The sequence below is a fragment of the Hyla sarda genome, chromosome 1, assembly GCF_029499605.1.
Source record: "Hyla sarda isolate aHylSar1 chromosome 1, aHylSar1.hap1, whole genome shotgun sequence".
NCBI classification, from domain to species: domain Eukaryota; kingdom Metazoa; phylum Chordata; class Amphibia; order Anura; family Hylidae; genus Hyla; species Hyla sarda.
Genome location: NC_079189.1, coordinates 45086125 through 45158213, shown reverse-complemented (window position 1 = coordinate 45158213; position 72089 = coordinate 45086125). Strand labels below are relative to the sequence as shown.

The 72089-nt window shown below is 43.9% G+C and overlaps 2 protein-coding genes across 6 annotated transcripts; one reads left to right on the top strand and one right to left on the bottom strand.

The window, feature by feature from the left end:
* Positions 1–23157: 23157 nt before the first annotated feature.
* Positions 23158–49524, bottom strand: TACC3 (transforming acidic coiled-coil containing protein 3). Of its 5 annotated transcripts, XM_056554897.1 has the most exons (17): positions 49177–49242; positions 49080–49126; positions 43541–43700; positions 43247–43383; positions 36615–37700; positions 35847–35922; positions 32913–33099; positions 32769–32827; positions 32505–32629; positions 32320–32431; positions 28957–29103; positions 28472–28548; positions 27481–27524; positions 26121–26281; positions 25567–25673; positions 24709–24829; positions 23158–23316 (listed from the first exon to the last, which is right to left on the bottom strand). In XM_056554897.1, exons 3-17 carry the CDS (start codon positions 43697–43699, stop codon positions 23251–23253), a joined length of 2664 nt encoding a protein of 887 aa, XP_056410872.1. In that variant the 5' UTR covers position 43700; positions 49080–49126; positions 49177–49242; the 3' UTR covers positions 23158–23250. The 5 variants fall into 5 exon arrangements, with proteins under 5 accessions (XP_056410872.1, XP_056410866.1, XP_056410877.1 ...); XM_056554891.1 differs by lacking the exons at positions 49080–49126; positions 49177–49242 and adding an exon at positions 49368–49524; XM_056554902.1 differs by lacking the exons at positions 49080–49126; positions 49177–49242 and adding an exon at positions 49336–49399.
* A 7521-nt stretch (positions 49525–57045) lies between these two features.
* On the top strand, positions 57046–71227 carry TMEM129 (transmembrane protein 129, E3 ubiquitin ligase). Its single transcript, XM_056551574.1, has 4 exons — positions 57046–57321; positions 59135–59609; positions 60108–60267; positions 69468–71227. The coding sequence occupies exons 1-4, from the start codon at positions 57117–57119 to the stop codon at positions 69714–69716; spliced, it is 1089 nt and encodes a 362-aa protein (XP_056407549.1). The 5' UTR covers positions 57046–57116; the 3' UTR covers positions 69717–71227.
* The last annotated feature ends 862 nt before the right edge of the window (positions 71228–72089 follow it).

Below are 72089 nucleotides of genomic sequence, written 5' to 3'. Positions count from 1 at the left end.
ACTGTCCTAGGGCATGTGTCCCATTTGCCCTCTCTATAATCTGGCATATTGCATCAGCATTCTGCACATTATACGCAGATTAAAGGGGTACTCCAGTGGAAAACCTTTTTTTTTTTTTAATCAACTGGTGCCAGAAAGTTAAACAGATTTGTAAATAACTTTTATTAAAAAGTCTTAATCCTTCCTGTACTTTTTAGCTGCTGAATACTACAGAGGAAATTATTTTATTTTTGGAACACAGAGCTCTCTGCTGAATCACGAGCACAGTGCTCTCTACTGACACCTCTGTCCATTTTAAGAACTGTCCAGAGTAGGAGAAAATCCCCATAGCAAACATATGCTGCTCTGGACAGTTCCTAAAATGGACAGAGATGTCAGCAGAGAGCACTCTGCTCATGATGTCAGCAGAGAACTCTGTTCCAAAAAGAAAAGAATTTCCTCTGTAGTATTCAGCAGCTAATAAGTACTGGAAGGATTAAGATTTTTTAATAGAAGTAATTTACAAATCTGTTTAACTTTCTGGCACCAGTTGATTAAAAAAAAAAGTTTTCCACTGGAGTACCCCTTTAACCCCTCTTTCTATGGCAGAGAATGAACCTTGCTGGAATCAAGCACAGTACTATTTTTACAGCACATCACGGTGTCTGAACAACGTACAGATAATAGTATTCATAGTTCTCTCTGTCTTGCTGGGAGATAAGCGCGCCGCTGTGCAGGAACACGGCATAAATATGTAGAGCGCCAACCTAAGAGGCCGGTGCCAAGCACTTTACTGCAAGGTTGATGGTGTCGCTGTACTCTGGTGTAATTGGGGTCACTCTCAGAATGTACCGATCGGCAGCAGCTTTGCAGATTACACGTATTATATTCACAGGGACAGTTTATAATATGCTAAATGTCATCGGAATGAGAGAGTAAGTATTGGAGGGTCAAGTTTAAATACTTGGCTGGAGTCAGGTGGTGAATCGGGGTCTCCGCAGGACATCTGTACCATATCTGGTGATATGACAAACAGTAATCTGCTCATGAATTATCCGAAATATTCTAGACATTACCTGAGGTTTAGGATTAAGGTTCTGTGAAGGAGTCTACCTACAGTGCCTACTAGGGGGAGATACCTCCCCACCATAATATGGTATGTGGGGGAAGATTTTCTTTTAGATTTCACAAGAATTGGACAGAAATAACATCCCTATGAAATTGGAGACATACTGTATATAACAACTCCTTCTAGATATAGATCATATCCCACCTCAACTGCAAAGGCTTCATGCAGTTATAACTGCTAGTCAACATAGAATCCCTTATGTCCTAACTAGCAGCACAAGTGAGGTATTACTGCCCCTGTGAAAAATTAGGACAGGCAGAGCTCCAGTCAGCACCATCTCTGTTCTCCCTCGTGGAGCTCCAGTCAGCACCATCTCTGTTCTCCCTCGTGGAGCTCCAGTCAGCACCATCTCTGTTCTCCCTCGTGAAGCTCCAGTCAGCACCATCTATGTTCTCCCTCGTGGAGCTCCAGTCAGCACCATCTCTGTTCTCCCTCGTGAAGCTCCAGTCAGCACCATCTATGTTCTCCCTCGTGGAGCTCCAGTCAGCACCATCTCTGTTCTCCCTCGTGGAGCTCCAGTCGGCACCATCTCTGTTCTACCTCGTGAAGCTCCAGTCTGCACCATCTATGTTCTCCCTCGTGGAGCTCCAGTCAGCACCATCTATGTTCTCCCTCGTGGAGCTCCAGTCAGCACCATCTCTGTTCTCCCTCGTGAAGCTCCAGTCGGCACCATCTATGTTCTCCCTCGTGGAGCTCCAGTTGGCACCATCTCTGTTCTCCCTCGTGAAGCTCCAGTCAGCACCATCTCTGTTCTCCCTCGTGGAGCTCCAGTCGGCACCATCTCTGTTCTCCCTCGTGAAGCTCCAGTCAGCACCATCTATGTTCTCCCTCGTGGAGCTCCAGTCGGCACCATCTCTGTTCTCCCTCGTGAAGCTCCAGTCAGAACCATCTATGTTCTCCCTCGTGGAGCTCCAGTCAGCACCATTTCTGTTCTCCCTCGTGAAACTCCAGTTGGCACCGTCTCTGTTCTCCCTCGTGGAGCTCCAGTCGGCACTGTCTCTGTTCTCCTTCGTGGAGCTCCAGTCGGCACCTTCTCTGTTCTTCCTCGTGGAGCTCCAGTCAACACCATCTCTGTTCTCCCTCATGGACCTCCAGTTGGTTGGCACCATCTCTGTTCTCCCTCGTGGAGCTCGAGTTGGCACCATCTCTGTTCTCCCTCGTGGAGCTCCAGTCAGCACCATCTCTGTTCTCCCTCATGGAGCACCAGTTGGCACCATCTCTGTTCTTCCTCGTGGAGCTCCATTCGGCACCATCTTTGTTCTCCCTCGTGGAGCTCCAGTTGGCACCATCTCTGTTCTCCCTCGTGGACCTCCAGTAGGCACCATCTCTTTTCTCCCTCGTGGAGCTCCAGTTGGCACCATCTCTGTTCTCTCTCATGGAGCTCCAGTTGGCACCATCTCTGTTCTTCCTCAAGGAGCTCCAGTCGGCACCATCTTTGTTCTCCCTTGTGGAGCACCAGTTGGCACCATCTCTGTTCTCCCTCCTGGAGCTCCAGTTGGCACCATTTCTGTTCTCCCTTGTGGAGCTCCAGTTTGCACCACATCTGTTCTTTCTCATGGAGCTCCAGTCGGCACCATCTTTGTTCTCCCTTGTGGAGCACCAGTTGGCACCATCTCTGTTCTCCCTCCTGGAGCTCCAGTTGGCACCATTTCTGTTCTCCCTTGTGGAGCTCCAGTTTGCACCATATCTGTTCTTTCTCATGGAGCTCCAGTCGGCACCATCTTTATTCTCCCTTGTGGAGCTCCAGTTGGCACCATCTCTGTTCTCCCTTGTGGAGCTCTAGTTGGCACCATCTCTGTTCTCCCTCGGAAGCTCCAGTGGGCACCATCTCTGTTCTTCCTCATTATGCCCTGGTCGGCACCACCTCTGTTCTCCCTCATGGAGCCCTGGTCGGCACCACCTCTGTTCTCCTTCATGGAGCCCTGGTCAGCACCTCCTTGTTCTCCCTCGTGGAACTACAGTTTGTTCCACATGGGAGATCAGAGATGGTACCAAGGTCAGCACCATCTCTGTTCTTCCTCATGGAGTTCCATAGAGGGCGTTATTGCTCCTTCTCATGGAGCTTGTTAATGCCTTCGGGGGAGGATCCAGTTGCTGTTGTGCAATTCCGGTCCGGATTGCAGACTGAAATTTTGTCTTTAATATTAAAAGTATACTTTTTCTTTAAGTACTTTTTCCGTACAGCTGGAAGACCCTCCCTCATAGGTACTCTTCTTGCTAAGTCCCCACTTGTGCTGCTAGCTCAGACATAAAGGAATCGTTCATTTCTAACAATTTGTTTTCCCTTAGTCCTGACAGCAGCACACAAATATTCCTCCCTCTATTTCTTTTAAATTTCTATTGCAAACAGTGTTAAGAAGGGGTTGTTATTGGGGACTATATGGGGGCTTAATTGATAATATATTGTTGGATTGAATAATAATTCCACCTGTTCATATAGTTCATAGGAACAGTAATACCCCACTTGAGCTGCTGGTATGACTAAGAGAAAACAAATTAGTGTTAGAAATTAAGGATTCCAGCTCATTAGCATACTGAAATACTTGTAGGATCAAGCAATCAAGTGTAATCTGTGGGGAAACCTATACAATATCCCTGCAGCACCCCCCACAGGAGAATATAAGCATTACAGCGTCCATAGGGTTGTCTATGCAATACAGGACAGGCCCTTCAGAGAAAGACGCTCCTTGTAACCACTCTCATCAAGAGATAAGGATCCTAAAGTAATGGGAACTTCAGAAATCTCTACTGGGGTATACAGGAATGAGTTTTGTAAACTACACAACCCCTTCAATAAACAACATTCATTTTGTGCATTTATCTTTACAACATGGTGTAGCGCTGCTTATATATAGCACTTAGAGCCATTTTCCTCTATGATGATTTTTGCACAAGTGTTTGCTGCAGGTCGCACAAGCTTTATTATGTTCAAGGGACTTTAGCGGCATCTAGTGGACAAAGTCAGAGTTGCATGAAACAAAATAGGAATCAGGAAATAGGAACATTTTGTGCCCCTTAAACTCGACAGTCTACCTGAGTATTGTTGCTGATCATGTCCATCCCTTTATGACCACAGTGGACCCATCTTCTGATGATACTTCCAGCAGGATAATGCACCATGTCACCTGACATCATCTCATACATGACAATGAGATCACTGGACTCCAATGGCCTCCATAGTCACCAGATCTCATCCAATAGATCACGACAGGGATGTGGTGGAACCGGAGATTTTATTGCCGACTAGGAGGCTCATAATATGCTGTCCAAATTCTTTACTACTCATAGCAGCTGAATAACATAGTACAGATACAGGAGAGAAAAACTTTAACAGTACAACCAAACATGTTGAACAGGTATAGGTGTGTTGACCAATCATACATCATGAGAGGTAATATAAGTCCAGGTGACCTAATAACGTCTCGTTTCTTTGCTGCTCCACAGGAGAGTTAAGTACTTCATATATATACTTCAATTTTTCCTCAGTGTGATAACACATTATATATATTATATATTTTATATTTTCTTTACTTTCTTATGTATACATCATCTTTCCCCGTTTAGTATATTCCTATCGGTCTTTATTTTTATATATATATATCCTCCATACACAAAAAAAAAAAAAAATAAAAAAAAATAAAAAAAAAAAAAAAAAATAATCCCAATACTTCTACCCTTCAGCCTAATACCCCCTCTGACATTTTCTGGTCAGCAGATGACTCAGTATCTAAATTAGCCAGAGGGCATAAAAAGACAGGCAAAAGAACTCATAAAAGGCGATATTGCAACACAGACCCCAGAATATCTAACCCTTTAGGGACCTCTTCTGAGAATAAAGACCCCACTGCTAACGTCAGTGTGAATATGACAGGTGACTCAGTTTCTCACCACAGACCCTCAGCCCTGGAGGTGGATAAAATAAAAAGGGCACGAAAAGCTCAGTCCAGAGCAAAACCGGACTCATATAATGTTCTTTCCTCTAATTCCTCAGATGAGGAAGAGGATAATGATGATGATTATATTGACCTCGCTCAGGAATCTGATATCGAGGAAGGAGAGGTCTCTGAATATCAGGTCCCTGATGAAACATCAAAATCTCAAACCATTGTTTATGATGAGAAAGGGAACCCTCTATTTGACCCATACCTTATATCCCATCCCAGATCTGGCGAATGGTTTCCTCAACCTATTGTATCTAAATACCTGTCTGTATGGATTAAGAAACCATTAGATAAGACAGCCAGGAATAAACTTAGGGCTGAATGCCCCAGGCCTACCTTACCAGGAAAGGCAGCCTCTACCCCTGATATTGATCCCGTACTTGTAAAATACATGCTAAAAACGGGCAAACACCCCAAAAAGGGTCTAGACAGATCACTTCGTATATGTCAGGATAAGTTATTGGACTTACTTGGTCCATTGGCCCAGATGATGGACATTGTTGAACATGCACATGCTTCAGGCACTACTCTGGACACAGAGGTCATGAGAGGATGGCTCCAGAGATCCATTTGTCACTTCGGCAATGCCAATGCAGCATTATGCTCTGAGAGAAAGAAAACTCTCTTGATGAGACTTGATCCACAGTTAGCTTATCTAGCCAACTCAGAATCCGAACCTTCCAATGAGGGACTTCTTTTCGGTGATGAGGCCATAAAAGAGATAGGCAAATATGTCAATATTTTCACATCCCTAGATAAAGCCCAAAACTCTTTGAAAAAAGTGTTCTCCCAAAGAGTTTTTGGGAAGGCCGGGAGAAGTAGGGGCCGTTTTCCCGGCCGCCCCTTCCCTAATAGACAATCCAATAGAGGCTCTTTCCAACCACAACAATATAATTACCCCGGACCTTCCTTCCAACCGAATCCAACCCCGTTTTTCCCATCAAGAGGACGTCCATGGAGATCCCGAGGTCAACGCGGATTCCCCAGATCCAGACCAACATCAGGTGAGCCTTTCTCTAAAACTTTCTTCCCTTCTTCCTCTAGGTGGTCGACTCCAACATTTTTTCCCCGCTTGGGCTTCCATCACTACAGATGTCTGGGTTCTTCAGACAATCTCAGGATATCTGATAGAATTTCTATACCCCCCGACTCAATCATATCTCCCTCATCAAATTCAATTCTCCTCACAAGACTATCTTCTTATCTCTCAAGAAATCAAAGAACTGATTTCAAAAAGAGCCATCATGAAAGCCAACCCAAACACTCCAGGTTTCATAAGCAATATCTTCCTAGTGAAGAAAAAGGACGGAGGTCACCGTCCAGTTATAAATCTTCGTCACTTGAACGACTTCGTTTTTTACCAACACTTCAAGATGGAAGGTATCCATCTGCTAAGAGACCTTCTTTTGGAACAAGATTGGTTGGTGAAAGTAGACTTAAAGGACGCCTACTTGACGGTTCCTATTCACCCCTCCCATCAACATTATCTTCAATTCTATTGGGAAGACACTCTATGGCAATTCACTTGCCTACCATTCGGTCTCTCCTCAGCCCCTTGGTGTTTCACCAAACTAATGAAACCCGTAGTCGCCTTATTAAGAAGTCGTGGGGTTCGTCTCATTATATATTTAGACGACATTCTTATCATGGCTCAATCTCCCAACATGGTACTTCGACATCTAGATTGGACAATTTCTCTACTGTCCAGCCTGGGATTCTCGATCAATCTGAAGAAATCTATTCTCTCCCCTTCCAGGAAGTTAGAATTCCTTGGCTTCACAATAGATACTCTATCATCTACTCTCAGCCTCCCCAACAAAAAATTATTCACTATCAAGAAAGAAATTCTTTCTATTCTTCGCAAACAATCAGTTTCTTTGAGAACGATCGCGAGGATCGTAGGCCTTCTTTCGGCCTCCATCCAAGCAATTTTCCCTGCACCTTTACACTACAGAGCTCTACAGAGATTGAAAAAGTACTACCTCCAGAAAGGCTTATCTTATGCAGACGAGATTTCCTTATCTCCAGAAGCAGAGGAGGAACTACAATGGTGGCTAACTCATATCCAACTTTGGAATGGGAAAGCAATTTTCAACTGCAGACCAGACCTGGTGATAGAATCAGACGCCAGTCTCCAAGGTTGGGGAGCTCGATGCGGCTCGGCTTCAACAGGAGGCAATTGGTCAGAGACAGAACAAAAACTCCACATCAATTGTCTAGAACTGTTGGCTGGTTTCTTCGCCCTAAAGAGCTTTGCGAAATTCAGATCGCATTGTTGTGTATTGATCCGCATGGACAACATCTCGGCGGTTCAATATATCAATCGCTTAGGTGGCACGGGTTCCAAAACCCTATCAGACATAGCCACCCAATTATGGAATTTTTGCTTAGCCAGAAACATAATTTTGAAATCAGAATACCTTCCGGGCCTATACAACTCAATCGCGGACTGGAACTCCCGTTATTTAATAGATTCCAGCGATTGGATGTTAGATCGTACAATTTTCCAGACTATCAACAACCTTTGGGGTCCAATAATATTAGACCTCTTCGCGTCTCGCCTCAACCATCAAGTTCCAATGTTTTACAGTTGGCGCCCAGATCCGGAAGCTATAGCTCAGGACGCATTCCTTCAAACTTGGCCCTCAGGCATTCTCTATGCTTTCCCTCCTTTCGCAATGATCCCCAGAGTTCTTCTTCAAACAATGTCACTTCAATCTACGTTGATTCTCATCACACCTTGGTGGCCAACTCAGGCATGGTTCCCTCAGATCTTGGGCATGACCATAGATTTTCCGAGGATCCTTCCTTCTTTTCCTCACATCCTCCTAGACCCATACTTCAATCCTCATCCCCTAATCCATTCGAATTCCATGTCTCTAGTGGCTTGGTTCATTTCGGGCAACCTTCAGACGATATCGAACTTTCACAGTCATCTAAGAACATTCTGGCCGAGGTCTGGGCTCCAGGCACCAGAAAATCTTACCGATCAGCTTGGAAAGTTTGGGATAATTGGTGCTTTAGAAGACACCTGGATCCCTTTCAAGCATCTATCCCCCACATCATAAATTTCCTGTCTGAATTATTCGATTCAGGCAAAGCTTATCGTACTATTAACTTATATCGTTCTGCCATTTCTGCTCATCACTCTTTATTCTTAGACACTCCTGTAGGCAAACACCCTCTTATCTGTAAATTACTTAAAGGCATTCGACTCCAAAGACCTCCTCGACCCAAATATCAATCTACTTGGGATGTCTCCCTAGTTATATCTTTACTTTCATCTTGGTCAGACAATGAATCTATACCTTTAAAATTTCTTTCTTTCAAATTAACCATGCTATTATGTCTTATTTCTATCAAACGGATTTCAGATGTACATGCTCTGGACATATCCAGAAGAACTTTTTCTCCTCACGGTGTTCGTTTTGAAATTTGTAGACGCACCAAAACTTCTATTCAATCAATTTTCTATCCTTACTTCCCTAACCGTCCTGATCTATGTGTGGTCTCTTGTCTACGCACCTATGAACAAAGAACTTCCTCTCTTCGTTCTTCTTCTCCTCAACTTCTCATATCCTTTTGCAAACCTCATCTACCCGTTTCTTCTTCTACTCTAGCTAGATGGGTCAGGTCTACCATGTCCCTAGCTGGCATTGACATATCCCTTTTCGGTGCCCATTCAGTTCGTAGCGCCATGGCTACAAAAACAGCACTCACAGGTGGCTCTCTATCAGATATTTTGAAGGCCGCAGACTGGTCTTCTGAAACAACTTTTAGAACTTTTTATTTCCGCCCTGAACCTCATGTTTCTATGTCTGTCTTTTAAATTATATTAATTGTATATATGATACTATGACTGTTTATAAAAATTTTTATGTTTTAGCTTTAAACTTGCATATTATGAGCCTCCTAGTCGGCAATAAAATTCGAGATTTTCCTAGTTTTTATGAAGGAAAATATAGATTTTATAACGACAGGAGGCGAATAATATCCCACCCATACCCAACCCTAATGATATTATTCATTTTATATTTTCCAGCCTACTAGATTCGACGAAATGACCAGCCTACGACGACTTCTCCCTCGGATGACTCTTCTTCTTTTAATCTTACCTCCTAAGTCAAGTCATTATGGATTCAACCTTCATACCTTTAAGATGAAGATTTGACCTGCTTAACTGTTTATGATGCAAATATGGATTGTTTTCTCCTACACACATCAAAGAAAGGAGACGTTATTAGGTCACCTGGACTTATATTACCTCTCATGATGTATGATTGGTCAACACACCTATACCTGTTCAACATGTTTGGTTGTACTGTTAAAGTTTTTCTCTCCTGTATCTGTACTATGTTATTCAGCTGCTATGAGTAGTAAAGAATTTGGACAGCATATTATTCGCCTCCTGTCGTTATAAAATCTATATTTTCCTTCATAAAAACTAGGAAAATCTCGAATTCTCATAATGGATGTGCAGCAGACGAATCTGCAGCAACTGTGTGATGTCATCATGTCCAAATGGAGGAACTTTGGGATGTCATCATGTCCAAATGGAGGAACTTTGTGATGTCATCATGTCCATATGGAGTAACTGTGTGAGGTCATCATGTCTATATGGAGAAACTGTGTGATGTCATCATGTCCAGATAGAGGAACTGTGTGATGTCATCAAGTCCATATGGAGGAACTGTGTGATATCATCATGTCCATATGGAGGAACTGTGTGATGTCGTCATGTCCATATAAAGGAACTGTGTGATGTCATCATGTCCATATGGAGGAACTATATGATGTCATCATGTCCATATGAAGGAACTGTGTGATGTCATCATGTCCATATGGAGGAACTGTGTGATGTTGTCATGTCCATATGGAGGAACTATATGATGTCATCATGTCCATATGAAGGAACTGTGTGATGTCATCATGTCCATATGAAGGAACTGTGTGACGTCATCATGTCCATATGGGGAACTGTCCATCATGTCCATATGGAGGAAATGTGTGATGTCATGTCCATATGGAGGAACTGTGTGATGTCATCATGTCCATATGGAGGAACTGTGTGATGTCATCATGTCCATATGGAGGAACTGTGTGATGTCATCATGTCCATATGGAGGAACTGTGTGATGTCATCATGTCCATATGGAGGAACTGTGTGATGTTGTCATGTCCATATAAAGGAACTGTGTGATGTCATCATGTCCATATGGAGGAACTATATGATGTCATCATGTCCATATGGAGGAACTGTGTGATGTCATCATGTACATATGGAGGAACTGTGTGATGTCATCATGTCCAGATGGAGGAACTGTGTGATGTCATCATGTCCATATAGAGAAACTGTGTGATGTCATCATGTCCATATGGAGGAACTGTGTGATGTCATCATGTCCATATGGAGGAACTGTGTGATGTCATCATGTATATATGGAGGAACTGTGTGATGTCATCATGTATATATGGAGGAACTGTGTGATGTCATCATGTCCATATGGAGGAACTGTGTGATGTCGTCATGTCCATATAAAGGAACTGTGTGATGTCATCATGTCCATATGGGGAACTGTCCATCATGTCCATATGGAGGAAATGTGTGATGTCATGTCCATATGGAGGAAATGTGTGATGTCATGTCCATATGGAGGAAATGTGTGATGTCATCATATCCATATGGAGGAAAATCTCTGAGGAATGTTTCCAGCACCTTGTAGAAAGTACGAAATGAAGAATAAAGACAAAAGGGGGTGTCAACCCAGGGCTACCTAATAATGAGTGTATATAGTTCTTTTGGCAAGGTAGCACAAGCCACTTTAAAATGTTTATGCACCATCTGGCAAGTGTATTACCCCTTAGAGAGCTGGAATTGCATGAAAAAATATAGCCACTTTGTTACCAAATATATGGGGGCATAAATAAAATATGAACACAGTGTGAATATACCCTTATCAACATTTGAATCCTAAGTCAATAAAGTGTACCTATATACAGGAGGAGAAGCACAACTTTCTATCCATAATATAATTTGTAAATAGCATTGTATGCCATCTATAATTTTTAGTTGTCCCTGAGCTAGAGGGTGGAGCCTAAATTCTGGCATTTCCTAAATATTACAGAATAGGTGCTCCCCTTTATAATACCCTTAGAAGGAGCAGCAGCATTGAGGACATTATAGAGGAATGTAAGCTGTGAATCTATCACAGGATCTTATGGAATTTCTTTATCTCTATTTAGCCGCTCCCTTCTCCATTGACTTCTTTGGGCAGCATGTAACTTGATCCTTTAGGCTAGGTTTTCTACACAGGTTGCATTTTGGAAAACTGCCACTGCAGTTTAAGCCAAAGCCAGAAGTTTATTTATGGTCTATTCACACATACAATATTCTGAGCAGATTTTCTGCTGCAGATTTAAATGTAAGCTAAATGATTGAGCACAGCTTGAACTCCTGCATATCAAATCTGTGCAGAATACTCTACGTGTGAATAGACCCCTAAAAGGAATGGAAATGTAAAAGGAAATATTTCTACTTCCTACTGGATTCACTTCTCATTTTGGCTCCAAAACTGCAGTGGCAGAAACAGAAAAAAACCTGTATGGAAACCTAGCCTTATTGAGGGACATTTATCAATCTTTGCTTATGTATTCTTTTTTTTAGTCATTTTTTCCTTACTTTTTTTTTGCTTATGTGCGACGTATTTATCAACTGGTTTCAGCCTGCTGATAATTTTCTTTCACGTAAGCAATTTTTCCTTTATTACTTTGGTAGTAGCTTTTTCTGCTCCATGTTTGAGCTGGAGTAAATTTAGTAAATTTTTTACGCTGTTGCGACTTTTTATTGCGCAGTTGCGACTGTCGCAGTTAATAAATACCTGACTACCCGTAGTCCATTTTAAAATTATTACTACATAGTTAATTTTTGGAAAACTTGCTTTTCTCGCTTACCAGTCAAAATGTTGCACGAAAAATCGCGTAGTCGCAGTTTCGACAATTTTGCGACAATTATAGTAAAGAAAACCTGACTAAACCCGTTGATAAATGTCCATAATTCAGTCCTCTCTCAAGATGGACGTTTTTAATAATGCGTTTGAGAGGGGCTGTGGAAGAGAGAATGCATTATAAAAGTTTCTTAATTGGGCTATGTCACGATTCGGCTAGCTGATAGTGGATCCTCTGTGTCAGCGAGGGATTGGCGTGGGCCGTGTCGGTGGACCGGTTCTAAGAAGCTACTGGTATTCACCAGGGCCCGCCGCAAAGCGGGATGGTCTTGCTGCGGCGGTAGCAACCAGGTCGTATCCACTGGCAACGGCTCAACCTCGCTGACTGCTGAGAAGGCGTGGGACAGAAGGACTAGGCAGAGACAAGGTCAGACGTAGCTGAAGGTCGGGGCAGGCGGCAAGGTTCGTAGTCAATATGGAAATAGCAGGAGGTCAGGAACACAGTATGGGTAACACAGTAATAGCTTTCTCAAGGCACTAAGGCAACAAGATCCGGCAAGGAAGTGCAGGGGAAGTGAGGTAATATAGCCAGGGAGCAGGTGGAAGCTAATCAGGGTGATTGGGCCAGGCACCATCATTGGTGCACTGGCCCTTTAAATCTCAGAGAGCTGGCGCGCACGCGCGCCCTAGAGGGCGGAGCCGCGCGCGCCAGAGCATGACAGCCGGGGACCGGGACAGGTAAGTGACTTGGGATGCGATTCGCGGGCGGGCGCATCCCGCTATGCGAATCGCATCCCCGTCGGCAATGTCAGTGCAGCGCTCCCGGTCAGCGGGTCTGACCGGGGCGCTGCAGGGAGAGAAACGCCGCGAGTGCTTAGTTCATTACATTACGCCATCTACTGGAAACTTCATGCATTTGCAGGATAATAAAAAACAATAATCCTAGGTGGTTTAAAGGGGTACTCCAGTGGGAAAAAAAAAACTGGCACCAGAAAGTTAGATTTGTAAATTTCTTTTATTAAAAAATCTTAACCCTTCCAGTAGCTGCTGTAGCTGCTGTATTCTCCACAGGTAGTGGAGTTCTTCTCTGTCTGACACTTCTGTCCATGTCAGGAACTATCCAAAAACAGGAGAGGTTTGCTATGAGGATTTTCTCCTGCTCCGGACAGTTCCTGACATGAACAGAGGTGTCAGCACTGGGGTCAGACTGGAAAGAACTACACAACTTCCTCTGTAGTATACTGCAGCTGATAAGTATTAAGATTTTAAGATAGAATTTACAAATCTAACTTTTTGGCACAGATTTAATAAAAAAAAATAAAAAAATAAAAATAAAAAAATTGTTCTCGACCAGAGTACCCCTTTAATTACATTCACTTGCCCTATTGATTTAGGCAATGCTTGTTGAAATACCAGTGACCATTTAAACAATTATAAGCCCCCCACCCTGTTCTGCCTGTAATTGACCCCAAAACTGCTTTAAATTTAATAGAAAATTAACATATATTGACTTAAAGGGTTACTACGGCTGTAGGACATCTTATCCCCTATCCAAAGGATAGGGGATAAGATGTCTGACCGCGGGGGTCCCCTGCAATCTTGCATTCGGCACCCACCTCTTTGAGCTGCACGCCGCGCTGCCAGCCAGCTCATAATCTACCAGGTGCCTACCATGGGGCCGGAGTATCGTGATGTCACGACTCCGCTCCCGCGTGACGTCACGCCCCGCCCACGCTATGCAAGTCTATGGGAGGGGGCGTCACGCCCCCTCCCATAGACTTGCATAGCGCGGGCGGGGCATGACATCACACGGGGGCGGAGTCGTGACATCACAATACTCCGGCCCTGTGGTCGGCACCCGGCAGATTGTGAGCTAGCTGGCTGGCTGGCAGCACGGCGTGCAGCTCAAAGAGGGGGGTGCCGAATGCCGAATTGCGGGGGTCCCCAGCGGTCAGACATCTTATCCCCTATCCTTTGGATAGGGGGGATAAAATGTCTTATGGCCGGAGTACCCCTTTAACAGGACACCAAGCAGGTCCTTGAAGAAACCAGAGTTTGCTATCCCAATGCAGTGTGTGCTAGGCATCAATGTGTACAGCTATTCTACTATGTAGGGCTCAGTGCTCAGGAAGATGCATGCATTCTACAGAAAGAGGCCACACATAGTAATCTTCTAGTGACCTCTCTGCAGCTGAATAGTAGTTTTGTATTCGCGGAAAAGATTTATCACAGAACTAGCTCCGGGATCACCATACAGCGAATGAGCCATTTCTATGTCCTAGTCAATGAATAGAATTTGCTGATTTCTCATTCCCGCATGCCCCTACCATAAATCATAGTCTGTAACCTGCAGCTGTATCAACCATTATATTCATCACTAGATGAACATTAATAAGCAGCTGGCGGCCCCTGGTGGTTAACAAAGGTATACGCAGGAACATCACTATCCATACACACTGAACTGCGATGGCATTGGTACCCCAAGAAGCCATATTTGCTCTGAATGATACTGAGGCTACTTTCACACTATAAAATTCATCCGTTAAAAGTTTCGCTATAAACGTCCGTCAGAAAAGCTTTAAAAAAGGATGTTAAACGTCTGTTACAAAATCCCATTAAAGTCTATGAGATTTTTTTGATTATCCGTTATAGCCCGTCATGACTAACGGACGTTATTTGTGACGGAAGAATTAACAGAACATGTACTAATTTTTCTTTCGTCACAAGAAACGGATTAATTAACGGACGTTATTTTTAACATTGAAGTCTATGGCATACGGATGCACCTTTATGTCATCCGTTTGCACCTGGTTTATAATATCCGTTATTTTGACTGAGCATGCTCAGAAGAGGTGACATCAGCAGACTAGTCCAGTGCTGAGGGAATACTACTACTCCCATCATGGAACAGACTTGTTTCCATGATGTAAGTAGTAATTCCCTGGCTGCAGGAGTCTGCAGACAACTGGGAGGCTACATTAGTGTTTGTACTACTACCCCCATCATGGAACAGAGTCTGTTCCATGACGGGGGTTGTAGTACAGGGGCTGAGGGAATGATCGCATCGGGTTTAGCTTCTGACACCCGATGCGATCTGAAGTTATTAAGCAGGGGAGCAGGCGGCATGGTCCGCAACCCTGCGATGTATGGTGTGTTTTAACTTTCATTTTTTAATCCCCTGCAGGGAGCCCTGAATGGCCGGTACCGAGGAACCAATCAGGGCTCTCAGCGGGAGATTTAAAAATGAACATTGTGAGTGGCAGCGGGGGCCATATGTATATTAAAAGCGCTGTGGGGGGCAAGATATATAGCGCTACGGGGGGGGGCAGACATATAGCCTATATATCAAGCCCCCAGCACATTTATAATATGCCCCCTGCAGCGCATTAATAAAGATATGAGCCCCGCCGGCGCATTTATAAATATATACACCCTGCAGCGCAAGTATAATGTACCCTCCACAGCGCAGCCATCTATATACATATGCCCCCGCAGCGCTATATGTGAAAAGCATTCTAGCAGCAGCCGGCGGCCCGATGCTGCTGATAGAAATACTTTTCATTCATAGTGCTGCAGGGGTAGATGTATTTAGATGCGCTGGGGGCAGTTATCTTCAGCCCACAGTGCTTCTATATACATATGCCGCTGCAGCGCTATGAATGAAAATTCAGCCGCCGGCTGCTGCTAGAATGCTTTTCACATATAGCGCTGCGGTGGCATAGGTATATAGATGCGCTGCGGAGGGTACATTATACATGCGCTGCGGGGGGTATATATTTGTTAATGTGCCCACGGGGTCATATCTTTATTAATGCGCTGCAGGGGGCATATTGTAAATGCTAGATATAGATATATAGGCTATATGACTGCCCCCCCCCCTCCTGCAGCGCAATATATCTTGCCCCCACAGCGCTTTTAAGATACATATGGCCCCTGCTGCCACTCACAATCTCCCGCTGGGAGCCCTGATTGGCTCCTCAGTACCGGCCATTCAGGGCTCCCTGCAGGGGATTAAAAAATGAAAGTTAAAACACACCGATACATCGCAGGGTTGCAGACTATGCCGCCGTTCCCCTGCTTAACTTCTGATCGCATCAGGTCTCAGAAGTGAAACCTGGTGTGATCAATCCCTCAGCCCCTGTACTACAACCCCCATCATGGAACAGACTCTGTTCCATGATGTGGGTGGTAGTACAAACAGTAACGTAGCCTCCCCAGCAGTCTGCAGACTCCCACAGCCAGGGAATTACTACTCCCATCATGGAAACAAGTCTGTTCCATGATGGGAGTAGTAGTAGTCCTGGCTGTGGGCGTCTGTAGGCAGAGGTGTTACGGCCATACATGAGGGATGTTAACGGGTCTTAATGGATGAATATTTATACAGCCGTTAGCTCCAGTTATTTCATCCAATTATACATCTGTTTTCCACACAGAAAACGGACGTTTAATATCGGATGAATGCTCATAGTGTGAAAGGAGCCTAGTGTGTCCCCAGCTGTTGCTAAACTACAACTCTGGGGGTGTTTGCAACAGGTGAGTATACCTTCCTATATTTAACATTGCACGGATCCCTCAACATACGATGGTTCATTTGGAGCGAATTACCATCTTTGAGGGACCACTGTATTTATATACAAATTTTTTTTAATATTTATATACACTTTAATTTTAACTAATATTTATATACACTTTAATTTTAACTACCGTAATATTTATATACACTTTTAATTTTAACTTTACATAAAAATTAAAGTTAAAATAAAAAAAGGTGTGTATAAATACACATATATATATACACAAACATACAAAAAGGTGTCATTCCAAGTTACAATTGGTCCCGTAAAAAGCTAGCCCATACATACATTCTATTTCTCTATCGGCTCCAATGGGGGACACAGACCGTGGGTGTATGCTGCTTTCTCTAGGAGGTGTGACACTATGGCAACAGTTGGCTCCTCCCAGCAGGATATACCCACCTTCAGGCTCTGAGCTAATCAGTTTAAGCTTAGTGTCTGAAGGAGGTGGATGGGTCTGGTTTGCTCCAGACCAGGTCTTCTGTTTTTTTTGTTTTCCTAGTTAGGGACGTGTTAGTTTTTTATTCCTTTTATTTTCTGTTTTCAGGTGGGGACTCAGGGACTGCGGTTCCCCGTTTCCCCATTGCGAGTGAGGGGGCACAGACATTGCGTATATGCGCTGTTAAACCCCCCCCCTCGCCAATGGTCAGCGCTTGGGTGGTACCTCATGGGTCCGGGTCCCCCTATTTACCTGCTCGCCTCGCTCGCGCATAGCAGCCAGGCGTGATGCAGGTAACCAAAGCTGACTGAAGACTCCTTTAGGCAAGTTCTTCTGACTGAGGTAAGTACTTTCCCCCTTTTTTCTCCATCGGTACGAACTCGCAACCTCTGGAGGCCCCCTCTTTTGGCCCACCTACACTTTATGGGCAAGCCTATGCAAGGGCTGTACTTTATTCTGGGGTAGCAGTGGTACCTGAGGGGGCATTTTTTATGGGGAACTACACGTACGTGTGCGTGTACTACCATGTCAGCGCCTTATATGCGGCTGTCAGCCGCGGCGCTGTATTGGGCCGGACTCTCTCAGCGCCGGTTTACTTTCGTTTTGTCGGCAGCGCCTTATATGCGGCTGATAGCCGCATCACTTTGTAGTTCTAACCATCAGTCGTGTGGCCCCTGCTACAAAATTAAGACCGAAAGAAGAAAAAAAAACACTTCACCAAGACCCCAATGATGAGAATAATCTTTGTTTATAGTACAGTGACCACCCCCCCCCCCCCCCCCCCGACGGCCCAGATATATGATGAAATTGACATCATGGCCTCTCAGAGGCCATCGCATGTCGATGTCAGCATCGACATACCATGCTTTTTTTTATGTCGGGGCCATCGCATTAAGTGCTATCCGGCAGCGCCAAATGCTTAAGCTGCTGCTGGATAACAGCTTAATGTTCCCCGTGTGGTGCGGTAAGTATTACTTACCCCTCCACGATGCTCCGGGGTGCCCTCCGGGTCCAGCGATGGTCTTCCGGTGTCTTCTCGGCCCTCTCCGATGACGTCAATACGCTGCTGCGCACGTCATCCAATAGGAATGGCGTAGGCAGCGGTGTAATGGCGTAGGCAGCGGTGTAATGGCGTAGGCAGCGGTGTATACTGTGGATCATTGTTTTCCAAACAGGGTGTCTCCAACGGTTGCATAGCCCTTGCATTTTTTTTTTTTTTTTCCCTCCTGTCTGTAGCACACCTGGGGGAGGGGTTAATTGATTAACTGCTCTCAGGTGTATAAAACTAACTGGGAAACTCTGAGCCCTGCTCTGACTGAGTCTAACTGAACCTGGGTTTGTATTCTAAAGTGTTGTATTATTAAGTGTTACATCTGAGAAGTTTTATACGCAGAAGTTCAAAAAGCAGGAGTTGTAAGCAGGACCCACTGTAACTGTAAGTATTACACTCCCTTGATAAAAGTAGTTTTTCTTAATAGTTAATAACAGCTGTTTGTCACCAAGGATATGGACAGCAGGATTGGAGGTTTTCTTCAGTGCACATTGTGCCACATGTATACATCTCTGGAGCAGCAGCTTCAGGGTGAATACCGCTGTGACAAATGTGAGCATGTTGCCCACCTGGAAGCTCGTATTAGAGATCTAGAGGAGCAAAATGCAACATTGAGGGCGATTGACAATCTTACAGAGCAAGCAGTTAGTGGGGTAGAAATGGAGGTTGGAGAAACTAGCCAGGAGGCCCAAGTAGGGAGCTGGGTTAATGTAGTTAGAGGGACTGGAAAGGGGGCAAGGAAAAGGAAGGTCACTTCTGCTTCTGATCTCCCAAGTAAAATTGCCAAGTTGGGCGATGATGCGAGGGCCTCAGTATCAGAGATGGCAACCCTAATGGATACTGGTCTCCTTAACAGCCGGGGGAACAGCTCAACTAGTAGTGTGGGGGATGGTAACGCAGATAGGCCAAGACAGTTGTGGTAGGGGATTCTATAATCAGGAAGACGGATAGAATAATTTGTCGCCAAGACCACCTCAACCGAATGGTTTGCTGTCTCCCTGGTGCCAGGGTTCGGCATGTGGTGGAAAGGGTGGACAAATTACTAGGGGGGCTGGGGATGACCCAGCTGTCGTGGTCCATGTGGGAACCAACGACAGAATACATGGTAGGTGGAGGTCCTTGAAGAATAATTACAAGGAACTAGGTGCCAAGCTGAAGAGGTTGTGTTCTCTGGAATACTTCCTGTGCCATGCGCATCGCAGGAAAGACAGCGGGAGCTTAGGGAGTTAAATGCATGGCTTAAGTCGTGGTGTGAGGGGGAAGGGTTTGGGTTTTTAGAGCACTGGGCTGACTTTTCATTGGGGTACAAACTCTATTCTACGGATAATTTGCACCTGAATTGAAGGGGGTCCGCTGTGCTGGGGGAGAGAATCCTGGAAGGGGTGGCTGAGTATTTAAACTAGGTGAGTGGGGGGAGGATAATAAAGCAGACAGTGGGATGGATAGGTTAGAGAGGGGTCAGGACATAATGGTGGGTGGAGAGGAGTCCTGTGGGGGGGAGGTCAAGAGCAGTGGATAAGGAGATTCATGCGTTACAAACCAGCTGTAAAAATAAATGTAGCCCGTAAAATTGTAATCACAATAATTCAAAAAATTCCATTAGCCCCAATAACTCAATGACTACAATAAGCCCCATTAACTCAAAAAATACCGATAGCCCCAATAACTTAAACAACAACGTTAGACGCAATAACGCAAAAAATCCCATTAGCCCCAATAACTTAAATAGTACAATTAGCCCTTATAACTCAAATAACATTAACCCCAATAACTCTGAAAATCCCATTAGTGAGACTATATGTGTAAAACTTAATGGAAATGCAAAGTGTAGGTTCACAAATGCCAGAAGCCTAGCAAATAAAATGGGGGAGCTTGAGGCCTTGATACTGGAGGAACATATTGATATAGTTGGGGTCACTGAGACATGGCTGGACTCCTCACATGACTGGGCTGTCAATCTGCAGGGGTTTACATTGTTTAGCAAGGATAGAATGAACAGAAAAGGTGGTGGAGTCTGTCTGTATGTAAGAAGTGGTATGAAAGTAAGTGTGAACGATGCCATAGTGTGTGATGATTCTGAGGAGGTGGAATCAGTGTGGGTAGAATTACAAAAGGAGGGAAATATTGAAAAAATAATATTTGGTGTAATCTACAGACCCCCTAATATCACTGAAGAGATAGAAGGTCGGCTGTATAAACAAATAGAGAGGGCCGCCTGGGCAGGTACAGTGGTAATAATGGGAGATTTTAACTATCCAGATATAGATTGGGGCCGGGGGTTGGCTAAAACTACAAAGGGGCGACAATTCCTAAATTTATTGCAGGATAATTTTATGGGCCAGTTTGTAGAGGACCCAACAAGAAGTGATGCCTTGTTGGATCTGATCATTTCCAACAACGCAGAGCTGGTTGGTAATGTAACTGTGCGGGAAAACCTTGGTAATAGCGACCACAATATAGTTACTTTTGACTTAAAATGTAGAAAACAAAGACAGACGGGGAAGGCAAAAACATATAACTTTAAAAAGGCAAATTTCCCTGGGCTGAGGGCTGCACTACAGGACATAGACTGGGGGGAGGTGTTGTCAAATACTGATACAGAAGGTAAATGGGACATCTTTAAATCAACTCTAAATAACTATACAGCTAAATATATACCAAAGGGGAACAAATATATACGATTAAAACTAAATCCTACATGGCTGAAACATGATGTTAAAAGAATAACAAAAAATACAAATCTGATGGGTCAGCTATAACATTTAAACAGTACAAGGAGCTTAATAAAATCTGTAAAAATGTAATAAAAAACAGCAAAAATTCAAAATGAGAGACAGGTGGCCAAAGAAAGCAAAACTAATCTTAAATATTTTTTTAATATATATAAATACAAAAAAAAACAAGGACAGAGCATGTAGGACCCCTTAATGATAATGGGGAGGTTGTCACGGGCGATCAAGAGAAGGCGGAGCTACTGAATGGGTTCTTTAGTTCTGTATACACTATGGAAAAAGGAGCTGACATTGGTCAGGTCAGTGCTGGTAACACATCATGTAATGTACTGAACTGGCTTAATGTAGAGATGGTACAAGGTAAGTTAAGTAAAGTAAATGTAAGCAAATCTCCAGGGCCGGATGGACTACACCCAAGAGTTCTTAGAGAGGTAAGTTCAGTAATATCTGTACCCTTGTTCATGATATTTAGAGATTCTCTGGTGTCTGGTATTGTGCCAAGGGACTGGCGCAAGGCTAATGTGGTACCAATCTTCAAGAAGGGCTCTAGGTCTTCGCCAGGAAACTATAGACCGGTAAGTCTAACATGCATTGTGGGTAAATTGTTTGAAGGACTTATAAGGGATTACATAGGGGATAATAGTAGTATAAGTGATAGCCAGCATGGGTTTACTAAGGCTAGAAGTTGTCAAACCAATCTAATTTGCTTTTATGAAGAGGTGAGTAGAAGCCTTGACAGAGGAATGGCTGTGGATATAGTGTTTCTGGATTTTGCTAAAGCGTTTGATACTGTCCCTCATAGACGTCTGACAGGTAAGTTAAGGTCTTTGGGTTTGGAAATTTTAGTTTGTAACTGGATTGAACACTGGCTCATGGATCGTACCCAGAGAGTGGTGGTCAATGATTCGTACTCTGATTGGTCCCCGGTTATTAGTGGTGTACCCCAAGGTTCAGTAATGGGCCCGCTGCTGTTATATTTATTTATCAATGATAGAGGATGGTATTAACAGCTCTGTTTCTATCTTTGCAGATGACACCAAGCTTTGTAGCACAGAACAGTCTACAGAGGATGTGCATAAGTTACAAGATGACTTTGATAGACTAAGTGTCTGGGCATCCACTTGGCAAATGAGGTTCAATGTGGATAAATGTAAAGTTATGCATCTGGGTACTAAGAACCTGCATGCGTCGTATGTCTTAGGGGGGATTAAACTGGCAGAGTCACTGGTAGAGAAGGATCTGGGTGTACTTGTAGATCACAGACTACAGAATAGCACAATGTCAGGCTGCTGCTTCCAAAGCCGGCAGGATATTGTCATGTATCAAAAGAGGCATGGACTCAAGGGACAGGGACATAATACTCCCCCTTTATAAATCATTGGTACGGCCTCACCTGGAATATGCTGTTCAGTTTTGGTCGCCTGTTCATAAAAGGGACACTGCGGAGTTGGAAAGGGTTCAGAGACGCGCGACTAAACTAATATGGGGCATGGAACATCTTAGCTATGAGGAGCGATTAAAGGAGTTACAATTGTTTAGTCTTGAGAAGAGACGTTTAAGGGGGGATATGATAAACGTATATAAGTATATAAATGGCCCATACAAAAAAATATGGAGAAAACCTGTTCCAGGTTAAACCCCCCCAAAGGACGAGGGGGCACTCCCTCCGTCTGGAGAAGAAAAAGTTTAGTCTCAAGGGGCGACACGCCTTCTTTACCGTGAAAACTGAATTTATGGAACGGTCTACCTCAGGAACTGGTCACAGCAGGAACAATTAACAGCTTTAAAACAGGATTAGATACATTCCTGGAACAAAACAACATTAATGCTTATGAAGAATTATAAAACTACATCCCTTTCCCTTATCCCCTTACACCCTTCCCTTCAATTCCCTGGTTGGACGTATGTCTTTTTTCAACCATACTATGTAATGGGGTAGGCAGCCGAGCAGTGGGGTAGGCAGCCGAGCAGTGGGGTAGGCAGCCGAGCAGTGGGGTAGGCAGCCGAGCAGTGGGGTAGGCAGCCAAGGACCCAGCGGAGGCCCGGGGACACCATCTCGAGCGGCGGGGACAGGAGAGTACAGCTTCCTATACTTTACATTGCACGAATCCCTCAACATACAATGGATTCGACAAACGATGGCTCGTTTGGAACGAATTACCATCGTATGTTGAGGGACCACTGTATTGCCTGCTACATATGCTTAGAGATTGGCAGCTGATCCAGCTGTTGCAAAAACTTTTTGCATCAGCTAGATGCACACTGGTTGCGAAACACGTCCAAACCCTCAGCAGCCCCTTCCCTCAGGATAATCTTCTGATATAAGCTGCTATACGGTGCAAGGACATCATTCAGTAACACCTTTACGCGTTAAATAAAGTTCTATTTATTAATTCCTATTACACATATAAAGAGACAAACAGTGATACAGTTAAAATATACAAAGTGCTACAGTGGCAGATCAGATCTTCTCCATCTTCAGGATAAGGTCATCGCATATTTTGGTCAGCTCATCATTTTCTTTTGTCTGAAATAAAATACAGAACTATTAGGTATATAAAAAAAAACACATTGAGATTGAGCAAGAAACTTGAGTACTGGGACCCTTCTTTGATATACCGTATTTATCGGCGTATAACACGCACTTTTTAGGCTAAAATTTTTAGCCTAAAGTCTATGTGCGTGTTATACGCCGATACACCCCCAGGAAAGGCAGGGGGAGAGAGGCTGTCGCTGCCCGCTTCTCTCCCCCTGCCTTCCCTGGGGTCTAGAGCCCTGCTGCCGGCCCTTCACTCCCCCTGGCCATCGGCGCCGCTGCCCGTTCTGTCCTCCTGACATTGCCGGCGCCGATAGCCAGGGGAAGAGAAGCGGCGCAGATAGCCAGGGGGAGAGAAGCGGCAGCGGCACCCATTGCCGGCGCCGCTGCCCCGCTGCCTCCCCCCATCCCCAGTGGCATAATTACCTGGGTCCGCGCTGCTGCAGGCCTCCGGCGTGCGTCCCCTGCGTCGTTGCTATGCACGGCGCGGCACACTGACGTCATGCGCCGCACAGTGCAGCGCATAGCAACGACGCCGGGGACGCACGCCGGAGGCCTGCAGCAGCGCGGACCCGACCCATGTAATTATGCCACCGGGGATGGGGGGAGGCAATGGGGCTGGCAATGGGTGCCGCTGCCCCTTCTCTCCCCCTGGCTGTCGGCGCCGCTTCCCTCCCCCCTGGCTATTGGCGCCGGCAATTGGCCCCCGGCACCGATAGTCAGGGGGAGAGAAGGGCCTGCAGCAGGGCTCTAGACTCCAGGAAAGGCAGGGGGAGAGAAGCGGGCAGCGACGGCCTCTCTCCCCCTGCCTTTCCTGGGGGTATACACGCGCACACACGCACCCTCATTTTACCATGGATATTTGGGTAAAAAATTTTTTTTACCCAAATATCCTTGGTAAAATGAGGGTGCGTGTTATACCCTGATAAATACGGTATTCATAAAAACACAAAAGGCTGTCCTACAGAAGTCTGGGTGGAGGGGGATGTAGAGTACAGGCTGTTCCACAGAAGTATGAGCGGAGGGGTTGTGGTGGCTACTTCCATACATCTTGACCATACCTACAGGCACTACCCACGGATCAGAAGAATTAGGGGGTTATGAAAACCTTTGGAGTGCCAGCCCACACAGGTGAGACTGCCATTATAAGCCATAAACAGGCTCTATTATTCCTAACCACAAAGTGAGGAGAATCCATAGCCACCACTAAACTGCATGTCCTGTACCACCGGAAGGATCTGTAGGTCATGCAGAGATGCCTGGTGACCATGGTTTTATGAACGATCAGGAGATCACATTAAAAAAAAAAAAAAAAAAAAAACACTTACGGGAATATATCACAATATAACAAATACAAGACCGACAGCCCTGACATTAGCTCACCTTTTGTTCTAGACTGCGTTCTAGTGACTGAACCTTCATCTGCTCTTTACGTAGTGTGGCCTGTAGAGCTGTTGCTTCCGATTTGGCTTTGTTTCGTACTTGGGCTATTTCCTCATTGGCCCTATGAGGACAGAGAAAGGTGAAAATTCACATAACTGTGCAAGATCTCAGAGTTCTAATCCAGAAGAAGCTCATAAGTGATGGGGGAAATTTTCCAAGACCTCAACATTTCACGCTGACACCAAGTCCTCCCACAGACTATTAACAGTTGCTGCAGTCTCCTCCAGCTCAGAGCTGGCATAGATTGTGTGTATACAGGGGTCTTTTTGCTGATCTGGTGCAGAGTTTAAAGTGAAACTGAAAGGCTGTTCACCTGCACTAAACTCAATATACTGGGCTATAATATTGGTGAACAGCATTTAAATTAGTGGTTACCTACTTGAATTAATGAAGTATTGCAGGAGTTCTAGCTCTTAGTCATCTAGTTGTATTGCCCAACTCTGCAAGATGGAGGCAGGGAGCTGGCTGGCCATGCTTCCCTGCCTCCTTCATATTACCATGCATTGGCCCGTCCCAGTAATGACTATTCTAAAAGGTATTTTCACTCTTCCTTCAGTAGGACATGAAAGCCTGTGCTCTACTCTGAGAAAAGCGCAGGCAGGCTCTCATGTCCTAGGGGTGAGAGAGTGAAAACACTTGAATATTCATTACAAGGACCTTCTCAATCTGCATAAAGCAAATTTATTGAGTATTAATCTACAGTTTTTGGCAGTATGGAGGAGTGAAGCATGTATCAGCCTTTTCGATGCCCACCACCTTCCTGACAACATGTCCACTTTTAAAGCCGATCTAACATACCTGTTCAGCTTCTCCTCTGCATGGGCCTTAAGGGCCTGATAGCGTTGCTCCTCTTTCTTTATCCTTGCAAGATAATCTTCAACGCATTTCTTCAGGGCCTCTTCGTTCTAAAAATAGAGAAATACTGACTGACTTTGGTCCAGAGATTATCCTCTATAGGTCCTATTTCTGCAGGCCAGACTATTGATCCTTATATGGGGCATTATGCCTAGGTCTACCATAGCATATCATGGCATTTGGTAAGTACAACAGCAGGACCCTCTAGGTTACATTACCTGCTTGCTGCTATAGTCTTACTGACTTCACATATGAAGTGATAATCTTTTACTGGATTCACATGAGTGATTTGTTCACACTGGTGTCGGGCTTTGTGGCTCCATGTTTCATTTCAAAGCCTGATCTTTTGTTCTCAGGAGAAACAAGCTTTTGCCTGAGAAATCCTGCTGCAGCTTAGTAAAGAACTATACTAGTACTATATTCACATGGTCTAGACTCCAGGCAAGCCCTGGCTATGGTAGGGTACACCAAACACTGAAGCTTCACATCCTCCTTACCTTACGATATCCTTCCAAAACCTCCTTCTGCTTCTCAAACCTTTTGAAGAGCTCGGAGAAGGATTTTTCCATGGAGTTGAGGTCTATCTGCACTTGCTGCTTCTCCTGGATCTCTTTCTGTAGTTCTAGCCTGCTCAGTTCTTTCTGCCGTTTTGAATCATCTTCATAAAAGAACAGAGACAGGTTAAGACTAAGGCTAAGTTCACATGATTGAATTCCTGTGTAGAATTGCAGAGCAGAAATCCCATTGATTTCAATGGGATTCTGCTGTACTGTTCACATAGAATTTCCGCGCCGAAACATCTGGTGCGGAAATTCAAATTCCAGTGTAGGGGCAATGTCCAAACGGAAATTTTCCATGCATTAAATATAATATAGTGAATATAGCCTTAAAGAGTACCTCATTAACTTGATAAATGTCCAAGTTCACTGCCCCCATCATGATAAACCACCCCCTCCATTTTTTATAATTTCTAATTTTTTTCTACCTTGATATTGCTCTATTTTCTGCTCAGTCTTCAATTCACAGACTGGGAAGGGGTGTTCCCCAGCAGCAGTGACATCTGAAGCCAAACAGGGGAGAACTTCCTCCCAAACTCTGCTGAGTGTAAGATGAGCCATGATTGGATAAGGCTGCACACACCCACTCAGCACTCCAGGCTGCATTTCCTCTGTTTGGACTTCTGCCAGGCCAGCAGGAGTCCAAACTCTGTGCATGAGATATGGGGGGGGGGGGGGGGGGGGTAAATGTGCTCTGGACAAGTAGGGAGACACCTAGTGGCAACTTTTTTTAAAAACACAAATAAAACATTGAAAAAACTTGATTTTTTTGAACAATGTACATTAGAAAGATTTCTCTTTACCATAAAGGAGTGCAATAACAAAAACATTTTTAATGAGCGTGCTCAGTTAAGCTACAAACTGCTGGAGCAGTTAAAACTATAGCTGGTGCAGAGCTTATACAAGGAACATATGTGGGGAGTCATGAAGTATCACAAAACTCAAGAATACAGAATGTCAATAAGTGTGTATTCTCCAATATGGCAGTTTGAGCATCAATGACTATGGGCCAATTCATGAGCAAGTGAAACCCCTTGGTAGCCTCAGGTTTGTTATTGTTAGCAAATCCCATTACTGTACTCTGACTGATGGGTATCTTCTGGTAGTTTGAGCTGCAGTACCAGCCACATTAGTATGTACAATAGCCACACCTGGTTAAACTGCAGTAGTCACTATAGCCTGCTTATTATTGGTGTATTGTCCAAACAGTCTATCCCAGTGTTTCCCAACCAGGATGCCTCCAGGAGGTATTTTGCATAAAATATTTAGCATTATTAAAGAAAATTTCAAATGCACTTACCCAACATTTGTGTGATCGTGCTCTCAAACTCAGCAACAATTTTTCTGAAAGAAAAAAATAAAATAAATTTGAAGACATTGATTAACTTTAAAAATTAGGTGAACAAAAAATAATTAGTCACTGCACAAGTAGGTTATGGGGACCGATTGCTACAGTGTGAAGTTATTTTTATTGAAGACCTGGTTAAGATTTGTCCAGGCCTGATAAAAAAAAAATAATAATAATAAGTTGCTCCAGAGCAAGAGAAGGTCTTTGCAAGTATTAGGCATTACACAATGCCTTTCTACATTGATTGGTTGTCTGTGTAATGCAGAATTTCGCCTTGTGGTGGCACTAGAGGAAAAGCAAACACTGTGCCCGGCTGCCCAGAGTTCACAGCTTATTACCAGGTTTCCCACCAGGGGGGATACCAATCAGTTTTACATAAAGAACCTCCAACCAGTCCTAAATAGAACAATGATGCAGATTATTTTTTTTTCTTATAACAATTTTACAGCAGAAAAGTAACATGTCTGGGTTGCAGTGTTCCATCCCATACTGCAGTCGCCCTTATCTGACCACTGGGACCCTGTGCAACTCCCGTACAGGGTCCCGGCATTGCCGCGGCTAATGCACATGTTGTCGACGACATACCCCCCTCCATACAGCTCTATGGGAGAGGTGGGGGATGCACAAACACTGTGGCCGACACTCCTCCTGCACATGAGATCTGCAGGAGGGCCGGGGAACCGTACAGAGATCACGTGGGTCCCAGCATTCGGACCCCCCCCCCCCCCGCAATCAGACACTTCACCCCTATACACAGGATAAGGGATGTGTGTCGAGGGCTGCAGATTTCCTTTAAGAAGGTTTTACATTTTTCGCTCCAAGTACACACCACATGTGATTGCTGCTTCAGGTATTTAAGGTCAGTTGAGCCAGAATTTAAACTTTATTTTCATACATATGCTTTGGGAAGTTTCAGACCATTCCCTCTTTAACCCAAACTTACCCCATCTCAACATATTCCAGGTAAAGTCTCTCATGTTTATTTTTCCACTCTAAAACTTTCAACTCTTTTTCTTGAACCTGTAAGTGAAAGGTAAAAAAAAAAAAAAAACACATTTTAAATGGGCCGATTAGGCAAACTAATTATTCCTAGGAATCTATATACACACATTATATATAATTTTTTTTTATTGTGAATATGTATATGATATAATTTATTGTGAATATGTATATGATATAATTTATTGTGAATATGTATATATACATATATATATATATATATATATATACACACACACACACACACATACACACTAGAAGGCAACTCAAAAATTAAGAAACTGCTACGAAAAATAAAATTTAAGACCGCATGAAAAAAACAAAACAAATACACGCACCATTCCTACAAGTTTCTTGCCCAGCACCAGCCTTGTGTATCACCCCGCATACAATACACAAGTCCATTATCAATCACATTTTGTCACTTACCTCCAGCCTGACTTCCTCTATAGCTGCGTCCATGTCTTTCTGGCTGTATTTAAGAACGTCGACGATTGCCCCCACATCAGATGGCAGCAGGAAAGAGTCAGAAGCTGGCACAATGTTTGTGGGGTCTGGAATTAAGGGAGCATTGTCCTGTGGAAGAAGAAAACTATTTAGTCAGCTCTGGTGTGCTTGTAAGAAGACACCATTGTCAAGCGTCTGCTACCTAAACAAGTCCGTGCTGCTATGGTGACAGACAAGGAGTCCCTAATACAGCCAGGAGGAAGAGTCTCGCTACAGGTAAGATGTGCCGGAGCCGCGGAGGTTACAGGTGGGATGTCTCCTATCTGAGCAGTCAGGCAACATGTAGAAACTGCATACAAGTGAAGGGGAATTCATTTAAGAAAATTAAATTGACACCCTGTTGAATTCCAGGAAATGTTCAAGCATAGAATTTGTGTGTATGCCTTCTACTTATTGATACAAGGGAAATTACTGCAGCATTTGACTTTAAAAGTCAAAGTATCACTTATTGAATGGACTGATGTCTAAGGAATATATATGGACAATCAACGGGTTTAGTCAGGTTTTCTTTACTATAATTGTCGCAACTGCGACTACGCAATTTTTCGTGCGACATTTTGACTGGAAAGCGAGAAAAGCAAGTTTTCCAAAAATTAACTATGTAGTAATAATTTTAAAATGGACTACGGGTAGTCAGGTATTTATTAACTGCGACAGTCGCAACTGCGCAAAAAAAAAAAAGTCGCAACAGGGTTAAAAATTGACTAAATTTACTCCAGCTCAAACATTGAGCAGAAAAAGCTACTACCAAAGTAAAAAAGGAAAAAATTTCTTACGTGAAAGAAAATCATCAACAGGCTGAAACCAGTTGATAAATAAGTCACAGATAAGCAAAAAAATATATAATAAATTAAAAGGAAAAAAAAAATAAATACATAAGCAAACATTGCTAAATGTCCCTCAGAGCCCACAGCTGACAAAGTTAGTGATCACCCAGGTGTGTACTGACCCGGCTAAACACTATGTGGTATGCCTTCTGCTTACCTGTTCAGCTGATGTGGCAGACATGGGTTTTAGACCATGCTTGATTTTGACAGCACAGCAACTGAAACAGTCACACATTTCCCATGGCTTTACAAGAATAGGTAGTGCAATTCACCACAACAACAAAATCAACTTATTCACCTGGCTAGACTTCAAGCCACCAGAATCCTTAACAGCTGAGTAAGCAGAGCTAATACTGTATATACTCTAGTATAAGCCGACCCGAATATAAGCTGAGGCCCCTAATTTCACCCCAAAAACCCAGGAAAAGTTAGTGACTCGAGTATAAGCATAGGGTGGGAAATACATCATTGTCCATCGGCTGTCCGGGCATGCTGGGAGTTGTAGATTTGAAACATCTGGAGGTCCGCAGGTTGAAGACCACTGCGGTCATCATCATCATCATCATCATCATCCAGACCCCAACTTTAGTTTTCTACTCACCTCCCCTCGGTGGTAAGGAAGGGTGAGCTGGTCCGGGCCATCTATGCTGCAGGGACTGTCCGGTGGGGAGGGTTAGTCGTTCCGGGCTATCCATCTTCACCGGGGGGGCCCTGACTAGTGATGTTGCCTTGACTATGACGCACAGGGACGTTCATGCGCAGGGACGTCCCTGTGAGTCGTCGTCAAGGCAACGTTACTAGTCCAGGCGCGGAGAAGAGGGCCCCCCCGGTTAAGATGGATAGCCCGGAACGACTAGCCCTCCCCACCGGACAGTCCCTGCAGCATAGATGGCCCAGACCAGCTCACCCTTCCTTCCCACCGAGGGGAGGTGAGTAGAAAACTAAAAGGGGGGGGGGGGGTCTAGATGATGACGAAGGCCGCAGTGGTCTTCAACCTGCGGACCTCCAGATGTTTCAAAACTACAACTCCCAGCATGCCCGGACAGCCATCGGCTGTCTGGGCATGCTGGGACTTGTAGTTTTGCAACATCTGGAGGTCCGCAGGTTGACCACTGAGAAGGGATTGACAGGTGGAGAGTTCGCTTGAGTATAAGCCAAGGGGGGGGGGGGGGGGATGTGTTCAGCACGAAAAATCGTGCTGAAAAACTCTGCTTATACTAGAGTATATACGGTAAGTGGGTTGCTGTCAGTTCACTTATTCTAAGTGATTTATTACTATTTTTTTTTTTTTTTTATATTGCGATGAGGTGAAGGTGATCTGACCTATAATCACAATGGAGTCTTATGAATTCATGTGTTAAGTGTGTTTGCACACTGAATCTTTATTGCATTTTTTGCAATTTCTGCTGCGATTTGTAGTAAAAATTAGAGATGAGCGAACTTACAGTAAATTCGATTCGTCACGAACTTCTCGGCTCAGCAGTTGATGACTTTTCCTGCATACATTAGTTCAGCTTTCAGGTGCTTCCGTGGGCTGGAAAAGGTGGATACAGTCCTAGGAGACTCTTCTAGCACTGTATCCACCTTTTCCAGCCCACCGGAGCACCTGAAGGCTGAACTAATTTACGCAGGATAAGTCATCAACTGCCGAGCCGAGAAGTTCGTGACGAATCGAATTTACTGTAAGTTCGCTCATCTCTAGTAAAAATGTTTTTTTATTTATTTATTTATTTTTTAATACAGTGATCAGACATCCTGTTAAAAACCATCGGGGAGATTTATCAAAACCTGTCCAGATGCCCATAGCAACCAATCAGATCGCTTTTATTTTTAACAAGGCGTTGTTAAAAATAAAAGCGAGCTGATTGGTTGCTATGGGCATCTGGGCAACTTTTCCTCTGGACAGGATTTGACTGATCTCCCCTTTATGCACAGTAACCATGTCAGACTGGTGATCATGTGACTCGCCTGCAGTAATGAAACATATCAATGCAGCAGTGTTGGAATAAAACAAATGGCGCTGTAAGACTAGGAATGGTAGGTGTGCTTGATATGGGAACAGTAGTATATAGGGCATACTAAGGGACGGATTATTTTAAGGTTTGTCCATTCCTCATCCGTTGTGACTTTTGAGGTCCCGTTTAAGATTAAAAGGTCAGGATTTAAAGGAGTTGTCCGCAAGCAGCAAAAGGTGTGGGGGAAATGTGGCATTACACAGCAGCCAAGAAAGGCTTATTTAGCCAGGCTACAGAGATCAGCTTACCATTATGGCTTGGGGTATCCTAGTATCCTCTCTGTCCATATTTACCACAAGGAAACACTAACTACATACATTAAAGGGGTATTCTAGCACCTAAAAACGTATCTCCTAGCCACAAGATAGAGCCAGGCGAGTTTCTGGCACTCCCATAGACAATGAGTAGATTACATTTTTTTAAAACATCTACACATTACTTACGGACACAGTAAAAGTCCCCAGTAGATCAAGTCCTTTAGGCTTTTCCTCATTTTCAAGGCTTGGAATCAGTGTTAGAGACTGTTCAGGTAAAGAGAACCCAAAGAGTTCAGGGCTAAAAGAGTAAAGTAATGTTAAATGATTGCATCACATTACAGGTAGCAACTCCTATGGTGTCAACTCCCTACCCGCTCTGTAGTGGGGCATGGCACACCAGATCCGTGCCCGCGGGAGCAGACTTCTTGGGAGACTCTCTCAGCAGAGGATCAAATTTCAGGTACAGGGACTGCTTTCGGAGAGCAGATTCCTTAAACTGAAAAGACAAAAGAACAGAAGGGGATGAAGGTTTTTCCTAAAGATCCATATGTCACGGCAGCCAGACAATAGAAAGGGCAAGACGTAAATAATTCAGAGACAAGAGGAGCTGAAATGTTACAGTAGAAGCCACTTACTGAAGAGGAGCCAAAGTTCTCCAAGTAGTCAATTTCTATTGGTTGGCCAAAACCTTCAACTTAAAGAAAAATGGAAGTTAACCCAAGATGTCATACAGAAGAAATGTTCAGTTTGTCCCTCCCATGTAGGATACATAGTCTTACATTCAGTAGCAGGCATGAAGTCAAAGTCATTGGCTGGTGTGAAGCCGGTCGGAAAGGTGCCACCTAACTCTGTATCTGGTAATACTTTATCGATGGGAAGTGCAATAGAATCAGAAGACTCTAGAGGCTTGTCTTCAGACTGTACATTGGCAATTTCTTCTGGAACAGTCTTCACAACATCTTCAACCTGATAAGAGAACAAGTAAAGATTTATGACACCGGTATCAACTAGAACATAAACAACAAACTTTCAGCCTATTTACATCAGATTATTCGCTTAAAGGGGTACTCAGCCCCAAGATGTCTGATCAGAGGGAGTACCTACCACCCCAGTGGTGCCGAAAATCGTGGAGTACCCCTTTTACCCCTCAAGGACCAGGCCCATTTTGGCTTTAAGGACCAGATCAATTTTATTTTTTGCATTTTCGTTTTTTCCTCCTCGCCTTCTAAAAATCATAACCCATATGAGGGCTTGTTTTTTGCGTCACCAATTGTACTTTGTAATGACATCACTTTTACCATAAAATGTACGACGCAAACAAACAAATGTTATTGATGTGGGAAAATTGAAAAGAAAACTGCAATTCAGCAAATTTTGGAAGGTTTTGTTTTCACGCTGTACACTTTTCGGTAAAAATTACGTGTTCTCTTTATTCTGTGGGTCAATACGATTAAAAGGATACCCATGTTATATTCTTTTCTATAATTGTACCGCTTAAAAAAAAAAAAATCTCAAAACCATTTTAACAAAATTAGTATGTATGAAATTGCCCTATTTTGACCACCTATAACTTTCTCAATTTTACATATATTGGGCGATATGAGGGCTCATTTTTTGCGCCATGATCTGTAGTTTTTATCAGTACCACTTTTGCTTAGGTTTTACTTATAAATTTTATAAAAAATTTTTTTTAATAAAATGTGAAAAAAAATTAATAAAATTTTATTTAAAAAAAAAGCAATTTTGGACTTTTTTTACGTTTACACCGTTCAGGATAATTAATATATTTCAATAGTTCAGACATTTACGCAAGCAGCAATACCGAATGTGTGTTTTTTTTAAATCAACTAATTGCTATGAATAGTCCCCTATGGGGAATAGGGGACTATTCATAGCAATTAGTTGATTCTTAATACTGTTCAGTGCTATGCATAGGGCATAGCACTGCTCAGTATTATTGGTGATCTTCTGCTCTCGTCTGCTCGATCTCAGACCAGTGCAGAAGACCCAGGGAGACAGCCGGAGCCAGGTGAGGGGACTTCCGGCCGCCATGCTGGATGATCAGATCTCCGCGGCACCGCTGGGGGCAATCCGATCATCCATTCAAAGAACCTCACTGCCGCAGATGCCGTAGTCTGTATTGATCACGGCATCTGAGGGGGTTAATGGCGGATACACGCGATCGCGCATGTCCGCCATTACCGGCGGGTCCCTGGCTGCTGATAGCAGCAGGGACCTGCCACGCATGAAGCGAGCACCACTCCGATGCTAGTGATCATGGCGGCGCCTAAATGTACGTCATGATGCATTAAGTACCCCGTCACCATGACGTACATTTACGTCCATGGTCGTTAAGGGTAGGGTCCCACAGGCAGAATTTTTCTGCTGCGTAATTTGCCTTTGGCTGTCCAGGCATGCTGGAAGTTGTAGTTTTGCAACAGCTGGAGGCACAGGGGGATTTATCAAAACCTTGCGAGAGGAAAAGTTGTGCGTTGCCCATAACAATTAACCAGGTCACTTCTATCATTTTTTCAGAGGCCTTTTCAAAAATGAAAGCAAACTGATTGGTTGCTATGGGCAACTCAGCAACTTTTCTGGACAGGTTTTGATAAATCTCCCCCGGAGTACAGGTGTTGTCTAAAGAAGAAGATATTCTTACCCCTTTACAGCCAGGTTATTTTGGATGAAGTGTCTCAATGTGAGGGACATATCACTAAAGTAGGTCCTCACTTCATTGTTAATGGGGGTCTGACCTCTGGAAGCCCCACTGATTGTAAGATAGAAGGGTAGGAAAGTGCTGGGGGAATCGCTGGGTACCCTTCCACAACGACACAACTGGTTGTGTAGGAAACTGTATCCAACCCTATTAAATCCAATGAGATCGGTGACAGATGAGTGAGCCACTGTGCAGGTGCAAGACAACCATCCTAGAATCCCACGTTTTGGACAATTTTCACTACTTTTTAATGGAGTTTTTTTCCTGCAGTGATACAGAATACAGTGAAGGATGTAAGGCTGAGTTCACACAACTAGTTTTAGTTAAAACTAAATACTGACCAAAAATGCATGCTTTTCAAAGTCCAGTACTCAAATAACCCCTCAAGAGGTCATCATTTGAGGATATGCCATATCGAGAACACTTGTGGTGATGCCTGATGCACTGACATAAGTTATAATCACTTTTGAAAGGTTTAGAAAATTTTGGAGACATGTTGGGGGGCTTGAGGACAGTGCTTGGGAAACACTGCTTGAACAGTAAGGACTTCATTTTACACAGAGTTCATTATGGAAAATAACCTACTGCAATTCAGAGTCCTATTCTTTTATTGTGATCCTGATCAGTACTGGAAGTTCCATAGTGTGCACTGAGAAGCAGAATACTACTGACACAAATGGATTTTTGCTGTAAGGGGATTCCACTTGGAATTCCAAGTTGAAAATCCATAGTGTGAATGGACTCCAAAAGCTTTCAAATAGGGGGAGAAAAGAGAATAAGTGCAGTCTAAGTGTCCCATGCATTCTCTATTGGAGTACCAGACAGTGCATAGACAGCAAGAACATCATTCTGGAGATCATAGGGGTCCTAGGGGATGGGGCATAAGTTGTAAAGTGCTGGAGTCCTTTAGACCTTTAAAGATTCAGGGTTAGACAAGCTTTAGCTCCATGAGTAAGACAAGGTAAAGAACATGAATTAGAAAAGTAAGACGCCTCACCTTGTTCCCTTGTGTCACGTCTACTGTTCCTACAGTCTCTGGCTCTGTGTCAGCTATGCTGGTTTGCTCAAGGGATCTATAATACAAAAAGACACAAGTTATAATGAAAAACATATCCAGCAAAGGTTGAATAGGTTATATCCATTACACCAAAAAAATATTTACTTCCTGATGTGTCAAAAGTTGTCCAGTCATTGTCACTATACTCCCCACTGATCAGGAGAATAAAGCTTCACGTATTGCAGCAATCTCCTGTTAGCACAGTACGGAGATCACAGCGTACCGGGGAGTAAGTTGTGTGGGAAACTTTTTAAAGCAACAGGCACACCTGCACAGAAGCAGATACAGTGACACCACCTTACAGTCATTCACTGATCATTCACGTAAACAGAAATTGACATTTCTACTAACATTAGATTTAGTACTCTAGAATTGTGCTGTTTTACTCCTCTAGGAAATGCATAAGATAACTGGGTGTTCTAATTCCTTTTGTCAATAAGGAGAGTGTGCGAACCTATAGGAACAGACTTTACAATGGGAATGGTAGTGAGCAGTATCTGATGCCCGCATTTCCAGGAGGTCTAACAGAGGAACAATACAGTACAGATTAGGAACACTTTTCTAACATGTCAGGAGAGTCAATCGGCCCAAAGACAACCCTCCGGCCCCATATGTGTCCTGGTCATGAACAGCTGTGTGAGGGAAGACAGACGGTCACTGTGCCTTAACACAGGGTCCCATCATGCAGACCTATGGGAGCACCCTTACCGCTCAGTGTTTTCTGATGAACCATCAGCCTTTGCACTCGATTCCTCCCCAGATTTGCCAGCATCTGCTTTGGGTGGACTGTCCTCTTTCACCACACAGGGTGGATCACAGGTGGCAGGCTTCACCCCTTGAGGGGATGCAACAATTTTTGGTCCTCCAATTCCAAAAGGATTGAAGTTGGGATCATCAAACCTGTCCCAGTTGAAGTTGTATGAGGCTTTGGGAACGATGATTTCTTCAGGTTCAGACTGCTTGGGAGGATCTTGTTCTTTAGGTTTCTCTGATGGGGCTTCCTTGGGCTCAGCTGGTTTCTTAGCCATAGGTTTGACACCAAGACGCTTCCCCAGCTTCTTGGGTGGTGGTTTTCTGACAGCAGCATCGCCACCCCCAAAGTCAAACTCCATTTTCAATGGCTCGCCTTTGGGATCAGCCCCATTTTCAGAAACTGGTTTCTTTGGAGAGTTTTGCAGCTTTGAACCTCCGGTATTAAAAGGATCAATGGTATCCATCTGGTCAAGGTCAAATTTATAGGAGGCTTTTGGGAGTGGGGGAGAATTTGGGACATCACGTGATGAAGTATCAGCATCCACATTTGTAGAGTTTTGTACCATGTCTACTCCAGAGATGTCTACACTTACAGACTGCTCCTCTGTTGGGGGGCTACTCTTTTCTAATTCGTCACACGGGGCCAAGTTTGATGCCTCCATAAGTGCAGGATTAGACTCCATGATCGGAAGAGTGTCATCTAGAGACACTTTGCTAGACGAGTCATCCCTTCCAGGGCCGAGCTGTACAGGGGACTCTGGATTTGATGGGCTATCCCTCAATAGAGCCCCAGTCTGATCATCAGGCTTAACATCAGTGACCTCTGACAAACATTTCACCTCCAAGTCTAGGGATAGCTCAGTGATGTCACATGCTGGAGGCTCAGATTTCACAGGTGAGTTCATCATTTTATTTGTGCTTTTGAAGGGATCGATTCCATCCAGATTGTCAAAGTCGACTGTATTCGCTCCCATATTCAATGGGATTTCATCTTCAGGAAGGCTTGAGGGGTCACTTCTAACATTGTTGGCCTCAGTCAAACTGGGGAGGTAAAAGAATATATAAAAATACAAGTCACAGATTTACTATTGCAAATACAAAAACCTGTCTTATAACATCTGTCACAATTACTCTGCATTTGAAAATTAAAGGGGTTATCCAGAAGAGAAAAAAAAAAAAAAAATTATTATATATCAACTGGCTCCAGAAAGTTAAACAGATTTGTAAGTTACTTCTATTAAAAAATCTTAATCCTTTCAGTACTTATGAGCTTCTGAAGTTTAGGTTGTTCTTTTCTGTCTAAGTAATCTCTGACGACACGTGTCTCGGGAACCGCCCAGTTTAGAAGAGGTTTGCTATGGGAAACCTCTTCTAAACTGGGCGGTTCCCGAGACACGTGTCATCAGAGATTAGACAGAAAAGAACAACCTAAACTTCAGAAGCTCATAAGTACTGAAAGGATTAAGATTTTTTAATAGAAGTAATTTACAAATCTGTTTAACTTTCTAGAACCAGTTGATATATGAAAAAAAAAAAAAAAAAAAAAACATTTCCTGGAATACCCCTTTTAAACTTTCCGAGTGTGCAAAAGGGGTGTGACCTTTCAGTGGTCATCGCTTTAGATCAGTGGTCTTCAACCTGCGGACCTCCAGATGTTGCAAAACTACAATTCCCAGCATGCCCAGACAGCCAACGGCTGTCTGGGCATGCTGGGAGTTGTAGTTTTGCAACATCTGGAGGTCTGCAGGTTGAAGACCACTGATCTAGATGCTCCAAATTCTAGCACACGTTTAAGCCAACTTCTAATTTAAAAATAGTGTAGCAGTATTCATGCAAAGATATATGACAACACAGATGACCGAACAAGTGGAGAAAAGAGATTAGGACTATACACAAAGCCTGTGGACATTGAATTAATACACAGCTCACGCTGCCCTTTCATTTTAACTATTTGTAGCATCAGCATGTGGACCAGTTAAAGTGTCTTCCATGAGCGTTTGAGGGCATATCAGTTGCATTTTTGTTTAGATGGGGTTTTTGTGGTATATGAAGTGAGCAAAAAAAAAAAAAAAAAAAAAAAAATCAGCAACTCTGGATTTTGGTATTTAAACATTTACACCATTCACCATTTCATTATATTTTAATAGTTGTGGTATTGCTACATGCAGAAAATATCCAATCTGTTAAGTTTTGTATATAAAAAAAATTCCCTTACTATATTTTAGTCCATTGCCCGCAATCATGCGATTGCAAACAATGCTGCTCCATAGAACAGCTTTGTTCAGTGTTTTTTGGCGTTCTGCTTCTCCAGCCTGCAGAACAGACGACAACTGGAGGACCCTCGCCTGCCTCCGTGCCATGTCAGCCCTTACTCACTGGTATGAAGCATGCGTACAAGCTCGCACACCTTGACTGACCAGGGACCCTGTGTCATTAAGGTGTTCCAAGTCTAGAGATGAGCGAATTTACAGTAAATGCGATTCGTCACAAACTTCTCAGCTCGGCAGTTGATGACTTATCCTGCATAAATTAGTTCAGCTTTCAGGTGCTCTGGTGGGCTGGAAAAGGTGGATACAGTCCTAGGAGACTCTTTCCTAGGACTGTATCCCCCTTTCCAGCCCACCAGAGCACCTGAAAGGGGTAGTCCAGTGGTGAAAAACTTCTCCTATCCTAAGGATAGGGGATAAGTTTGAGATCGCGGGGGGTCCGACTGCTGGGGCCCCCTGCGATCTCTCTGTACGTGGCCCCTGCTCTCCGCCCAGATAGCGGGTGTCGACCCCCGCACGAAGCGACACGCCCCCTCAATACATCTCTATGGCAGAGCCGGAGATTCCCGAAGGCAGCGCTTCGGCTCTGCCATAGAGTTGTATTGAGGGGGCGTGTCGGCCACCGCCTCGTGCGGAGGTCGACACGCCCCCTTCCCGCGGGCTGTCGGGGCTCCGTACAGGAGATCGCAGGGGGCCCCAGCGGTCGGACCCCCCACGATCTGCAACTTATCCCCTATCCTTAGGATAGGGGATAAGTTGTTCACCACTGAGTCACCACTGGACTACTCCTTGAAAGCTGAACTAATTTATGCAGGATAAGTAATGAACTGCCAAGCCGAGAAGTTCGTGACGAATCAAATTTACTGTAAATTCGCTCATCTCTATTCAAGTCCTGTGTTACAAGAGACAGCAGCTCTGCCATAATTATACTATAATACCCCACCATAAATACTTTGGCTAAGTAGTCAAGTGAGCGGTCCCATTTCATGATTGACAACTGTGTGCAAAAGCCATTACTCTTAAAAAAATGCATATATATAACTTAACCCCTTAAGAACCAAGGACGTACAGGTAACCCCGCATCATAGTGAAGCCGGGACCCGCCGCTAATAGCGCGGCGAAATCGCGGCATCCCGAACATCCCTGCCTCCTTGCTGTCCGATCGCCGAATGACTGCTCAGAGCCTGAGATCCAGGCCTGAGCAGTCAAGCGGCAGAATCATCGATCACTGGTTTCCTATGAGAAACCAGTGATCAATGATAAAGATCAGTGTGTGCAGTGTTATAGGTCCCTATGGGATAACAATGATCAGTGTGTGCAGTGTTATAGGTCCCTATGGGACCTATAACACTGCACACCCTGATCATTGTTATCCCATAGGGACCTATAACACTGCGAAAATAAGTGGAAAAAAAAAAAAAAAAAATGAATGAATATCATTTCACCCCTCCCCTATTAAAAGTTTGAATCACCCCCTTTTTCCCATAAAAAAAAAAAAAAAAAAACACCAACAACAACAAAAAAAAAACTAAATTAAAATAAAAACATATGTGGTATCACTGCGTGCGGAAATGTCCAAATTATAAAAATATATCATTAATTAAACCGCTCGGTCAATGGCGTACGCACAAAAAAATTCAAAAGTCCAAAATAGTGCATTTTTGGTCACTTTTTACATCTTTTAAAAAGGAATAAAAAGCGATCAATAAGTCCTACCAATGCAAAAATGGTACCGTTAAAAACTTCAGATCACGGCGCAAAAAATGAGCCCTCATACCGCCACATACACGGAAAAATAAAAAAAAGTTATAGGGGTCAGAAGATGACAATTTTAAACGTATACATTTTCCTGCATGTAGTTATGATTTTTTCCAGAAGTCCGACAAAATCAAACCTATATAAGTAGGGTATCATTTTAATTGTATGGACCTACAGAATAAAGATAAGGTATCATTTTTACCGAAAAATGTACTACGTAGAAACGGAAGCCCCCAAAAGTTACAAAACAGCGTTTTTAAAAATTTTGTCACACAATTATTTTTTTTTCCCCGTTTCACCGTAGATTTTTGGGCAAAATGACTGACGTCATTACAAAGTAGAATTGGTGGCGCAAAAAATAAGCAATCATATGGATTTTTAGGTGCAAAGTTGAAAGTTGTGATTTTTTTTAAAGGCAAGGAGCAAAAACGGAAAAACCCCAGTCCTTAAGGGGTATTCCAGTTTTTTTTATTTGGCCGTGCTACAAGGACTACAAAAAGTTAGTGTTCATAATATAGTGTCTGTACCTGTGTGTGATGGTGGCTTCGCAATTCTTATGTGATCTTTGCCCCGATGTTTATTTTTAACAGCATACAAAATGAGTGTTTCAGGTTTTCCCAGGTTGCAGTGCAGCCCGAGACGTTACATCACTAGTCAGGTTTTTAAATGAGCCTGTCTGCTCCAATGGGTGGAGCAACCACTGGCTGGGAGGGAGATCTTTCTACAGTGAATTGTAGCTTTACAAAAGCTGGAGGTACTCTGGTTAGGAGACACTGTTCTATTGTTTACAGTATAGCATGGAAGGCAGCTCAAGTGTGCTTCAATCATTGAGGTGGCTGATGTGTGGAAGGGAGAAAAGTCACCTCACACAAGAGATCCAGGGACTTTTAGTTGGAAGGAACAAGAAATGCAACATAGCCATTTAGCTCCAAAACAAGCACATATCCTTCCTAAGCATGTCCATTACTGTCTAACAGGTAAATACTAACAGCACATTATTGTGGATAACCCCTTTAACTCAGAAGGAGCAGAGATTAACAGAATACAATGAAAAGTTATTCTGGAGCTTTACACACACACACTGAGCATTATCTACATCTACTTCCAGTAAGGGTGCCACCAGCTGTTGCAAGACTACATCTCCCAGCATGTCCAAACAGGCAAAGGCTGTCCAGGCATCCTAGAAGATTTAGTTTTGCAACAGCTGGAGGCACTGACTGGGAAACACTAGTGTACACTGACATTTACTACATAGATAGTGAGGAGAAGTGTTAAATGACTCACTTTAGTGAGTCATGAATAAAACCCTGTGCAAATGCTATAGAAACACACTGTCTAGGGAAAACCAGCAGTGCCAACATCCTCAGATTTATCATTACTGTAGTTATAAGGAGAGATATATGTTAGTGCTACTTTATTAGTTCAATACACCACCAGATTCTGGAGTCCAAAAGTGTGCAACATAAGGGAACTTCCACATATCTGACCAAATATCCTCATGCAGTGGATTGTTTAGCCCATGGAAATGCATTTCTGATTTTACAAATTCAATATGTTAATCCCAATCATGAACATTTTACCAATCTACTTTATAGCACTTTTGATAAAGCTAAAAAGTTATTTTATGTGGAGCAAGGAACAGTCAGTCAGGTGTAACCAAGGGTACCCAGTGCCCCTAGAATGCCAGACCTCCTTTACATCAGCACTGGGACCGCTGTGTGTGACACTAGGCACATTCATGAAAGAAAGCGTGTCAGAAAACAGTTAATATAAAAATAGTAAAATAAGGAAATAAGTTTTTTCATAAATACAACCCCTCCCGTATGCTTGCATTGAGGGGCGGAGCATGACATCACACGGGGGCGGGGAGGGGGGGTTGGGGACGTCACACGCCGCCCGCCCTGTAGTCGCCGGTAATCAGTCCCGGAGCGAACACTCTCCGGGGACTGATTACAAACGGGGTGCCGCATGCAAGATCACGGGCGTCCTCAGCGGCGGGACTCCCTCGATCAGGCATCTTATCCCCTATCCTTTGGGTAGGGGATAAGATGTCTAAGCACTGGAGTACCCCCTTTAATTCACTTAGAGAATTGAGGACTGCAGCCACAACTCACACAGATCACTAGCATGCAATTATTGAGCACTTGTGAATTGGATTTTAATCATGGCTCAATAAAAGTTAAATTTTAATAGTGGATGGGAAATTTAGGGTACTAGTGATCGCATAGCGATCAATTGTAAATAACTGTTGGAATTCTACCATCCATAGGTCCTTTTTGTTGTCAATACATTATAGATGAAGCTCACAGCTCAGCCTCCCCCTCACTGTGGAACAACCTCTGCGCAGGTCACAAAAATTGCCAGAAATCTATCCCATTCCAGTCAGTGGGACAGCTCCAGAGATGTAGTGGTCAGTGCAAACTCATACAACAGCCTATACGCCCTATTAGTATAACAATCCCTTAGACAAGACTGTAGGTGCAGTGTCCCTTTAACAGCATGGTGATACAGGATGCAAGCAGGGGTGATGGGGTGGCATCACACAATATAGTAGACACTCACCATGTGGCAGAGAGGTGCAGCTGCTCCAGTGCCTGAGCACAGTCATCCAGTGTGAACATGCTCTCCTGTTTGTTTGCCACGCTGGGAGTTACGATCCTGCGAGTCGCGGGGTCCCTCATTGGCGTCTGGAAAGTCACCTTAAAAAAAAAAAAAAAAAAAATCACAAGTTCACTATGAGAAACACATGTGGCTATAAATAGAGCTTCCTGTGTAGGCCGACCGGGCTGGAAGCCTCTTATTATGAAAGTAAATGAGAACTCTTCACACCACAATTACAGCCCGGCCCCGAGATACCTTCATGCTTTTCACCGCACTCTTCGGAGGCAGATTGTCCTTCTGTGACGGGCGCAGTATGGAGGCTCTGCCGGTGCCCGGAGGAGTGAGCAGGAAGTCACAGGTCTCTGCTATTATGTCGCTCCCAAAGTTCTCATCATTGAATATCTGCAGACTCATCCTAAAACGAAAACACACAGTGAGAACTGGAGACAAGAGGATGCACAGCGAAAACTGCAAAACAGCGTTTATACAGTGGAGGGAACACTTTAAATCCCTCTATATCACAGATTAAGCAGCTCTACTATGGGAGACCCTAAACACATGTCTAAACCTCCAGGAGAGGATGTCAGAAGTTGCTTTGTAGTAACGCAGGCTGGACACCACATTTTAGCATTACACTTAGGCCCCCTTTCACACTGCCCTTACACCCCAGCAATAACGACCGGCAATTTTTTTTTTTGCCAGTTTGACAGCCATCATTTTGACAGGTCATAACTGGCAATAACGGGTCCCGTTTGAGTCAATGGGGTTCGTCGGGCGCCATTATTTTTCAGAGAGAATACCGGGAGAAAAGAGAGACAGCGCAAGCACTATTTTTTTTTCCTCTCTCGCTTCACACTGCCCTAGAAAAACAGTAGTGTGAATGTAGCCTTATATAGTTCTAAACTACTACAGTGATCCCTCAACTTACAACGGCCGCAACATACAATGTCTTTTCCTGACCATTGTAAGTTGAAACCAGACTCAACATACAATGCTATGGTCAGTCCAGATCTGTGAAACATGTCAATGAACTGACCAATCAGAATGGGCATTCACTGGTAAAACTCTTGTATTACTGAAGTGTATGCACTGACTGATGTCTGGTAGCACTCCTCCCTACAGTACAGGAAGGTATTACATGTTCTGTACTCTTTACCTGTACCAGGGTTAGCTGCTCTTTTGGACACTAGGTGAGGGCGGCTCCATCTTACTTTTTTTTTTTTTTTTTTTTTTTTTAGGACACTGTGAACTGTATAGGACCCCGAAGAAGCTCCAGTCCTCTACATAGACCAGAGCTTCCCAAGCAGGGTGCCTTCAGCTGTTGCAAAACTACAACTCCCAGCATGCCCGGACAGCCAAAGGCTGTCCGGGCATGCTGGGAGTTGTAGTTTTGCAACAGCTGGAGGCTCCCTGCTTGGGACACACTGACAGACAGTGATTTACAGCTCCCAGCAGATCTTTATTACTTTTATATGTAAGGATTTGTTTTATCTATATTAGTTATCTACTTAATTTTATTTAATTCTCACCTTTTCCTATGTTTGGATGACATTTTGGTGCCTTTAGAACCAATTACCAGGTTTCCATAGAGTTCTGGTCTCAACATACAATGGTCGTCCCAGAACCAGTTAATATTTTAACTTGAGGGACCACTGTATGTGATTGTATGGAATTCTAAAGACAAAATTATAAAAAAGTTCTTCTGTTTCCATTCACTGACTGCAAGCAGAGATCTTGAAACCAATAAACGAAACAAAACCGTAGCTTCTGAGTTTATCGATACTGTATATCATTTTGCAATGCTGGTGATAAGGATTAGAGATGAGCGAACTTACAGTCACGATTGATTCGTCACGAACTTCTCGGCTCGGCAGTTGATGGCTTTTCCTGCATAAATTAGTTCAGCTATCCGGTGCTCAGGTTGGCTGGAAAAGGTGGATACAGTCCTAGGAGAATCTTTCCTAGGACTGTATCCACCTTTTCCAGCCCACCGAAGCACCTGAAGGCTGAACTAATTTACGCAGGATAAGTCATCAACTGCCGAGCCGAGAAGTTCGTGACGAATCGAGTTTACTGTAAATTCGCTCATCTCTAATAAGGATGATAATCCACTGTTGTACCTGGTGTCAGGAAGGTGGCGCCATGTTAAAATGCATTATACTGACTGCTGCAGAACTACAACTCCTAGCATGCTGGGAGTTGTAGTTTTGCAACAGCTGGAGGCCCACTGCCTGCATAAACCATCAGCAGATTTCCTCTAGCAGTTCCAGGACCCAGGTGTACACGCCAACATTTCCTCCATGGAAAGTGACTCAGCATCCAGCAATGTTAGTCAGACTCCTCCACAATACACAACCTATCTACAGTCTTGTACACTGTATGTAAGGGGGAGGGGGGGGCTTATGCAGTGTCGAGTCAGTTCTTTCCAAATTGCTTTGCCATTCAGATCTTTGTAAATGAAATTGGCAGCATCAGGGAATAAAAAAAAAATAAAAAAAATAAAAAAACATTAAAATTATTTTTTTTTAAAACACTTTGGACAAGTTGCAAAGACGTTAAACTCTGTCGGGGTCCGAGAGTTCAGGCCCCAACCGATCGCACTGAGGTTATGTTCACACGGAGGAATTTAGTTTAGAAATTCTGCTACAGGAAGTTAAACTAGTGGCGAATGGAATTTCCACGATCCCATTCACACGGCAGATTTTATTTTATTTTTTTTGTTCTGGAAAGGCTACATTTAGGATGGTGCAAAAAGGAGGAACAGGTCGATTCTTTTTGTGGAATTCCTGTTGAAGGCAATGGAAGGCTGAATCATCCGATGAACGCAAGAAATTTCGTTTAAATGCAACACAAAATCCCCCCCCAAAAAAATTTACTTTCATATAGTGAAAGGCAGGAAATACATAAAGGGGTACTCCGCCACACACATCTTATCCCCTAGCCAAAGGATGGAGCAGGTATAAGCAACCTTCGGCACTGCAGATGTTTTGGACAACATCTCCCATGATGCTATTCCAGCCAAAGTGCTGACAAAGCATCATGAGAGCTATAGTCCAAAACATCTGCAGCGCCGAAGGTTGTCTATGTCTGGGATAGGGAATAAGATGTTAGATCGCGGGGGACCCCCCCCCCTCGATCTCCTGGTCGGCACCTCTGTCATTCGGGTCACCGAGTGAACTGGCCGATGACTGGCAATGCAGGCCACCATGCCCTACTCCATTCAAGTCTATGGGAAGAGGCGTGACGGCTAGTACAGACGTGAATGGAGGGGGCTTGACGTCCCAAACTTGGACGCTGCAAGCTTATGTGTTCCGGACTCCGTAGCTGTCGGCCCGGAGACTGCGGGGGTCCCTAGCGGCAGGACTCCCGCAATCTATCTTATGTCTTTCCTTTGTGTAGGCGATAATGTGTGAGGCCGATTACCCTTTTAAAGGGGTACTCTGCCCCAGGACATCCTATCAACAATCCAAAAGTATAGGGGGATAAGATGTCAGACTGCAGGGGTCCCACCGCTGGGAACCTCCGGGATCTAAGCTGCAGCACCCCACTATCATTACTGCACAGAGAAAACTCGCTCTGTGCATAATGATGGGCGATACAGGGGCCAGAGCATTGTGTCATCACAGCCCACCCCCTTAATGCAGGTGTATAGGAGGGGGGCGTGACGGCCGCCACACCCCCTCCCATAGACTTATTGAGGGGCAGGCCGTGATGTCACGAGGGGCGGAGCCGTGACATCACAATGCTCAGGCCCCTGTATCGCCCATCATTACGCACAGAGCGAGCTTGCTCTGTGCAGTAATGACAGTGGGGTGCTGCAGCCAAGATCCCGGGGCTGCCCAGCGGCGGGACCCCCGCGATCTGACATCTTATCCCCTACTGGATATGGGATAAGATGTCCTGGGGCGGAGTACCCCTTTTAAGGACAGGGCAAAAAAAAAAAAAAAAACACATTTTATGTAAACCAAAAAACAAATATGATGTATCGCTGCATGTGTAAACATCCAAACTATTAAAATATAATGTTAATTAAGTTGCAAGTTTGATTTACACATAAAAAATACCAAAGCTCAAAATTGCTTATTTTTTTGGTCACTTCATATACCATAAAAATAAAGTATCAAAATGTGCCACCAAAACAAAAATGGTACCAATAAAACCTAGACCATGGCACAAACAAGCTGGAATAAATAATAGGGGTCAGAAGAGGACAATTTTTAGCAAACCAATATTGCATGTAGTAACTTTTTTTTAAGTTGTAAAATAAAACCAAACCTACATAAATTGGGTATTGTAAATGGACATAAATTGGGTATTGTAAAAAAAAAAAAAAAAAAAAAAAAAAAAAAAAATAACAGAAGCACCCAAAAGTTACAATATGGCTTTAGATAGGGGATAAGTTGTCAGCACGGTAGAACCCCTTTAAGGGGTTACAATTACAAAGCATACCTTTAGTCCCATAGAGGACAGAATCCCTAAGGGTATGTTCACACTGCGGAATTCCGTGCTGTGAACATTATCAGTGTGAATGGGTCTTCCACATGATCCGTTCACACTGCGGACAATTCTGCCGCTGAAATTGTTCCGCGCAAAGAACGAACATGCTCATTCTTTGCACGGAGTTCCACAAGTACTGCATAGCTGTCAATGGTGATGCTGCAGTGCCCCGCGGTCCTACCATCAAAGTATCTTCAGCGGCGCCACCTGATGAATCTCCGCTCGCAGAATTTTGCAGAGTGAACATACCCTTACTGTTCATCCTGATCTCCCTGGTTCATAGTCACAGGAGACCAAGTCAAAGATATATTCATTTTGTTGTTAAATAAGTCACTATCACCACATGCAGCTAGGCAACATAGACTAACTGGTTACTATGGTTACAGGCTGAGCATGAAGAATTTGGAACCTATAATCAACCAATGAAAAGCTACATTGTGTTCTGCTGGAAAGATACTATGGGAGCCTGAAATAGAACATTACATGAAGAATTAGTCTGTATAATGGGATGGGGTCATTGTGGTGGATCCACTGCACCAACAGCAACTGAGTATCAGCAGAATAGTGAGTGCAGCTCTACAGGATAAGTAATGTATACAATGACCTCACCAGCAGAACAGTAAGTGCAGCTCTGGGGTATAATACAGGATAAGTAATGTAATGTATGTACACAGTGACCTCACCAGCAGAATAGTTAGTACAGCTCTGGGGTATAATACAGGATAAGTAATGTCTGTACAGTGACCTCACCAGCAGAATAGTGAGTACAGCTCTGGAGTATAATACAGGATATAACTCAGGATCAGTACAGGATAAGTAATGTAATGTATGTACACAGTGACCTCACCAGCAGAATAGTGAGTACAGCTCTGCAGTATAATACAGGATATAACTCAGGATCAGTACAGGATAAGTAATGTAATGTATGTACACAGTGACCTCACCAGCAGAATAGTGAGTACAGCTCTGGAGTATAATACAGGATATAACTCAGGATCAGTACAGGATAAGTAATGTAATGTATGTACACAGTGATCTCACCAGCAGAATAGTGAGTACAGCTCTGGAGTATAATACAGGATATAACTCAGGATCAGTACAGGATAAGTAATGTAATGTATGTACACAGTGATCTCACCAGCAGAATAGTGAGTACAGCTCTGTTGTATAATACAGAATATAACTCAGGATCAGTACAGGATAAGTAATGTATGTATACAGTGATCTCACCAGCAGAATAGCGAGTACAGCTCTGGAGTATAATACAGGATAAGTAATGTCTGTACAGTGACCTCACCAGCAGAAGTGAATACAGCCTTGTTGTATAATATAGGATGGATGAATGAATATATATATATATATATATATATATATATATATATATATATATATATATATATATATATAGTTATCTTTAGGACTATTACAAAACCCTATATCAGGACACATACATAACAGTACCCATTCACCCTACATACAAGGGACGCCATTCTACACGACCAACACCACATACGCTCACACACCGCAGCCTCACGTAACCACAGACCACTCACAGAAGACGCACGCCATCCCCGCCGCACGTTACCTGCCGTATCCGGTGCCGCTATATAACCCCACGTCTCGTTCTCCGCCGCCGTACTCCGCACTGCTGAAGCTTCTATTTGAATTTCGACAGTTCGCGACAGCCGTCCAATCAGGAGACGGGGAAACTGCAAACGTCATGACGCAAATACAAACCGGCCAATCAGAAGTGAGGAGAGGCCGGGGACGCGCTTCGACTGACGTAGCGGCGCTGTTGGCTTTGGAACGCGCCTAGACCTGTGCGCATGCGTGTTGCTTGCAGCGATAGCCGTAGAGTGTTGTGAATGATGTCATGGGGTTTGCTGGATGTAAATCACACTAGCAGTTTGTTTGTCACAGTTGTTGATGCGGTTTTTGGAGCCAAACACATAATTGGCTACAGAAGAGAGAAGCATTCCTGAAGTCTTCCTTTACATGAGCTTTCCCCAAACAGTTTGTTGAACAACTACAACTCCCAGCATGTCCTGGAGGCACCCTGGTTGGAAAACACTGCGTTACATAATCATCTTTCACATATAAAGAAAAGAAAAAAAACGCTGTAAAAACTGCATGTGTGATTTCAGCCTTAGCAACACAATTGCGGTATCACACACAATGTTAGTCCATGGGGTTGCCTGGAAAATATAGGTGTGAACTTTCCACGTGATGCGTCCATGACTGTAGGAATAATACAAGTGTCTGCGTTTTGCTCCCTCGTAGTCTTGTCATTTGTGCTACAATCCCCACATAAAGTTATACTGCAGGCGATGTGCCACAATGGGCTTGATAAAAAATGGTTTCAACCAAAAACAATAGAAATAAATTGTCACATTATGGCGCATGAATGTCGCTGGAGCCACATGGCGACTTTGTCCACAAAACAGGCTGTGCATACGCATTGTATGTAGAGGCCAGTTTGAATGCATACAAACATGTCAAAAGTATTGATGGGTCGGGGTCTCAGTGCTGAGACCCCCTCATCGATCGATATATATAGATGGGTGAGGTACATGCTTTAGACCCCGGCTCGGTGTTCATTGCAGGAGATGGGTTCAATTATAGTTTTAGGGCCTGTCACCTGCAAAGTGACGGACTGAGCGCCGTGACCGACTGACTACTGTGAGCTTCACCTGACTCTATCTAAAGATCAGTGGGGGTCTCAGCACCAAGACACCGAATGATCAAAACTATTGACATGTCTGCATGACACATCAAAAATTTTCTTAGAAGACAGTAACACATGAAAACGTACCTATTTGGCTCACAAATCCCTCTGTTTTGCTGCTCACTCATTCTGTCATCCACTGCTCAGAAAGAGGCATGTCTGAGGCAAGCACTGAGCCCACCCTCACTCATAATGCACTCACTTCCTCCCTGAGTCTGCTGTGCTTTGTCTCTTCATCCAATCACTGCAGGCTGCTCTGAAACCACCTCTTCTCTGTTTTCATGTTGCAGTCTGATTGGACAGGAGTGAGCATGGAGGAGTGCTAGTCCCGCCCTCACTTCCTGGACTTTGTCCCTGCCTTTGCTTCAGCTGGGACAAAGATGATGCTGCAGCCCGAAAGGATTACAAAATAGAGACGGTAAAATAACAGGTTTCTACTGCACCATTTACACTAAGGAATTTCTGTGGCAGACGCTCTGCCGCAGAAATTCCGGACCCCCAGACTGAGCATTTCTGAGTAGATTCCGCTGAAAGAATTCACGTATATTCTTTTTGCGGAATCCCCATGGAAATGCACTGCTGTCCATGAAGACAACACATTTTCCATCAGTCTTAGTCCCGGCTTGTTCTGACGATGCACATTACAGATGGAATTTCCCACCCTCCTCTAATAAAAGTTTGAATCACCCCCATTTCCCATTTTTCGAATAAGATAATGTAAACAAAAATAAACATATGTGGTATTACCATTTGCCTAAATGTCCGAACTATAAAAATAGAACATTAATTAAACCGCACGGTCAATTGGGTTAACATAAAAAATACCAATGTCCAGAATTGCTGACTTTTGGTCACTTCATATACCAGAAAAAAAAAGTATTAAAATGTGATCAAAAAGTCCCACCAAAGCATAAATGGTACCGATAAAAACTACAGACCACGGGGCAAAACATTCCTGTATACGGAAAAATAAATTGTCATAGGGTCACAAGATGATGATTTTAAAGGGGTACTCCTGTGGAAAACTTTTTTTTTTGTTTTTTTAATCAACAGGTGCCAGAAAGTTAAACAGATTTGTAAATCACTTCTATTAAAAAATCTTAATCCTTCCGGTACTTTTTAGGGGCTGTATACTAAAGAGAAATCCAAAAAAGAAATGCATTTCCTCTGATATCATGACCACAGTGCTCTCTGCTGACCTCTGCTGTCCATTTTAGGAACTGTCCAGAGCAGGAGAAAATCCCCATAGCAAACATATGCTGCTCTGGACAGTTCCTAAAATGGACAGCAGAGGTCAGCAGAGAGCACTGTGGTTATGACATCAGAGGAAATGCATTTCTTTTTTTGATTTCTCTTTAGTATACAGCCCCTAAAAAGTACTGGAAGGATTAAGATTTTTTAATAGAAGTGATTTACAAATCTGTTTAACTTTCTGGCACCAGTTGATTTAAAAAGAAAGTTTTCCACGGGAGTACCCCATTAAGCATACTAACATTTTGTATAAAAACTTATATATTTTTAAAAGTAGTAAATAAAACAAAACCTAAATTAGGCTGGGTTCACACTACGATTTGTAACTACAGTTCCCGTATACGGCTGGGAGGAGGGGGGCGGGGCTTAATCGTGGCGCCCGCACTCAGCCGTATTCGGGAACCGTATTTAATGCATGTCTATGAGCCGACCAGAGTGAACCGCAGCCTCTGGTCGGCTGCTTTTTCGGCCGTATGCTTTTTCCCGACCGCAGGCAAAAACGTGGTCGACCGCGTTTTTGCCTACGGTCGGGAAACCGCATACGTCCAAAAAAGCAGCCGACCTCCTCCCAGCCGTATACGGGAACCATAGTTACAATCTGTAGTGTGAACCCAGCCTAAATTGGGTATTGTTGTAATCATATGGAGCTATAGAATAGAGATAACTTATTATTGTGACTTAAAGGTGCCTGACGTCAAAACAAAAAAAAATAGCAAAAGGGCATTTTTTTTGTTTAACCCCTTAAGGATGCAGGACATACTCAAACGGCCCCTTTTCCGAGTCCTTAACCCCTTAAGGACCAAGGACGTACTGGTACGTCCTTGGTCCTGCTCCCGTGATATAACGCGAGGTTACACGGTAACCCCGCATCATGTCACGGCGGGCCCGGCGTCATAGTGAAGCCGGGACCCGCCGCTAATAGCACGCAGCGCCGATCGTGGTGCCGCGCACTATTAACCCTTTAGCCGCGCGCTCAGAGCTGAGCCGCGCGGCTAAAACCGAAAGTGAAAGCTGCCGGTTAACTCAGTGGGCTGTTCGGGATAGCCGCGGAGAAATCGCAGCATCCCGAACAGCTTACAGGACAGCGGGAGGGCCCCTACCTGCCTCCTCGCTGTCCGATCACCGAATGACTGCTCAGTGCCTGAGATCCAGGCATGAGCAGTCAAGCGGCAGAATCATTGATCACTGGTTTCCTATGAGAAACCAGTGATCAATGATAAAGATCAGTGTGTGCAGTGTTATAGGTCCCTATGGGACCTATAACACTGCAAAAAAAAGTGAAAAAAAAAAAGTGAATGAATATCATTTAACTCCTCCCCTATTAAAAGTTTGAATCACCCCCCTTTTCCCATAAAAAAAAAAAAAAACACAGTGTAAATAAAAATAAAAATAAACATATATGATATCACCGTGTGCGGAAATGTCCAAATTATAAAAATATATCATTAATTAAACCGCTCGGTCAATGGCGTGCGCGCAAAAAAATTCCAAAGTCCAAAATAGTGCATTTTTGTTCACTTTTTATATCATTTAAAAATGAATAAAAAGTGATCAATAAGTCCTATCAATGCAAAAATGGTACCGTTAAAAACTTCAGATTATGGCGCAAAAAATGAGCCCTCATACCGCCCCATACACGGAAAAATAAAAAAGTTATAGGGGTCAGAAGATGACAATTTTAAACGTATTAATTTTCCTGCATGTAGTTATGATTTTTTCCAGAAGTCCGACAAAATCAAACCTATATAAGTAGGGTATCATTTTAATCGTATGGAACTAGAGAACAAAGAGAAGGTGTCATTTTTACTGAAGAATGTACTACATAGAAACGGAAGCCCCCAAAAGTTACAAAACAGCATTTTTTTTTTCAATTTTGTCGCACAATGATTTTTTTTCCGTTTCACCGTAGATTTTTGGGCAAAATGACTGATGTCATTACAAAGTAGAATTGCTGGCGCAAAAAATAAGCCATCATATGGATTTTTAGGTGCAAAATTGAAAGAGTTATGATTTTTTAAAGGCAAGGAGCAAAAAACGAAAATGCAAAAACGGAAAAAAAAACCGGTCCTTAAGGGGTTAAGGACTCAGGACGTTTGAGTACGTCCTGTCCATTCCCGGCCCCCCGCAGACATCTGGAGGGGAGCCGGTGCCCGATGCATATCGCCCAGGGGGGTCATGATGACCCCCCATGTCGGCGATGGCGGCAGATCGCTGGACAATTCAGTCCAGCGATCTGCGGCAGATTCCAGGTCAATCGGGTCTCCAGTGACCCGGTGACCCGGAATTACAGGCCCCGAACAGCCATTGCCAGCAGGGGTGAGGTGGCACTGGTGCCACCTCACAATCGCCCTGATTCGTCGGCCGGTTTCCCGGCTGACCAATCAGGGCTCCTGCTGCGGGTGTCACTCCCGCAACCCGCTCTGCCCCTCTTCCGGAGGACGTGAGCGGGTGCGGGACGTGCACCCCGGGAGCTGGGGACCCCGATCCCCGGCGTCAATGTTGGGATCGGGGCCCCAGGAGCAGCGGCGACGACGAGGGACTGACCTGGTGCAGCGTGGATCGTTGGTGGTGAGTGACAGCCTCCTGCTGTTGCTCAGCAACAGCTCCCAGCATGCAAAAATGGCATGCTGGGAGCTGTAGTTATGCAACAGCAGGAGGCAGACCACCACAACTCCCAGCATGCTCTTATGGGCATGCTGGGACTTATAGTTTTGCAACAGCTGGAGGCACATTTTTTCTATGGAAAAGTGTACCTTCAGCTGTTGTATAACTACAACTCCCAGCTTGCACAAACAGCTAAAGTGCATGCTGGGAGTTGTGGTGGTGCATCTGCTGGTTGCATAACTACAACTCCCAGCATGCTCGTTGGCTGTCGGTGACTGCTGAGAGTTGTAGTTTTGCAACAGCTGAAGACACACTGAATTAAGTAGCAAACCAGTGTGTCTCCAGCTGTTGCATAACTACAATCCCCAGCATCCCCAGCCAAAGTAGTATGCCTCCAGCTGTTGCATAACTACAAGACCCAGCATGCCCTTCCGCTGTCCGTACATGCTGGGGGTTGTAGCTTTTGCAACAGCTGAAGGCACACTGGTTGCAAAACACTGAGTTTGTTACCAAACTCGGTGTTTCACAACCAGTGTGCCTCCAGCTGTTGCAAAACTACAACTCCCAGCATGCACTGATAGACCGTACATGCTGGGAGTTGTAGTTTTGCAACAGCTGGATGTCCCCCCCCCAATGTGAACGTACAGGGTACACTCACATGGGCGGAGGTTTACAGTAAGTATCCGGCTGCAAGTTTGAGCTGCGGGAAATTTTCTGCCGCAGCTCAAACTGCCAGCGAGAAACTACTGTGAACCCCCGCCCGTGCGACTGTACCCTAAAAACACTACACTACCAAAGAATAAAATAAAAAGTAAAAAACATATACATATACACATACCTCTACACAGCCCCCCTCCCTTCCCCAATAAAAATGAAAAACGTCTGGTATGCCACGGTTTCCAAAACGGAGCCTCCAGCTGTTGCAAAACAACTACTCCCAGTATTACCAGACAGCCACTGACTGTCCACGCATGCTGGGAGTTTTACAACAGCTGGAGGCCCCCTGTTTGGGAATCACTAGTGTAGAATTCCCCTATGTCCATCCCTATGCAATCCCTAATTTAGGCCTCAAATGCGCATGGGGCTTTCACTTTGGAGCCCTGACGTATTTCAAGGCAACAGTTTAGGGTCACATATGGGGTATCGCCGTACTCAGGAGAAATTGTGTTACAAATTTTGGGGGGTATTTTCTGCTTTTACCCTTTTTAGAAATGTAAAATTTTTGGGAAAAGAAGCATTTTAGGTTAAAAAAAATTTTTTTTTTACATATGCAAAAGTCGTGAATCACCTGTGGGGTATTAAGGTTCACTTAACCCCTTGTTACGTTCTCCAAGGGGTCTAGTTTCCAAAATGGTATGCCTTGTGGGATTTTTTTTGCTGTTCTGGCACCATAGGGGCTTCCTAAAGGTGACATGCCCCCCAAAAACCATTTGTCGCTCTTTCCCTTCTGAGCCCTCTACTGCGCCCGCCGAACACTTTACATAGACATATGAGGTATGTGCTTACTCGAGAGAAATTGGGTTTCAAATACAAGTAAAAATTTTCTCCTTTTTACCCCTTGCAAAAATTAAAAAATTGGGTCTACAAGAACATGCGAGTGTAAAAAATGAAGATTGTGAATTTTCTCCTTCACTTTGCTGCTATTCCTGTGAAACACCTAAAGGGTTAAAACGCTGACTGTCATTTTGAATACTTTGGGGGGTGCAGTTTTTATAATGGGGTCTTTTATGGGGTATTTCTAATATGAAGACCCTTCAAATCCACTTCAAACCTGAACTGGTCCCTGAAAAAAAGCGAGTTTCAAAATTTTGTGAAAAATTGGAAAATTGCTGCTGAACTTTGAAGCCCTCTGGTGTCTTCCAAAAGTAAAAACTCATCAATTTTATGATGCAAACATAAAGTAGACATATTGTATATGTGGATAAAAAAAATGTTTTATTTTGAATATCCATTTTCCTTACAAGCAGAGAGCTTCAAAGTTAGAAAAATGCTAAATTTTCTGATTTTTCATAAAATTTGGGGACTTTTCACTAAGAAAGGATGCAAGTTACCATAAAATGTTACCACTATGTTAAAGTAGAATATGTCACGAAAAAACAATCTCGGAATCAGAATGATAACTAAAAGCATCCCAGAGTTATTAATGTTTAAAGTGACAGTGGTCAGATGTGCAAAAAATAGTTGAGTCCTTAAGGTGAAAAAGGGCTCAGTCCTTAAGGGGTTATACATATATATATATATATATATATATATATATATATATATATATATATATATATATATATATATATTGGCTTTGTCCTAGGTTTTGTGGCGAAATGATCGATGTCTTTACAAAGTACAACCCGTGGCGCAAGGAGACAAACCCTTATATGGGTCTGTAGGCGGTAAATTTAAAGCGTAATTAGAAGGCGTGGAGGATAAAATGAAAACGCTACACATGAAAAATCCTATGTAGTTTAATTTGCTATATGTTTTGTGACAATGTTCACAATTGTATAACATCAGTGTTTCCCAACCAGGATGCCTCCAGCTATTGAAAAACTACATCTCCCAGCATGCCCGGAGTTGTAGTTCTGCACCCTGGTTAGGAAACATTGTCATAAGTGTGCACCGCTGTCTCCTGACAACACCGTAAACAAATAGTCACGAGGTCTCCAATGTGCTCGTCACGACTACATCTCCCGGCATTCCCAGTTGCCCAGGTGGCCGGAAGTGTGCGCCGTTGTCCGGTTTCCCCCGTCTCCCGCTGCTATGGAGAGCCCGGCGGTCACGTTTACTTTAGCTTACGTGGTTTTCGCCGTGTGTTTCGTCTTCACCCCAAATGAGTTTCACTCGGCCGGTATCACTGTGCAGAACCTGCTGTCCGGGTGGCTGGGGAGTGAGGACGTAGCGTTCATCCACTACCATGTCCGGAGGACCACGGCCACCCTGCTGGTGCACTCCCTGCTGCCCCTGGGTGAGTGCGCCCCCTGCCGTGCATCTGTAACCTGTCCATCTATCACTACACTACCTGTACTCCCATCATCTCCTGTCCATCTATCACTACACTACCTGTACTCCCATCATCTCCTGTCCATCTATCACTACACTACCTGTACTCCCATCATCTCCTGTCCATCTATCACTACACTACCTGTACTCCCATCATCTCCTGTCCATCTATCACTACACTACCTGTACTCCCATCATCTCCTGTCCATCACTACACTACCTGTACTCCCATCATCTCCTGTCCATCTATCACTACACTACCTGTACTCCCATCATCTCCTGTCCATCTATCACTACACTACCTGTACTCCCATCATCTCCTGTCCATCTATCACTACACTACCTGTACTCCCATCATCTCCTGTCCATCTATCACTACACTACCTGTACTCCCATCATCTCCTGTCCATCTATCACTACACTACATGTACTCCCATCATCTCCTGTCCATCTATCACTACACTACCTGTACTCCCATCATCTCCTGTCCATCTATCACTACACTACCTGTACTCCCATCATCTCCTGTCCATCTATCACTACACTACCTGTACTCCCATCATCTCCTGTCCATCTATCACTACACTACCTGTACACCCATCATCTCCTGTCCATCTATCACTACACTACCTGTACACCCATCATCTCCTGTCCATCTATCACTACACTACCTGTACTCCCATCATCTCCTGTCCATCTATCACCACACTACCTGTACTCCCATCATCTCCTGTCCATCTATCACTACACTACATGTACCCCCATCATCTCCTGTCCATCTATCACTACACTACCTGTACTCCCATCATCTCCTGCCCATCACTACACTACCTGTACCCCCATCATCTCCTGTCCATCTATCACTACACTACATGTACTCCCATCATCTCCTGCCCATCACTACACTACCTGTACCCCCATCATCTCCTGTCCATCTATCACTACACTACCTGTACCCCCATCATCTCCTGCCCATCTATCACTACACTACCTGTACCCCCATCATCTCCTGTCCATCACTACACTGCCTGTACCCCACATCATCTCCTGTCCATCTATCACTACACTACATGTACTCCCATCATCTCCTGCCCATCTATCACTACACTACATGTACTCCCATCATCTCCTGTCCATCACTACACTACCTGTACTCCCATCATCTCATGTCCATCTATCACTACACTACCTGTACTCCCATCATCTCCTGTCATCACTACACTACCTGTACCCCCATCATCTCCTGTCCATCTATCACTACACTACCTGTACTCCCATCATCTCCTGCCCATCTATCACTACACTACCTGTACTCCCATCATCTCCTGTCCATCTATCACTACACTACCTGTACTCCCATCATCTCCTGCCCATCACTACACTACCTGTACTCCCATCATCTCCTGCCCATCACTACACTACCTGTACTCCCATCATCTCCTGCCCATCACTACACTACCTGTACTCCCATCATCTCCTGTCCATCTATCACTACCTGTACCCCCATCATCTCCTGTCCATCACTACACTACCTGTACTCCCATCATCTCCTGTCCATCACTACACTACCTGTACTCCCATCATCTCCTGTCCATCTATCACTACACTACCTGTACTCCCATCATCTCCTGCCCATCACTACACTACCTTTACCCCCATCATCTCCTGCCCATTACTACACTACCTGTACTCCCATCATCCGTGCCATCACTGGAGGGCTCTCAATAATACATTGTATATCGTTGAGGGTTATAACTCTGTTCTCTCCTTTCTTACAGGTTATTACATAGGAATGTGCTTTGCTGCTCCAGAAAAACACCTGTATAACGTCTACACAGCAAGTGAGGGCTGGAAGCTGTTTGCTCTGTTTACAGTCGTCCTTCCCACCATTACTGGCGTCCTTGCCCTGTATTGGTCTCGGAAGAGATGGAGGAATCACCCCCTAGCGAGGACCCTCTCCCATCACGCCTTGCCCCAGTCTGACTGGAGGGTCGTGGCCTCTTCCATCAACACGGAGTTCAGAAGAATTGATAAGTTTGCAACTGGGGTCCCCGAGGCCCGGGTCATTGTCACAGACACGTGGGTGATGAAGGTCACCACCTACAAGGTGTATGTAGCGCAGCAGCAAGACATTCACCTGACTGTCACCGAGTCCAGACAACACGAGCTGTCCCCAGACTCCAATACTCCGGTGCAGTTCATAACCATACGGGTAGCAAGCATTAACCCCAATGTAAAGCCATTTGAAATCAGGTATTGTATTCATTAGTACAGGGGATGGGATGTACTATATTAGAAACATAAGCAAAAAACTAAACAAATCTTATTTCTTCCAAAAACAGCGCCACCCCTGGCCACAGGTTGTGTGTGGTATTACAGCTCAGTTCCATTGAAGTGAAAGGAGCAAAATTGTAATACCTCACACAACCTGAAGAAAGGGTGCGTTGGTTTTGGAAGAAACTAATTCTGGTTTTCTATTGGACAACAAAGACTATAGCTTATTCTATTGTATATCTCTTCTTTGTCGGGGGTCACTGGCATTTGGTTAGGGGCCTGGGACCAGGATCAGTAATGCTGTGTAGATGCTTCATGTAGACCAGACCTCCAATGAAATAAATATATATATATATATATATATATATATATATATATATGCGCACAGGGATGACTAATGATAAAAGGCTCTATGGGGCCAGGCAGGCATGAGAATAGGGACCTGTCATGCGGTGATTTTGTTTGGTTTGTTTGCAGATTGAACTCTACAGAATATGGAGAGCTGAGAGAGAAGCTTCACGCCCCAATTAGAAACGCAGCCAACGTTGTCATACATCAGACCCTAAGTGACATGTTCTTGGATACATTCCGTGCTCTGGTGGAAGCCAATAATGTCTATGAGCTGCCAAGCAACCAGGTAAATCGTGTATGTAGTAACTAATAAACTTTCAACATGTTGCCCAAACACATCAAAAGTTGAGATCGCACTTGGTCACAGTCCTGAGACTGGTCGTGAAGTTTGGTGCTGTGCTCTTCACTCCCCAGCCAGCTTCTCCATCTGCGATCTGCTGTTTGGAGCCCCGGCTCTCCATTACAGGGGCTTGTGATGTCACGCCCCTCCATATAGCTCTATGGGAGAGCTGTTCGGCAATCTTAGGCTCTCCCATAAAACTATTTTGAGGGGTTGTGGTGGCTCTCGCTTCGGGAGGGGTCGTGACACGCCCCTGTGATGGAGAGCCGGGGCTCCAAACAGCAGTTCGCGGGGGGCCCGTCTGGTTTGATTTAGAGCAGAGTGAGGCGCACGCTGCCACACACTTGATTGGGCTGTAACTTGCATTCGCATTGTGTCCCTGGAAAGTCTGGACAACATGTGAAACGTTGTGTTTGAAAGAGATTCTTTAAAGGGTACCTTTCATCAAAAAAACTTTTGATATATTATAGATTAATGTATGCAGAATAACTTTCCAATAGCATGTTATTAAAAAATATGCTTCTTTCTATTTCATTTTCCACTTTAAAAAAATGACCACTAGGGGTCTCCCTACCAGTCCTTTTTTATAGATTTCAGACTCATGCAGGAGTCCTAAATCTCAGACTGCATCCGGAACACAGACAAACTCAGCACCGCTCCCTGCCAGGGAGCAGTGTTGAGCTTGTCTGTGTCCCGGCTGCAGTCTGAGATTTAGGACTCCAACATGAGTCTGAAATTTATTTTTAAAAAAAAGGACTGGTAGGGAGACCCCTAGTGGTCATTTTTTCAAAGAGGAAAATTAAATAGAAAGAAGCATATTTTTTAATAACATACTATTGGAAAGTTATTCTGCATACATTAATCTATAATATATCAAAAGTTTTTTTGATGAAAGGTACCCTTTAACCTGTTGACGACCAATGATATGTATACACTTAATTGGGCTGGTAACAGTGTATGGTGTGGGCTCCTGACTCGAGCCCGGGCCATACCGGGCGACCCTCAGCTGATTCCTGTAGCAGGGGTCCGCCTCTAATATTCGACATTCAGCAATCGCTACAGCCAGCTATTAACCCTTTAGATCGCCGCTGTGAAAGCTGACAATGGCGTCTAAAGGGACTTTTAAATGGACCCTGGTGGTCTAGTGGGGTGGATCAATACCAAAATGGTACTGATTCAAAGAACAGATTTAAAAAAAAAAAAAACTGTGCAGTGTACAGAAAAATAAAAAAAGTTGTAAAATGGCAATTAATATATATATATTTTTTTTCCTAAAAAGTTTAGAATGGCTTTTTAAATTAGTAAAACATGATGCAAACTATACCAACTGGGTATTGTATTAATCGTGCTGACTTAAAATATCAAGATTACATGTTACTTTGACCGCACAGTGAATGGCATAAAGAGAAAACCACCCCAAATTTACAAAATTTATTTTTAAATTTTACCTCACAAATATATTTTTTTCCTGTTTTGGAGCATCTATTATGGAAAAATGAATGAAGACATTACAAAGTTCAATTGGTCCCGCAAAAAACAAGCCCTTATATGGGTGTAGATGAAAAAATAAGTTATGGCTATTACACTGTGAGGAGGAAAAAATGAAAGGGCAACAATGAAAATTGTCCTTGCCCTTAAGGTGTTAAAGAAGCACTCCAGGAAATGTGTTATTTTAAGCTGTTGTTAGAAAATAATCTACAGGTTGTGCATGCCTATTGTCTATCTGTTTTTGCTGATGTGGCAGTCAGTGATTTTTAATATTTACCATATTTTTCGCCGTATAAGACACACTTTTCTTCCCCAAAACTGGGGGGAAAAAGTCGGTGCGTCTTATACGGCGAATACACCCCTATCGCGGCGGTCCCTGTGGCCATCAACGGCCGGGACCCGCGGCTAATACAGGACATCACCGATCGCGGTGATGCCCTGTATTAACCCTTCAGACGCGGCGATCAAAGCTGACCGCCGCGTCTGAAGGGAAAGTGACACTAATCCGGCTGTTCAGTCGGGCTGTTCGGGACCACCGCGATTTCACCGTGGCGGTCCCGAACAGTCTGACTGAATAGCCGGGTTAGTGCTTACAGGACACCGGGGGGGACCTTACCTGCCTCCTCGGTGTCTTCTCCGTTCAGGGATCCCCTGTATGGCCGGCGCTCTCCTTCCTCGTCATCACGTCGTCGCTTACGTGCGTCAGCGTGCGTAACGACGTGATGGCGGCGACGGAGAGCGAGGATACCCGGCCGGCAGCAGAGATGTTCCGGAGCGACGGGGACACGGCGACAGTGATGGAGCGACATCCAGGGCAGCGGTGACGGGTCCGGAGCGGCAGGGACACATGAGTATTACCTCCTAAGCAGTGGTCTTCAATCTGCGGACCTCCAGATGTTGCAAAACTACAACTCCCAGCATGCCCGGACAGCCAACGGCTGTCCGGGCATGCTGGGAGTTGTAGTTTTGAAACATCTGGAGGTCCGCAGGTTGAAGACCACTATTGGGTTCAAAATCTTAATTTTTTTAGATTTTGCACCTATAAATTGGGTGCGTCTTATACGCCGATGCGTCCTATAGGGCGAAAAATAAGGTATATTTTGTCACTGAAATGATTTTCTGATTTTTGCCTACATTTCCCATGACACTTGGCTTTGCAGAGAGCGTGTGGAATCTCATCACTGCAAATCATCTTATTAGGCTGTTGGAGCCCACCAGGGTGAACTGATTACTCATACGTGGGTTGGTGTCAGATCACATTATATACAGTTTTGATGCATGTTCTTAATCAAATCAAGTTTTTTCCTTATTTTTTATTTTTTTTTTATAGAGAAATATTACCATAAGACACAAGTAATTTGACCTATAATGACAATTTACTTGTATTTTGATGATACAAACCCTTCAGGCTTTGTTCAAATGTTAAATACCGGTATGTGTAATTTTGCAGCATTTATCACATTTTTTTAAATCATTTTTTGGCCGCGCTTTTACTGCTGTTTTTGTAAAATTGCTGTAAAAATTTTACCATGATTTACGCAGTTGTGGTCAAATTAATGTGGCACCATTTGTTCAGCGATTTTGGAAAAAACTCAGAGGAGGTGTATAACCTGATCCCAGCTTTAGTATACAAATGTGAGAGGAAGGGGTCTGGGAGCTACCAATAGGGATCTAATAGGGGGTGATGTCATCCTGTAGTTCACAAGAAGTCAGCTCACCAAGGACAGACCAGTTTCCGAGACACGTAAATCCACGTAATTTTTGGTGGTCTGAATGCTAGTACAATAATAAAATGTATGGATGTAGCTTTTAGGGTTGTGGAAATAGAAAAAAATATATATCTACTTGTCCAATGGGCTAAAATGGAACAAGATCTACTTGTCCCTCATGAAAATCCACTTGTATGTAAATAAAACATTTTTTTTAGTTTTCTGCACTTTTCGTTTTTTTTTCCTTCTGGTCCTATAATAGCCATAACTCTTATTTTTCCATCTACAGACCCATATGAGGCTTGTTTTTTGTTACAGGGCCAAGTATACTTTGTAATAACACTTTTCATTTTTCCATACTCTATGCTCAGAAACAAAACAAAAAAAAAATTATTTGTGAGGGGAAATTTAAAAAAAAAATGCAAGTTTCTTTTTTTCGCCATTCACCTTTTGATCAAACTTGCATATTATTTTTATACTTTAGGTCGGCCTGATTACACCAGTACCAAATTTGTTTAGTTTTGTCATGTTTTACAAATTTACATGTTTTATTTAAACTTTAAAAAAAAAAATCCTGACCCCCCTATAACATTTTTATTTTTCCGTATACAGGGCTGTATGAGGGCTAATTTTTGGGGCCATAATCTGCTGTTTGTATCAGTACCATTTTGGTATTGATCAGGCTTTATTAACACTTTTTCCTTTTTTTTTTCTGGGATATGATGTTCTAAACATAAAAAACGCAATAACTTTTTTTTTTTTTTTTTTATTTATTTTTTTTTATACTTTTTTTTCCTTTAATGCCATTGACCATACGGGATATATAATGTTATTTTTTCATAGTTCGGACAATTACGCACGCACCAATACCAAATATGTTTATTTTTATTATATTTACATATTTTTTTTATATGGAAAATAGGAAAAGGGGGGTGATATGAACTTAATATGGAAGGGGTTAATGGGTGTTTATTTTTCATTAGAGTCCTCATACAGATCAATGCAGTTCTATTGAACTCCATTGATCTGTGTTCATTTGGTTGAGTCTGCTCAAGACACACTCGATCAAATGCAGATCCACGGGGGCAGCCATGAATGCAGAGGTAAGCCCTCTGGCTACCTCCATAGTGGATCGCCCGCATGCTGGGCTATTAGTGGCGGCCCGTGTCTGTTGAAATCAGCCAAGGGCTGCCGGGTATGGAGCGGGCTCAAGTCAGGACCCCGCTCCATACACCCTGAGCGCCGGTTTGAGGCGCAGACTTGCGTCCCATACAAGTCTGCGGCCGCTCCTGCACCTCACACCGACGATATAAAGCTAAAGAGGGAAGTCGGTCCGGCCCTGCTTTCCCAAAACAGGGCTAAATGCATGAAAAATTCAGCTGCCCGGAACTACATGTCCCGGGCGTCAGACGATAGGACTTCCACATCCCTGAGCTTTTCTGGAAGGAAACAGATGTTGCTGTAGGGCCAGTGATGCGGACTGTGCATGGCAAGGGCAAAAACCTGGAGGGCTTCTTTAAACTATTTTGTTTTGAACTAGGGCTGCAACAAACCATTAAAGGGGTACTCCAGTGGAAAACTTTTTTTTTTTTTTTTTGAACTGGTGCCAGAAAGTTAAACAGATTTGTAAATTACGCCTGTTAAAAAAAAATCTTTATCCTTCCAGTACTTTTTAGCGGCTGTATGCGACAGAGGAAATTCTTTTCTTTTTGAATTTCTTTTTTGTCTTGTCCACAGTGCTCTCTGCTGACACCTGATGCCCGTATCAGGAACTGTCCGGAGCAGGAGAAAATCCCCATTGCAAACCTATACTGCTCTGGACAGTTCCTGACACGGACAGAGGGGTCAGCAGAGAGCACTGTGGAGAAGACAAAAAAGAAAATTATTTCCTCTGTAGCATAAAGCTGCTAAAAAGTACTGGAAAGGTAAATCTTTTCTAATAGAAGTCATTTACAAATCTGTTTCACTTTCTGACACCAGTTCATTTAAAAAAAAAAAAAAAAATATTTCACTGGAGTACCCCTTTAACTGCAAAATCGATGTGTTGCCAATAAATGTATCGATTAATCGGGGAAAAAACAGCAAACTGACAAAGGGATTTAAATGATTTTACTTGAAAAACTACCGTATTTATCGGCGTATAACACGCACTGGCGTATAACACGCACCCCCTTTTTAATAGGGAAATTTAAGTAAAAAAAAAAAAAATACATATAAGATAAATGAAAGACTAAATGCCATGTCATCCCTCTAACTTTGATTTTGCCTGAACTTCAGTTTGGTCCCCCCTTCCAGTGCCACATAATTCCTCCCCTTTTATCAGCCCATGTGCCACATTTACACCCCCCCCCCTTACCCTCTCATCATTCCCCACTGTCTTATCATTCCCCCACCCCTCTCTTATCATGCCCCCCTCTCACCATGCCCCCCTCTCACCATGCCCCCTCTCACCATGCCCCCTTCTCACCATGCCCCCTTCTCACCATGCCCCCTTCTCACCATGCCCCCTTCTCACCATGCCCCCTTCTCACCATGCCCCCTTCTCACCATGCCCCCCTCTCACCATGCCCCCTTCTCACCATGCCCCCTTCTCACCATGCCCCCTTCTCACCATGCCCCCTTCTCACCATGCCCCCTTCTCACCATGCCCCCTTCTCACCATGCCCCCTTCTCACCATGCCCCCTTCTCACCATGCCCCCTTTCTCACCATGCCCCCTTTCTCACCATGCCCCCTTTCTCACCATGCCCCCTTTCTCACCTTGCCCCCTTTCTCACCTTGCCCCCCTTTCTCACCTTGCCCCCCTTTCTCACCTTGCCCCCCTTTCTCACCTTGCCCCCCTTTCTCACCTTGCCCCCCTTTCTCATCTTGCCCCCCTCACATCATGCCCCCTTTTCATCATCCCCTTTCCCTCCGTTTTTGATATATACATTTTTCCCATCTTCCTTACTTAGCCGCGCTCGGCAGGCCAGGTCCGGTGTCGGGTCTTGCGGGCTGCGGTCCTTGAAGCTGGATGAGTGACGTACTCTGCCGGCTGCACAGCATCAGGGACGTCACTCATCATTCGCTGTATCCGCCGCTGGTCAGTGTGGTCGCCGCTGGCAGCCCAACCGCAGCCACCTTAGAATAGTCACAGCGGCAGCAGCATTGAATGAGGGACGTCCCTGATCTTGTGCAGCGGAGCTAGCCGAGGACATCACTCATCCGGCTTCACTGACCGCAGCCGACACTGGACCTGGCCTGGCGAGCGCGGCTAGGTAACGAAGATAAAAAAAAAAAACAATACAATAAAAAGCAGAGGGGAAAAGAAGGAAAATGTAAAAAAACAAAGGGGGAACCGCGCGCTGGTCACTGATTTAAAGTGGCCGCTGCCAGGCTGATAATCCTTAACAAGCAGCCGCTGCTGCGGCCACTTTAAATCAGTGACAAAAAGATTTATCGGTGTATAACATGCAGGCAGACTTTTTGCCTTGAATTTAAGTTTTAAAAGTGCGTGTTATACGCCGATAAATACGGTATATTCAATGGCCGTATTAAAAGAAATTTGGGGAAAACATGATTATAAAAATGTTGCATTACAATGTAATTTATTTTTCAAATTTTCCATTAAAGCGCAATTGTCATCAGGATTTACCCCATAAAGTTGTACACAACAACATGTAAAAGCTGTGTAGCACAATAATGCCGTCATACCTTCCTTTTGTCTGATCGGTGGCTTTTTGATTCTAAAAAATGCTTTTATTCAAAGTCATAAACATTATCCAGAGCAGTGTTTCCTAACCAGGGTGCCTCTAGCTATTGCAAAACTACAACTCCCAGCATGCCTGGACATGCTGGGAGTTGTAGTTTTGCAACCGCTGGAGGTACCCTGGTTGGGAAACAGTGATCCACAGTAATTACGGTGCTGTAAAGGTCCCATTGTCACATGTGCGGCCCAGTCAATCAGGAAGCTGCCGGAGCGACCGCACTACAGCGTAGCAGAGAAACTTTACCATGCTTCCTCTAGAGGTGGGCGGTATACCGGTTCATACCGAATATCGGTGTGTTTTTGTCTTACGATATGAATTTTTCACATACCGCAATACCGTTTCCATAGCAACCAACTCCAATGCGTGATGACGTAGAGAAACATCCGGCCACACAGCGTCTCTGGGAAGTGTAGTCCGAGCCGCACTGAACTGACTCTGAGGAGCAGGGAGGGGACTACAACTCCCAGCAGGCACGTCATTTCCGGGCGGGCACGGGAAACTCGAGCAGAACTGTGGAGACATGGAGGAGAGTTACCGGGCGGCCTGACCGAGACCCCGGGTACAATGGTGAGGACCTCCGACAACCGGGAAACTCGAGCAGAACTGCGGAGACATGGAGGAGAGTTACTGGGCGGCCTGACCAAGACCCCAGGTACCTTGGTGAGGACCCCCGACCACCTGACATTATACTAAGGAACCCCTGCGCCCCCCCCCCCCCCCCCCGACCACAAATACTCTTAAATACAGTGAAACCTGCCATAGTTTAGAAAAATACTGTGATATACATTTTTGGTCATACTGCCCAGCTCTAGCTTCCACCACAGGCAGGGAGTGAGCAAGCTCTCTGCCTCTACTGGTCGGAGACCATGCGCGGAGAAGCTGTAAGTTGCTCGCACAGGGCCGATGCTGTAACGTCCATTGTTTGAGCTTTACCATTCTAAAAATGCTTTTATTCAGAGTCATGAACAGGCTTGGCCGGGGGGTCTGCAATGCCACGCCTCTCTGACTGTTCATGACTCTGAATAAAAGCATTTTTTTTAGAATCTTAAAGCCACCGATCAGTCAAAGGAATGTACGGACTGCATTGCTGTGCTACATATCTTTTACATGCTTGTGTATAGCTTTATGGGGGTAAATCCAGCTGATACTTGTGCTCTAACAATGAATCGGAGCTCGATGAATCGTTGATGGGCTTCGCTGACGAATCCCATTATCAAATCCAATACATGTATTCAAAGGGTACCTTTCATCAAAAAAAATGTTTCATATATTCTAGATAAATGTATGCAGAATAACTTTCCAATAGCATGTTATTAAAAAATATGCTTCTTTCTATTTAATTTTCCACTTTGAAAAAATGACCACAAGGGGTCTCCCTACCAAGCCTTTTTTTTTTTTTTTTTTTTTTTTTTTTTTTTTATAGAATTCAGACTCATGCTCTAGTCCTAAATCACAGACAAGCTCAGCACTGCTCCCTGCCAGGGAGCAGTGCTGAGCTTGTCTGTGTCCTGGTTGCAGTCTGAGATTTAGGACTCCAGCAAAAAAAAAAAAAGGCTTGCGGCCAGGACTGGTAGGGAGACCCCTAGTGGTAATTTTTTCGAAGTAAAAAATGTAATCGAAAGAAGCATATTTTTTTTAATAACATGCAATTGGAAATTTATTCTGCATACATTAATCTATAATATATCAAAAGTTTTTTTGATGAAAGGTACCCTTTAAAGGGATACTCCACTGGAAAACATTTTTCTGTAAATTAACTGGTGCCAGAAAGTTAAACCGATTTGTAAATGACTTCTATTAAACAATCTTAATCCTTCCAGTATTTATCAACTGCTGTATGCTCCACAGAAAGTTCTTTTCTTTTTGAATTTCCTTTCTGTCTGACCACAGTGCTCTCTGCTGACACCTCTGTCCATGTCAGGAACTGTCCAGAGCAGGAGATGTTTTCTATGGGGATTTGCTCCTTCTCGGGACAGTTCCTAAAATGGACAGAGGTGTCAGCAGAGAGCACTGTGGTAGGACAGAAAGGAAATTAAAAAAGAAAAGAACTTTACAGAAGCTGTTAAGTACTGTAAGGATTAAGATTTTTAAATAGAAGTAATTTACAAATCTGTTTAACTTTCTGGCACCAGTTCATTTAAAAAATAATAATAATAATTCCAGTGGAGTACCCCTTTAAGGACTATTACTTCTCATTGCAGGAACTGGAGCCTTGTATTGGCTGCATGCAGACGAACGCCAATGTCAAGCTGGTGAAGTATTGCCAGGAGCCCGATGAAGGAGAGTGTCAGCAGTGCTACTGCCGGCCCATGTGGTGCCTAACCTGTATGGGCAAGTGGTTTGCCAGCCGTCAGGACCAGCAGCATCCAGAAACCTGGTTGTCCAGCCAAGTGCCTTGCCCCACCTGTCGAGCCAGATTCTGTATAGTTGATGTTTGCGTTATACGGTGAACTCGCCTTTTAGGTTGTTTATAAAGTTTTATAATCTGAACGTTTTCTATAATCCGCAGTGTTCTAATATGTTTCTGGACATATAGCACAGGGAGCCCTGACTGGCCACACAGGTAGCCGTATAGTTAGGTCTGTTTTGCACTACATTGAAAGTGTTCATCCACTGGTTTCCCCTCTAAAGCAAATGGAAAAGTTGTTCTTGCCAAGGTCGCCATTCACTTGTATTTGAGTGCTGCTTCCACTACCAGTATCTACCACTGAAATTACAATGGTCTTATCCTATAGTGAGGGTATGTCATTTTATTCTTTAATATTAAAGTGTACCTGCCACTTTAGAAAGAGAGAAAAAATAAAACATTGACCTGTCAGAAGTTTTGATCGATCAGTTCACACCCCCAAATGATCGCTAGAACGAACCGGGAGAGAAGCGGGAGGCTGAGGCCCTCTCCCCACTCTCTGTCCTGGAGATAATCCCATAGACGTGTATTGTAAGTGTCTATAGGATTATGATTCTCATATAAGCATATTCTAGGTCTTTAATCTCCCCCTGTATTTATATAGACCAGAGATCCACTTGTAAAGGCCCCAAAAATGCTTTTATGGTGAGGAAGAAGGGCCGGTATGGCGCTACATGGCTACAGCAGCGACAATGTATTCTCTTCTGTATTATAGCGTATCAAGTATTTCCTCCAATGAGTTACATCATTGCCACATGGCGCGCTCTTCACCCCTTATCATACTACAAGTCCCAGCATGCTGTGGTAATGTGAGGCTTATATGGCTGGGACTTGCAGTTTCGCAACAGATGGCGAGTCACAAGAAGCAGACCATAGATTTGTGTAGCAAATCTAAACTGGGGTTACTTATAAAGTGACAGGCAATTTCTTAGTATTGGGTGTGATCGAGTGTTAATTTATAGAATACGGAGTTTACTGATTTGAAGGTACGTTCACACGTACAGGATCTGCTGCAGATTTTATGCTGTGATCAGCCATTTAGTTATATTGATTTCTGCAGCAGGTCCTGTACTTGGAGCCTAATGTAACGTTTAGATGGGTGAGATCTACTACAAGCTTCCTGATGCGAGTTTAAGCCGTGATGGGTTTTCGGCAGCAGATTACATCAAAGTCAATATGGAAAACCCAGTGAGGCTGAAACTCACAGTAGATCCCACCCGTGTGAACATACCCTAAAGGTAGAATCACACATGCTGCTGAGTTTGCTACACGTTAACGGGTGGGAAAATCCACAGCAAAATACGGCTTGTGTGACTCTACACTCTTCAAACGGATGGGATCTACTGTAGCAAATCCGCAACAGATCCCATTAAAGGCAACAAAATCTGTGGAAGCTCCACGTAAGATCCACCTGTGTAAACGTACCCTACGGATAGGGTCTTGGAGAGCATCCGCAGCATATTTCATGCTGCGGATGCGCAAACGACAGTCACAAGAGCGAGCTCCCTGCTGCGGCTGGGTAGCTCTGTGTGTCTGCTCGTGACTGCCGCAGGCAGTCACGAGCGGACACACAGAGCTACCTAGCCGCAGCAGGGAACTTGCTCTTGTGACTGCAGTAGCCGCATCCACAGCGTGAAATACACTGCAGATTTGCTAAAGGTGTTAATGACTGATTAAAGGTATTACTGCAGATTTTGTTAGTGTATTCATTTTAACAATAAAGTGATTTCCTTACGTTGTTGTTTTTGTTGTCTGTTAGTGTGCACATGCATTTTATAGGGTTTTATTTTTTATATCTTGTTTATATGTGAAGAATATGATTATGGCTGATCCTCTAAACAACTGCAGAACTCGGTGACATGTCCTTACACCTCTAGTACTCTCAGAGTGAAAAAAAAAAAAACCTACAAAATGGGTGTGGTTTTTGGGAAAAGAGGCGTGTTCCCTAAATTTCATCCAAAATCACTCGTCTTTTCTGGTAACCACTTTGAAAATCATGAGAATTTTCTGGTAAGAAAGAAAATCCCTACACTTTAAAGCATGTATAGAGTTTCCGAAAGTGGAGTAAATTAGTAAATACCATGGAAAAAAAAACAAAAAACGGAATAGCAAAAAACACAACAAAACCTACCCTTCACTCATAGTAAATCAGGGCCAATATGTATTCCTGGCTCCAAAGCTTTAGGGTTCATCCACACTGCAGAATTCCACTTGCAGCAGAACCCCCTTTTTTCAATTGGATTCTGCTTCTCTGTGCACGCTGCAGATTTTTCACAGCAGAAATTCCGCCACCTAAAAGTATGGAATTCCTCTGTACTGCATGTCATCTAGGAGACTGTACACATCCGCACGGTCCTACCGCCAACAACTTCGGCAGAGCCTGCTGCAAGTGGACAAACACCCAACAGGAAGTTTG

Bases quoted from the DNA above. Each gene is read 5' to 3' on its own strand.
- TACC3 (XM_056554891.1), bottom strand. From the start codon at position 49,504: ATGACGTTTGCAGTTTCCCCGTCTCCTGATTGGACGGCTGTCGCGAAC. The intron at 43,701-49,367 runs GTAACGTGCGGC...TTTTCGTTTTAG, and splicing joins AGCGGCACCGGATACGGCAG to GATGAGTCTGCAGATATTCA. The intron at 37,701-43,246 runs GTGAGTGTCTAC...TTACCTCCCCAG, and splicing joins CTGCACCTCTCTGCCACATG to TTTGACTGAGGCCAACAATG.
- TMEM129 (XM_056551574.1), top strand. From the start codon at position 57,117: ATGGAGAGCCCGGCGGTCACGTTTACTTTAGCTTACGTGGTTTTCGCC. The intron at 57,322-59,134 runs GTGAGTGCGCCC...CCTTTCTTACAG, and splicing joins GCACTCCCTGCTGCCCCTGG to GTTATTACATAGGAATGTGC. The intron at 60,268-69,467 runs GTAAATCGTGTA...TTCTCATTGCAG, and splicing joins ATGAGCTGCCAAGCAACCAG to GAACTGGAGCCTTGTATTGG.